Raw genomic sequence first — 72089 nt, 5'->3', positions numbered from 1 at the left:
CTCCACTGTGCTAACACACAGCTCCACCCATCATCCCCACCCTCCTCCCCCTCCACTGTGCTAACACACAGCTCCACCCATCATCCCCACCCCGCTCCCCCCTCCACTGTGCTAACACACAGATCCACCCATCACCCCCACCCTCCTCCACTGTGCTAACACACAGCTCCACCCATCATCTCCACCCCGCTCCCCCCTCCACTGTGCTAACACACAGCTCCACCCATCATCTCCACCCTACCCTCCTCCACTGTGCTAACACACAGCTCCACCCATCATCTCCACCCTCCTCCCCCTCCACTGTGCTAACACACAGCTCCACCCATCATCCCCACCCCGCTCCCCCTCCACTGTGCTAACACACAGCTCCACCCATCATCTCCACCCTACCCCTCCTCCACTGTGCTAACACACAGCTCCACCCATCATCTCCACCCTACCCCTCCTCCACTGTGCTAACACACAGCTCCACCCATCATCTCCACCCTCCTCCCCCTCCACTGTGCTAACACACAGCTCCACCCATCATCCCCACCCCGCTCCCCCCTCCACTGTGCTAACACACAGCTCCACCCATCATCTCCACCCTACCCCTCCTCCACTGTGCTAACACACAGCTCCACCCATCATCTCCACCCTCTCCTGTGCACTTGTAACACACAGCTCCACCCATCATCCCCACCCTCCTCCCCCTCCACTGTGCTAACACACAGCTCCACCCATCATCTCCACCCTCCTCCCCCTCCACTGTGCTAACACACAGCTCCACCCATCATCTCCACCCCGCTCCTCCTCCACTGTGCTAACACACAGCTCCACCCATCATCTCCACCCTCCTCCCCCCTCCACTGTGCAAACACACAGCTCCACCCATCATCCCCACCCCGCTCCCCCCTCCACTGTGCTAACACACAGCTCCACCCATCATCTCCACCCTACCCCTCCTCCACTGTGCTAACACACAGCTCCACCCATCATCTCCACCCTCCTCCCCCTCCACTGTGCTAACACACAGCTCCACCCATCATCCCCACCCTCCTCCCCCCTCCACTGTGCTAACACACAGCTCCACCCATCATCTCCACCCTCCTTCCCCTCCACTGTGCTAACACACAGCTCCACCCATCATCCCCACCCCGCTCCCCCCTCCACTGTGCTAACACACAGCTCCACCCATCATCTCCACCCTACCCCTCCTCCACTGTGCTAACACACAGCTCCACCCATCATCTCCACCCTCCTCCCCCTCCACTGTGCTAACACACAGCTCCACCCATCATCCCCACCCTCCTCCCCCCTCCACTGTGCTAACACACAGCTCCACCCATCATCTCCACCCTCCTCCCCCCTCCACTGTGCTAACACACAGCTCCACCCATCATCTCCACCCTCCTCCACTGTGCTAACACACAGCTCCACCCATCATCTCCACCCTCCTCCCCCTCCACTGTGCTAACACACAGCTCCACCATCATCTCCACCCTACCCCTCCTCCACTGTGCTAACACACAGCTCCACCCATCATCTCCACCCTCCTCCCCCTCCACTGTGCTAACACACAGCTCCACCCATCATCCCCACCCTCCTCCCCCTCCACTGTGCTAACACACAGCTCCACCCATCATCTCCACCCTACCCCTCCTCCACTGTGCTAACACACAGCTCCACCCATCATCCCCACCCTCCTCCCCCTCCACTGTGCTAACACACAGCTCCACCCATCATCCCCACCCTCCTCCCCCTCCACTGTGCTAACACACAGCTCCACCCATCATCCCCACCCTCCTCCCCCCTCCACTGTGCTAACACACAGCTCCACCCATCATCTCCACCCTCCTCCCCCCTCCACTGTGCTAACACACAGCTCCACCCATCATCTCCACCCTCCTCCCCCCTCCACTGTGCTAACACACAGCTCCACCCATCATCCCCACCCTCCTCCCCCTCCACTGTGCTAACACACAGCTCCACCCATCATCTCCACCCTCCTCCCCCCTCCACTGTGCTAACACACAGCTCCACCCATCATCCCCACCCTCCTCCCCCTCCACTGTGCTAACACACAGCTCCACCCATCATCCCCACCCTCCTCCCCCCTCCACTGTGCTAACACACAGCTCCACCCATCATCTCCACCCTACCCCTCCTCCACTGTGCTAACACACAGCTCCACCCATCATCCCAACCCTCCTCCCCCTCCACTGTGCTAACACACAGCTCCACCCATCATCTCCACCCTCCTCCCCCCTCCACTGTGCTAACACACAGCTCCACCCATCATCTCCACCCTACCCCTCCTCCACTGTGCTAACACACAGCTCCACCCATCATCTCCACCCTCCTCCCCCTCCACTGTGCTAACACACAGCTCCACCCATCATCCCCACCCTCCTCCCCCTCCACTGTGCTAACACACAGCTCCACCCATCATCCCCACCCTCCTCCCCCCTCCACTGTGCTAACACACAGCTCCACCCATCATCTCCACCCTCCTCCCCCCTCCACTGTGCTAACACACAGCTCCACCCATCATCTCCACCCTACCCCTCCTCCACTGTGCTAACACACAGCTCCACCCATCATCTCCACCCTCCTCCCCCTCCACTGTGCTAACACACAGCTCCACCCATCATCCCCACCCTCCTCCCCCCTCCACTGTGCTAACACACAGCTCCACCCATCATCCCCACCCTCCTCCCCCTCCACTGTGCTAACACACAGCTCCACCCATCATCTCCACCCTCCTCCCCCTCCACTGTGCTAACACACAGCTCCACCCATCATCCCCACCCCGCTCCCCCCTCCACTGTGCTAACACACAGCTCCACCCATCATCTCCACCCTCCTCCCCCTCCACTGTGCTAACACACAGCTCCACCCATCATCCCCACCCCGCTCCTCCCTCCACTGTGCTAACACACAGCTCCACCCATCATCCCCACCCTACCCCTCCTCCACTGTGCTAACACACAGCTCCACCCATCATCCCCACCCCGCTCCCCCCTCCACTGTGCTAACACACAGCTCCACCCATCATCTCCACCCTCCTCCCCCTCCACTGTGCTAACACACAGCTCCACCCATCATCTCCACCCTCCTCCACTGTGCTAACACACAGCTCCGCCCATCATCACCACCCCGCTCCTCCCTCCACTGTGCTAACACACAGCTCCACCCATCATCCCCACCCTCCTCCCCCTCCACTGTGCTAACACACAGCTCCACCCATCATCCCAACCCTCCTCCCCCCTCCACTGTGCTAACACACAGCTCCACCCATCATCTCCACCCTCCTCCCCCTCCACTGTGCTAACACACAGCTCCACCCATCATCTCCACCCCGCTCCTCCCTCCACTGTGCTAACACACAGCTCCACCCATCATCTCCACCCCGCTCCTCCCTCCACTGTGCTAACACACAGCTCCACCCATCATCTCCACCCCGCTCCTCCCTGCACTGTGCTAACACACAGCTCCACCCATCATCCCCACCCTACCCCTCCTCCACTGTGCTAACACACAGCTCCACCCATCACCCCCACCCTCCTCCCCCTCCACTGTGCTAACACACAGCTCCACCCATCATCCCCACCCCGCTCCCCCCTCCACTGTGCTAACACACAGCTCCACCCATCACCCCCACCCTCCTCCACTGTGCTAACACACAGCTCCACCCATCATCTCCACCCCGCTCCCCCCTCCACTGTGCTAACACACAGCTCCACCCATCATCTCCACCCTACCCCTCCTCCACTGTGCTAACACACAGCTCCACCCATCATCTCCACCCTCCTCCCCCTCCACTGTGCTAACACACAGCTCCACCCATCATCCCCACCCTCCTCCCCCCTCCACTGTGCTAACACACAGCTCCACCCATCATCTCCACCCTCCTCCCCCCTCCACTGTGCTAACACACAGCTCCACCCATCATCTCCACCCTCCTCCACTGTGCTAACACACAGCTCCACCCATCATCTCCACCCTCCTCCCCCTCCACTGTGCTAACACACAGCTCCACCATCATCTCCACCCTACCCCTCCTCCACTGTGCTAACACACAGCTCCACCCATCATCTCCACCCTCCTCCCCCTCCACTGTGCTAACACACAGCTCCACCCATCATCCCCACCCTCCTCCCCCCTCCACTGTGCTAACACACAGCTCCACCCATCATCTCCACCCTACCCCTCCTCCACTGTGCTAACACACAGCTCCACCCATCATCCCCACCCTCCTCCCCCTCCACTGTGCTAACACACAGCTCCACCCATCATCCCCACCCTCCTCCCCCTCCACTGTGCTAACACACAGCTCCACCCATCATCCCCACCCTCCTCCCCCCTCCACTGTGCTAACACACAGCTCCACCCATCATCTCCACCCTCCTCCCCCCTCCACTGTGCTAACACACAGCTCCACCCATCATCTCCACCCTCCTCCCCCCTCCACTGTGCTAACACACAGCTCCACCCATCATCCCCACCCTCCTCCCCCTCCACTGTGCTAACACACAGCTCCACCCATCATCTCCACCCTCCTCCCCCCTCCACTGTGCTAACACACAGCTCCACCCATCATCCCCACCCTCCTCCCCCTCCACTGTGCTAACACACAGCTCCACCCATCATCCCCACCCTCCTCCCCCCTCCACTGTGCTAACACACAGCTCCACCCATCATCTCCACCCTCCTCCCCCCTCCACTGTGCTAACACACAGCTCCACCCATCATCTCCACCCTACCCCTCCACTGTGCTAACACACAGCTCCACCCATCATCCCCACCCTCCTCCCCCTCCACTGTGCTAACACACAGCTCCACCCATCATCCCCACCCTCCTCCCCCCTCCACTGTGCTAACACACAGCTCCACCCATCATCTCCACCCTCCTCCCCCTCCACTGTGCTAACACACAGCTCCACCCATCATCCCCACCCTCCTCCCCCCTCCACTGTGCTAACACACAGCTCCACCCATCATCCCCACCCCGCTCCTCCCTCCACTGTGCTAACACACAGCTCCACCCATCATCCCCACCCTACCCCTCCTCCACTGTGCTAACACACAGCTCCACCCATCATCCCCACCCCGCTCCCCCCTCCACTGTGCTAACACACAGCTCCACCCATCATCTCCACCCTCCTCCCCCTCCACTGTGCTAACACACAGCTCCACCCATCATCTCCACCCTCCTCCCCCTCCACTGTGCTAACACACAGCTCCACCCATCATCTCCACCCTCCTCCCCCCTCCACTGTGCTAACACACAGCTCCACCCATCATCCCCACCCTCCTCCCCCTCCACTGTGCTAACACACTGCTCCACCCATCATCCCCACCCTCCTCCCCCTCCACTGTGCTAACACACAGCTCCACCCATCATCCCCCCCTCCTCCCCCCTCCACTGTGCTAACACACAGCTCCACCCATCATCTCCACCCTCCTCCCCCTCCACTGTGCTAACACACAGCTCCACCCATCATCCCCACCCTCCTCCCCCTCCACTGTGCTAACACACAGCTCCACCCATCATCTCCACCCTCCTCCCCCTCCACTGTGCTAACACACAGCTCCACCCATCATCCCCACCCTCCTCCCCCCTCCACTGTGCTAACACACAGCTCCACCCATCATCCCCACCCTCCTCCCCCTCCACTGTGCTAACACACTGCTCCACCCATCATCCCCACCCTCCTCCCCCTCCACTGTGCTAACACACAGCTCCACCCATCATCCCCCCCTCCTCCCCCCTCCACTGTGCTAACACACAGCTCCACCCATCATCTCCACCCCGCTCCCCCCCTCCACTGTGCTAACACACAGCTCCACCCATCATCCCCACCCTCCTCCCCCTCCACTGTGCTAACACACAGCTCCACCCATCATCTCCACCCTCCTCCCCCCTCCACTGTGCTAACACACAGCTCCACCCATCATCCCAACCCTCCTCCCCCCTCCACTGTGCTAACACACAGCTCCACCCATCATCTCCACCCTCCTCCCCCTCCACTGTGCTAACACACAGCTCCACCCATCATCTCCACCCTCCTCCCCCTCCACTGTGCTAACACACAGCTCCACCCATCATCCCCACCCTACCCCTCCTCCACTGTGCTAACACACAGCTCCACCCATCATCCCCACCCTCCTCCCCCTCCACTGTGCTAACACACAGCTCCACCCATCATCCCCACCCTCCTCCCCCTCCACTGTGCTAACACACAGCTCCACCCATCATCCCCACCCTCCTCCCCCCTCCACTGTGCTAACACACAGCTCCACCCATCATCTCCACCCTCCTCCACTGTGCTAACACACAGCTCCGCCCATCATCACCACCCCGCTCCTCCCTCCACTGTGCTAACACACAGCTCCACCCATCATCCCCACCCTCCTCCCCCTCCACTGTGCTAACACACAGCTCCACCCATCATCCCAACCCTCCTCCCCCCTCCACTGTGCTAACACACAGCTCCACCCATCATCTCCACCCTCCTCCCCCTCCACTGTGCTAACACACAGCTCCACCCATCATCTCCACCCCGCTCCTCCCTCCACTGTGCTAACACACAGCTCCACCCATCATCTCCACCCCGCTCCTCCCTCCACTGTGCTAACACACAGCTCCACCCATCATCTCCACCCCGTTCCTCCCTGCACTGTGCTAACACACAGCTCCACCCATCATCCCCACCCTACCCCTCCTCCACTGTGCTAACACACAGCTCCACCCATCATCCCCACCCTCCTCCCCCTCCACTGTGCTAACACACAGCTCCACCCATCATCTCCACCCCGCTCCCCCTCCACTGTGCTAACACACAGCTCCACCCATCATCCCCACCCTACCCCTCCTCCACTGTGCTAACACACAGCTCCACCCATCATCTCCACCCCGCTCCTCCCTGCACTGTGCTAACACACAGCTCCACCCATCATCCCCACCCTACCCCTCCTCCACTGTGCTAACACACAGCTCCACCCATCATCCCCACCCTCCTCCCCCTCCACTGTGCTAACACACAGCTCCACCCATCATCCCCACCCTCCTCCCCCCTCCACTGTGCTAACACACAGCTCCACCCATCATCTCCACCCTCCTCCACTGTGCTAACACACAGCTCCACCCATCATCTCCACCCCGCTCCCCCTCCACTGTGCTAACACACAGCTCCACCCATCATCCCCACCCTCCTCCCCCTCCACTGTGCTAACACACAGCTCCACCCATCATCCCCACCCCGCTCCTCCCTGCACTGTGCTAACACACAGCTCCACCCATCATCCCCACCCTCCTCCCCCTCCACTGTGCTAACACACAGCTCCACCCATCATCCCAACCCTCCTCCCCCTCCACTGTGCTAACACACAGCTCCACCCATCATCTCCACCCCGCTCCCCCTCCACTGTGCTAACACACAGCTCCACCCATCATCCCCACCCTCCTCCCCCTCCACTGTGCTAACACACAGCTCCACCCATCATCCCCACCCCGCTCCTCCCTGCACTGTGCTAACACACAGCTCCACCCATCATCCCCACCCTCCTCCCCCTCCACTGTGCTAACACACAGCTCCACCCATCATCCCAACCCTCCTCCCCCTCCACTGTGCTAACACACAGCTCCACCCATCATCTCCACCCTCCTCCCCCCTCCACTGTGCTAACACACAGCTCCACCCATCATCCCCACCCTCCTCCCCCCTCCACTGTGCTAACACACAGCTCCACCCATCATCTCCACCCCGCTCCTCCCTGCACTGTGCTAACACACAGCTCCACCCATCATCCCCACCCTCCTCCCCCTCCACTGTGCTAACACACAGCTCCACCCATCATCTCCACCCCGCTCCTCCCCTCCACTGTGCTAACACACAGCTCCACCCATCATCTCCACCCTCCTCCCCCCTCCACTGTGCTAACACACAGCTCCACCCATCATCCCCACCCTCCTCCCCCTCCACTGTGCTAACACACAGCTCCACCCATCATCTCCACCCCGCTCCTCCCTGCACTGTGCTAACACACAGCTCCACCCATCATCCCCACCCTCCTCCCCCTCCACTGTGCTAACACACAGCTCCACCCATCATCCCCACCCTCCTCCCCCTCCACTGTGCTAACACACAGCTCCACCCATCATCCCCACCCTCCTCCCCCTCCACTGTGCTAACACACAGCTCCGCCCATCATCCCTACCCCGCCCCTCCTCCACTGTGCTAACACACAGCTCCACCCATCATCCCCACCCTACCCCTCCTCCACTGTGCTAACACACAGCTCCACCCATCATCTCCACCCCGCTCCCCCTCCACTGTGCTAACACACAGCTCCACCCATCATCCCCACCCTACCCCTCCTCCACTGTGCTAACACACAGCTCCACCCATCATCCCCACCCTACCCCTCCTCCACTGTGCTAACACACAGCTCCGCCCATCATCCCTACCCCGCCCCTCCTCCACTGTGCTAACACACAGCTCCACCCATCATCCCCACCCTCCTCCCCCTCCACTGTGCTAACACACAGCTCCACCCATCATCCCCACCCTCCTCCCCCCTCCACTGTGCTAACACACAGCTCCACCCATCATCCCCACCCTCCTCCCCCTCCACTGTGCTAACACACAGCTCCACCCATCATCTCCACCCTACCCCTCCTCCACTGTGCTAACACACAGCTCCACCCATCATCCCCACCCTCCTCCCCCTCCACTGTGCTAACACACAGCTCCACCCATCATCCCCACCCCGCTCCTCCCTGCACTGTGCTAACACACAGCTCCGCCCATCATCCCTACCCCGCCCCTCCTCCACTGTGCTAACACACAGCTCCACCCATCATCCCCACCCTACCCCTCCTCCACTGTGCTAACACACAGCTCCACCCATCATCTCCACCCCGCTCCCCCTCCACTGTGCTAACACACAGCTCCACCCATCATCCCCACCCTACCCCTCCTCCACTGTGCTAACACACAGCTCCACCCATCATCCCTACCCCGCCCCTCCTCCACTGTGCTAACACACAGCTCCACCCATCATCTCCACCCCGCTCCTCCCTGCACTGTGCTAACACACAGCTCCACCCATCATCCCCACCCTACCCCTCCTCCACTGTGCTAACACACAGCTCCACCCATCATCCCCACCCTCCTCCCCCTCCACTGTGCTAACACACAGCTCCACCCATCATCTCCACCCTCCTCCACTGTGCTAACACACAGCTCCACCCATCATCTCCACCCCGCTCCCCCTCCACTGTGCTAACACACAGCTCCACCCATCATCCCCACCCTCCTCCCCCTCCACTGTGCTAACACACAGCTCCACCCATCATCCCCACCCCGCTCCTCCCTGCACTGTGCTAACACACAGCTCCACCCATCATCCCCACCCTCCTCCCCCTCCACTGTGCTAACACACAGCTCCACCCATCATCCCAACCCTCCTCCCCCTCCACTGTGCTAACACACAGCTCCACCCATCATCTCCACCCTCCTCCCCCTCCACTGTGCTAACACACAGCTCCACCCATCATCTCCACCCCGCTCCTCCTCCACTGTGCTAACACACAGCTCCACCCATCATCTCCACCCCGCTCCCCCTCCACTGTGCTAACACACAGCTCCACCCATCATCCCAACCCTCCTCCCCCTCCACTGTGCTAACACACAGCTCCACCCATCATCCCAACCCTCCTCCCCCTCCACTGTGCTAACACACAGCTCCACCCATCATCTCCACCCCGCTCCCCCTCCACTGTGCTAACACACTGCTCCACCCATCATCCCCACCCTCCTCCCCCCTCCACTGTGCTAACACACAGCTCCACCCATCATCCCCACCCCGCTCCTCCCTGCACTGTGCTAACACACAGCTCCACCCATCATCCCCACCCTCCTCCCCCCTCCACTGTGCTAACACACAGCTCCACCCATCATCCCCACCCTCCTCCCCCTCCACTGTGCTAACACACAGCTCCACCCATCATCCCAACCCTCCTCCCCCCTCCACTGTGCTAACACACAGCTCCACCCATCATCCCCACCCCGCTCCCCCTCCACTGTGCTAACACACAGCTCCACCCATCATCCCCACCCTCCTCCCCCTCCACTGTGCTAACACACAGCTCCACCCATCATCTCCACCCTCTTCCCCCTCCACTGTGCTAACACACAGCTCCACCCATCATCTCCACCCTCCTCCCCCTCCACTGTGCTAACACACAGCTCCACCCATCATCCCAACCCTCCTCCCCCCTCCACTGTGCTAACACACAGCTCCACCCATCATCTCCACCCTCCTCCCCCTCCACTGTGCTAACACACAGCTCCACCCATCATCTCCACCCTCCTCCCCCTCCACTGTGCTAACACACAGCTCCACCCATCATCCCCACCCTCCTCCCCCTCCACTGTGCTAACACACAGCTCCACCCATCATCCCCACCCCGCTCCCCCCTCCACTGTGCTAACACACAGCTCCACCCATCATCCCCACCCTCCTCCCCCCCCACTGTGCTAACACACAGCTCCACCCATCATCCCCACCCCGCTCCTCCCTGCACTGTGCTAACACACAGCTCCACCCATCATCTCCACCCTCCTCCCCCCTCCACTGTGCTAACACACAGCTCCACCCATCATCCCCACCCTCCTCCCCCTCCACTGTGCTAACACACAGCTCCACCCATCATCTCCACCCTCCTCCCCCTCCACTGTGCTAACACACAGCTCCACCCATCATCCCCACCCTCCTCCCCCTCCACTGTGCTAACACACAGCTCCGCCCATCATCCCTACCCCGCCCCTCCTCCACTGTGCTAACACACAGCTCCACCCATCATCCCCACCCTCCTCCCCCTCCACTGTGCTAACACACAGCTCCACCCATCATCTCCACCCTCCTCCCCCCTCCACTGTGCTAACACACAGCTCCACCCATCATCTCTACCCCGCCCCCCATATTCTGGTCTAGCACACAGCTCCACCCATCATCTCTACCCCGCCCCCCATATTCTGGTCTAGCACACATCGCCACCTTGCTTTCCCATTCTTCCTCACAAATTATCTTACAATGTATAATTTTCTGCCTCTTCCCAGGTGGATACCAGCAACTAGGAGCCGGACAGAACGCCTGGACATATGGTACCAGAAGATTATAGAAATATAAATCAATATTGCCACAGTATATAAACCTCCATACCACCCAGTATATATATATATATATCTCCATTCCACCTCCAGATGTCACATGGAAACACATGTTGTATTATTATCAGGGGGACCATCATTTGGGGGGGACCATGAATGTATATTTTGTATCATTCAGAGGAGTCCAAAATTAAATAAAATATTACAAATAGTCCTCTTGGACCTCTGTGACCAACATCGTAGCCACGCGTGTTCTTCCACATCCAGTCACTGAGCTCCTCCTAATATCTTCATATCTCTATATACACCAACCTCCATATATACTGAACATCCCAGATACAATGTATCCATGTCCCTCAGAGGAGGGGAACTGACTGTATACTCTTTCTTTGTATTCCAGGCCCCGAGGAATCTGCGTACGTACAGAACGGATATTATGGAAACGGCTATAGAGGTGAGAATGGTGGAAGAAGTCCTCCTGATTGGCTCATGAGATACCATGTCACCCGTAGTCTTTTCATGACTTTATAATATTTGCCGACATTGAGAACACAGCGGGCCCCATCCTAATATGACTAGACACCTCCCACTTCCTAGTTGGCCACACACATTTTCATGCCCCTTTTAGTGGGTAAACCCCCCACCCTCTGGTCCTCAGCACCTATTCAGGTCCTGATGGCAATCCGGGATCCTCTCCGGTATGCCTGGTGCTTGTAGGATAATTGAATGATTCCCAACACCAGACAGAGAGATCAGGAATTGAACTGTCTCCTATTTAACAAGTCACTAAAGTGGGCAGGGCTCAGGAAAATGGGGTTCAGTTGGGGTCCAATGGACCCAAAAATATTGGTTGCATTATTGGCAGGGCCCAGAGGTCAGGAGTTTACAGAGCAGGGGGCGGATTGGTGGGGATTGGTCTCTGGGGGCGGTACACATTGGGTTGATGTAATATGTGTGTTTCTGCCCACAGGCTGCGCAGGGAAATGCTGAACCAACCAGTGACTGTGGCCCCAGCTCGGAACATCGCTAGGGAATGCCGGGGCCCTGTATATAAAGATGTGGGAAAGTCACCAATAAAATACATGAAAAGTTCAGATGTCTCTTTGTTCTCTATAGTGTGTGTGTGTGTGTGTGTGTGTGTGTGTGTGTGTGTGTGTGTGTGTGTGTGTGTGTGTCTCTTATGGAACCCATTGAAACTGTCTGTGTGCTGACCACTGTGCCATCCAAACTCTGGAAGCCCCGCCCATGAGGGAACTCCTTTTGTAGCTGTTATTGAAGTCACCTGAGTATCTGTGACACCTCCAGACCTGCCTACGAGGGAACTCCCCATGTAAATATTATTGTAGTCACCTGAATTTCTCTGATATATCCAGACCTGCCTATGAGGGAACTCCCCATGTAGATATTACTGTAGTCACCTGAATATCCGTGATGCCTCCAGACCTGCCTACGAGGGAACTCCCCATGTAAATATTATTGTAGTGACCTGCGTATCTGTGACACCTCCAGACCTGCATATTAGGGAACTCCCCATATAGATGTTATAGTAGTCACCTGAGTTTCTCTGATATATCCAGACCCGCCCATGAGGGAACTCCTCATGTAAATGTTATTGAGTCACGTGAGTGTCCATGACAACTCCAGACCTTATTATGAGGGAACTCCCCTTGTAGATGTTATTGTAGTCACCTGAGTATATGTAACACCTCCCGGCCTGCCTATGAGGGAACTGTGACAGACTCCCCCGGGACAGAAGCTTTTGGAGGTGACTGAATGCTAGCCTCTTGAATACCGACTATGGGCCCTGGCATTTGAAGGAGCTACAAGCATTTATGAAGATATTCCGTTATGTAATGCAAAAGGTCATTATTAAGGAGGCCATGATGGTCTCGGCCAGCTCGGGACACAGGGGACAGATGTATGTGAAAGGAATGCTGATTAATGAGATCTTTCAGGGTAGACTTGCCGGCTCCTCGCTCCCAACTTACAATACACATAAGTAGAAACACATCCCCCCAATAGTTTGCTAGGAGACAAAGGTGTGTTCATGAGACAATAAACTATTGGGTGAAAGACCCGGGCTTTCCAGATCTCATTAATCGGCATTCCTTTCACATACATCTGCCCACGGATTCCCAAGCTGGCAGAGACCATCATGGCCTCCTTAACAATGTCCTTTTGTAATAAAAAACAGAATATCTTCCCTAAATGCTTGTAGCACCCTCAAATGCCCATAGTTGGTAGGCAGGCTAGCATTCAGTCCCCTCCAAAAGCCCCTGTCCTGTGTAAGTCTGCCACAGGAACTCCCCTTGTAGAGGTTATTGAGTCAAGTGAGTTTCCATGACACCTCCAGACCCGCCCATGAGGGAACTCCTCATGTAGAGGTTATTGTAGGCACCTGAGTTTCCATGACACCTCCAGACCCGCCCATGAGGGAACTCCTCGTGTAGATGTTATTGTAGTCATCTGAGTTTCCATGACACCTCCAGACCTGCTGATGAGGGAACTCCCCTTGTAGATGTTATCGTAGTCCCCTGAGTATCCGTGACACCTCCAGTCCAGTCCTGCTTCTGATGGAACTCCTCATTTACAGTAGATTTTATTATAGCCACCTGAGTATCTGCGACACCTCAAGATCCACCGACCAGTGAATTTCCCTTGCAGATGTTGCTGCAGTCACTTAAGTTTCTTTAATACTCCCAGATCTGCCTATAAGGGAACACCTCTTATAGATGCTGCTGTAGTCACCTGAGTGTCCATGACACCTCCAGACCCGCCCATGAGGGAACTCCCCTTGTAGATGTTATTCTAGTCACCTGAGTGTCCATGACACCTCCAGACCCGCCCATGAGGGAACTCCCCTTGTAGATGTTATTCTAGTCACCTGAGTGTCCATGACACCTCCAGACCCGCCCATGAGGGAACTCCCCTTGTAGATGTTATTCTAGTCACCTGAGTGTCCATGACACCTCCAGACCCGCCCATGAGGAAACTCCCCTTGTAGATGTTATTGTAGTCATCTGAGTATCTGTGACACCTTCAGACCTGCCCACAAGGACCGATCCATAACTCTGCACAGGGTAATGTTTTGTTTATGTGATATCAGCATCCCAAGTGTCTCATGATTAGGGATGAGCCGAACACCCCCCCGGTTCGGTTTGCACCAGAACCTTTGAACGGATCGAAAATTTGTACGAACTTTAGAACCCTATTAAAGTCTATGGGACTCGAACGTTCAAAATCAAAAGGGCTAATTTTAAAGGCTAATATGCAAGATATGCAGCAGACAACACCAGCGATAAGGGCTATCTTCAGGTGTATACTGTGCTGGAGGCACACAACACCTACTTTAACTCCTGCAGATGCCTGTATTAGAGAACACCAGCAAAAAAGGGTAGATACAGGTGTATATTGTGCTGTGCTGGAGGCACACATCACCCACTTTAACTCCTGCAGATGCATGTATTAGAGAACACCAGCAAAAAAGGGTAGATATAGGTGTATACTGTGCTGGAGGCACACAACACCCACTAACTCCTGCAGATGCCTGTATTATAGAACACCAGCAATAAAGGGTAGATACAGGTGTATACTGTGCTGGAGGCACACAACACCCACTTTAACTCCTGCAGATGCATGTATTAGAGAACACCAGCAATAAAGGGTAGATACAGGTGTATACTGTGCTGGAGGCACACAACACCCACTAACTCCTGCAGATGGCTGAGAAAAGAACACTGTCCCTGCCTATCTTGCTCTCTCCCTGCACGCCGGAACACACTACACAAGGCCACCGCGCTGGCAGCCTTATATAGTGTGGGGCGTGTACTAAACCCCCTGAGCTATAATTGGCCACAGGCATCCTGCCTGTGGCCAATTATGGCTCTCCTCGCTGCCGGCGCTGTGATTGGCCAAGCATGCAGGGTTACAGTGCATGCTTGGCCAATCATGAGCCAGCAATGTACTGCGATGGAGTAGTGCATTGTGGGCCGTTCGTGCCACACGAATTCGGTGCGAACGATCCACAAAGTTCTTAATTCGCTGAACAGGCGAACGGCCGATGTTTGAGATGAACACCGAGCTCATCCCTACTCATGATTACTATTCAGCCTTTAAGCCTCCCCAAGGATTGAAGGGGATTGTGGAAATCCCTTTGCAGAGATGATAATTTGTAGTATGGTGATGTTATTTCCCTCAGACACGCTGACCTGACATGATAGGGTGCAATAGTGACCACAAAATCCTTAGAGGTGTACAGGGGCCGAATCTGGGGACATTTATCATGTATTGATGACAATCATCACATTGTATCCTCCACCACTGCCATGAAATGAGTTGTGATCCCGAGGGGAAGACATTCTCCAGCACACACCTGTCTTCCTGACTAAGATTCCATGTCCTCATGAACAGCAGCCTTTCCCTGCCTGAAATGGTTGACTACCGAGAACAATGTACAGGGATCCGGAGAGGAAACACAACAAGAGACATTTATAAGCGGTACTCGGGCCGAACACTCAGCACATCCAGCGCCTTGGGGAGATTATTGATCATTGATTTTTGATTTTTTGTTCACCTTTAAATAATTTCAAAACGCTGTAGCCAAGGAAGGACTGAAATTTCCCTATTTATAAATGCCCCCAATGTAAATCTGAGTACAATGAAGGACACTGACATGGAGGTCCGAGTACAATGAAGGACACTGACATGGAGGTCCGAGTACAATGAAGGACACTGACATGGAGGTCCGAGTACAATGAAGGACACTGACATGGAGGTCCGAGTACAATGAAGGACACTGACATGGAGGTCCGAGTGCAATGAAGGACACTGACATGGAGGTCCGAGTGCAATGAAGGACACTGACATGGAGGTCCGAGTACAATGAAGGACACTGACATGGAGGTCTGAGTACAATGAAGGACACTGACATGGAGGTCCGAGTACAATGAAGGACACTGACATGGAGGTCCGAGTGCAATGAAGGACACTGACATGGAGGTCCGAGTACAATGAAGGACACTGACATGGAGGTCCGAGTACAATGAAGGACACTGACATGGAGGTCCGAGTGCAATCAAGGACACTGACATGGAGGTCCGAGTATAATGAAGGACACTGACATGGAGGTCCGAGTACAATGAAGGACACTGACATGGAGGTCCGAGTACAATGAAGGACACTGACATGGAGGTCCGAGTACAATGAAGGACACTGACATGGAGGTCCGAGTACAATGAAGGACACTGACATGGAGGTCCGAGTACAATGAAGGACATTGACATGGAGGTCCGAGTACAATGAAGGACACTGACATGGAGGTCCGAGTACAATGAAGGACACTGACATGGAGGTCCGAGTACAATGAAGGACACTGACATGGAGGTCCGAGTACAATGAAGGACACTGACATGGAGGTCCGAGTACAATGAAGGACACTGACATGGAGGTCCGAGTACAATGAAGGACACTGACATGGAGGTCTGAGTACAATGAAGGACACTGACATGGAGGTCCGAGTATAATGAAGGACACTGACATGGAGGTCTGAGTACAATGAAGGACACTGACATGGAGGTCCGAGTGCAATCAAGGACACTGACATGGAGGTCCGAGTGCAATGAAGGACACTGACATGGAGGTCCGAGTACAAGGAAGGACACTGACATGGAGGTCCGAGTGCAATCAAGGACACTGACATGGAGGTCCGAGTGCAATGAAGGACACTGACATGGAGGTCCGAGTACAATGAAGGACACTGACATGGAGGTCTGAGTACAATGAAGGACACTGACATGGAGGTCCGAGTACAAGGAAGGACACTGACATGGAGGTCCGAGTACAATGAAGGACACTGACATGGAGGTCCGAGTACAATGAAGGACACTGACATGGAGGTCCGAGTGCAATCAAGGACACTGACATGGAGGTCCGAGTACAATGAAGGACACTGACATGGAGGTCCGAGTACAATGAAGGACACTGACATGGAGGTCTGAGTACAATGAAGGACACTGACATGGAGGTCCGAGTACAAGGAAGGACACTGACATGGAGGTCCGAGTGCAATGAAGGACACTGACATGGAGGTCCGAGTGCAATGAAGGACACTGACATGGAGGTCCGAGTACAATGAAGGACACTGACATGGAGGTCCGAGTACAATGAAGGACACTGACATGGAGGTCCGAGTGCAATGAAGGACACTGACATGGAGGTCCGAGTACAATGAAGGACACTGACATGGAGGTCCGAGTACAATGAAGGACACTGACATGGAGGTCCGAGTGCAATGAAGGACACTGACATGGAGGTCCGAGTGCAATGAAGGACACTGACATGGAGGTCCGAGTACAATGAAGGACACTGACATGGAGGTCCGAGTACAATGAAGGACACTGACATGGAGGTCCGAGTGCAATGAAGGACACTGACATGGAGGTCCGAGTACAATGAAGGACACTGACATGGAGGTCCGAGTACAATGAAGGACACTGACATGGAGGTCCGAGTACAATGAAGGACACTGACATGGAGGTCCGAGTACAATGAAGGACACTGACATGGAGGTCCGAGTACAATGAAGGACACTGACATGGAGGTCCGAGTACAATGAAGGACACTGACATGGAGGTCCGAGTACAATAAAGGACACTGACATGGAGGTCCGAGTACAATGAAGGACATTGACATGGAGGTCCGAGTACAATGAAGGACACTGACATGGAGGTCCGAGTACAATGAAGGACACTGACATGGAGGTCTGAGTACAATGAAGGACACTGACATGGAGGCCCGAGTACAATGAAGGACACTGACATGGAGGTCCGAGTACAAGGAAGGACACTGACATGGAGGTCCGAGTGCAATGAAGGACACTGACATGGAGGTCCGAGTGCAATGAAGGACACTGACATGGAGGTCCGAGTACAATGAAGGACACTGACATGGAGGTCCGAGTGCAATGAAGGACACTGACATGGAGGTCCGAGTACAATGAAGGACACTGACATGGAGGTCCGAGTACAATGAAGGACACTGACATGGAGGTCCGAGTGCAATGAAGGACACTGACATGGAGGTCCGAGTACAATGAAGGACACTGACATGGAGGTCCGAGTACAATGAAGGACACTGACATGGAGGTCCGAGTGCAATCAAGGACACTGACATGGAGGTCCGAGTACAATGAAGGACACTGACATGGAGGTCCGAGTACAATGAAGGACACTGACATGGAGGTCCGAGTACAATGAAGGACACTGACATGGAGGTCCGAGTACAATGAAGGACACTGACATGGAGGTCCGAGTACAATGAAGGACACTGACATGGAGGTCCGAGTACAATGAAGGACATTGACATGGAGGTCCGAGTACAATGAAGGACACTGACATGGAGGTCCGAGTGCAATGAAGGACACTGACATGGAGGTCCGAGTACAAGGAAGGACACTGACATGGAGGTCCGAGTGCAATCAAGGACACTGACATGGAGGTCCGAGTGCAATGAAGGACACTGACATGGAGGTCCGAGTACAATGAAGGACACTGACATGGAGGTCCGAGTACAAGGAAGGACACTGACATGGAGGTCCGAGTGCAATGAAGGACTCTGACATGGAGGTCCGAGTACAATGAAGGACACTGACATGGAGGTCCGAGTGCAATGAAGGACACTGACATGGAGGTCCGAGTGCAATGAAGGACACTGACATGGAGGTCCGAGTACAAGGAAGGACACTGACATGGAGGTCCGAGTGCAATCAAGGACACTGACATGGAGGTCCGAGTGCAATGAAGGACACTGACATGGAGGTCCGAGTACAATGAAGGACACTGACATGGAGGTCCGAGTACAATGAAGGACACTGACATGGAGGTCCGAGTGCAATCAAGGACACTGACATGGAGGTCCGAGTACAATGAAGGACACTGACATGGAGGTCCGAGTGCAATGAAGGACACTGACATGGAGGTCCGAGTACAATCAAGGACACTGACATGGAGGTCCGAGTACAATGAAGGACACTGACATGGAGGTCTGAGTACAATGAAGGACACTGACATGGAGGTCTGAGTACAATGAAGGACACTGACATGGAGGTCCGAGTACAATGAAGGACACTGACATGGAGGTCCGAGTACAATGAAGGACACTGACATGGAGGTCCGAGTGCAATCAAGGACACTGACATGGAGGTCCGAGTGCAATGAAGGACACTGACATGGAGGTCCGAGTACAATGAAGGACACTGACATGGAGGTCCGAGTACAATGAAGGACACTGACATGGAGGTCCGAGTGCAATCAAGGACACTGACATGGAGGTCCGAGTACAATGAAGGACACTGACATGGAGGTCCGAGTACAAGGAAGGACACTGACATGGAGGTCCGAGTGCAATGAAGGACACTGACATGGAGGTCCGAGTACAATGAAGGACACTGACATGGAGGCCCGAGTACAATGAAGGACACTGACATGGAGGTCCGAGTACAATGAAGGACACTGACATGGAGGTCCGAGTACAATGAAGGACACTGACATGGAGGTCCGAGTACAAGGAAGGACACTGACATGGAGGTCTGTGCTCTTCGTCCATGTTGAAGTTTCCTGTGCAGTAACACATGCAGCATGCTCTGCGTGTCAGAGATAAACTTAGCCAAGAATTTGGCCCAGGCCCAGGTGTGGAGGACATTAGACCCGTACACCCCCTCCCTCCCAACATCTTACTAAGCAATCAGTGACCTTCCCAAACCACCCCAGACACTGACTGCGTCCCCAACACAGCTGAGAATGGTGATCCCCGGGGCCACAATATTCCGGAGGGCCATGGCCACCGCAGCCCATGGACATGGATCCGGAGGAGGTGAGGAACCAGCTTCACTGCAACCTCTAATACTACTACTACCACCACCCTCCACCACTACTCTACTACTACTGTCCACACTACTAAACCCTTCACTACTCCACTCACTACACCTTCTACTACTACTATTACTTCTTTACCACTACCCCTACTACTACTACCTTCACTACTACCCCTATTACTACTCCTGTTACTACTACTTTTACTACCTCTATTACTACTCTTACTTAACTACTACTCTTACTTATATATATATAACACGCTGTGCAGTGCTGATATATAAGGAAAAAAATACTAATATAAAGATATGAATCCAGTAAACACTTCACATAACATAAATGTCTAAAGCATAACAACATATAATCACTATAAATAAAGTGCTCCGTCATATTTCACTCAGTCCTCAATAAGGTTAATAAACTAAACAACAACATTCTATATATATATATATATGAAAATAAATTGCTCTGCGGCTTTCAGTTAGTGAGTGTTTAAACGAAACAAAAGTCCATATTACCATCACACATGCGATAATTGTGTCTTCATGCGTTGTGCACACACAACCCCCCACCGGATGTGCCCTCACCTTAGGGGCTTAAATAATAAGCCTGTGATTGATAGCGATGGCCTGCAGGGGTCCTTTTTTTTATAGTATAAACTATACATATATTTTACAATAAACTTACATTTCTAATCATATGAAATTAATCACAAGAGTCTCCCTTTACATCAGAGTCCACAGAGTTCCCCTTTTACATCTGAATCCACTTACAGAGTTATCTTACATTGTAAGGGGGGGACTCTGCAGACTCTGATGTAAGGGAGAACTCTGGGCTCTGGAAACCCTGATTTAAAGGGAAAACACTGAGAACTCTAATGAATGGAGAGGACTCCGATGTAAGGGGGGGGACACTGTGGCCTCTGGTGTAAAGGGGATCTCTGATGTAAGGGGTGCTCTGAGAACCCTGAATTACCTTAGTGTATTCATTCAGAGGCAGGAGAGAGAAGGGGGGGGAGACTTTATTTACAGACAGGGATGGATGGTGAGCTCACTCACTCCTTGGCAGTCAGCACCACGCATCCAGATGTATCTGAGGCTGCTGGACTTCAAATTTCAAGCCTCCACTTTCCTTTTCTGAGGCACGGTGTCAGGGACTGGAATGTGGGGCAGACAGAGAGGGGTAGGGGCGGGAGGAAGAGGAGCAGATGAAGCCCTCTCTCCTCTCCCGTCTGTGTGTGTGTGTTTGGGGGGGGGGGGGGTTGTTTTGCTGGCTCTGTGCAGTTGCAACCAGCAACCCTGCTAGGAAGCCATAGCCTAGTCTGAATAATAATATATAATAATGTGTCCGGGTTTCAGGCAGTTTGAAACCCGGACACATGATTCCAATCCCGAACTGTCCGGGTGAATCCTGGACAGGTGGCAACCCTACTTCCCACAGTCAAGAAGACGAGAAAACCCGATGGACATAGGGGAATACATCAGGAACTTAGAACCCTATAGATAGAATCAACCAAGAATATCCATATTTAATATACCCCCCCACACACAGCAGCATGGGACAATGTGGGTACCTCATCAAGAACACCCCAATGATGTTTTCCTTGTCCATGTGCCTTCACTTGCATCTGTACTAATGCTATCTTGACTGTTTTGTTGCTGCTGTGTCTGTGGACCTTTTTCCTGAAATAAATAATAATAAAAATTTTTTTTTTTTAATTGCAAACAGAACTCCACATATATACAACTCACATTTCAAGCAAATAAAAATGCCTTTTGAAGTGCTGAGGGGTGATGGAGTCACCAGCGGTCCGGTTCTGCAGTCCCGGTTTTCACGGCGTTCCCCCGTCCTATACCAGCTCTGCAACACTTCCTGGTACCTCTCTTGTCAGCCGATCAAACTCCTCCTACCGGTTTCGTCACAGTCTCGTGACTTCTTCTGGGAGCGGGGGCCACCATCAGCCGGGGGGGTACAGCAGATACACATGTACCGGGCCCGAGCGTCTGGAGGGGCCCGGGGCCCGGCAAGCAGGAAGTGTGCAGGAGAGAGGCGAAGCACATAGTCAGTAGACATGGGCGCCGTCAATAAATTTGTTTAGTTCTGTTCCCGTTTCGATTTGTATTAAAATTAATTCGTACTTCATATTTCGTGTCCGAAATTCCGTTTCGTTTCGTACGAAATACGAATTGTCGTTAGGTTGGTTAACGTACGAACGTTCTTTACGATAAATTTAAAGGCAAAAATATACCTCAATATGACAGTCGATGCTGATGGAAGTTCGGTTTTTTTAAAATTCCGTTGAAGAATTTCCTATCCGAAATGCGAATTTTCATTAGATGAGAAAGAGAGAAGCGGATTGTCTGCCATGCACCGCTGGTCCAGTTTGCACCTGCTCCTCCTGGGGCTGCTTATTATGAGGGGCTCCCACCATCCCTGTGCTATGCTGACTTCCTCCTGGGGCTGCTTATTATGAGGGGCTCCCACCATCCCTGTGCTATGCTGACTTCCTCCTGGGGCTGCTTATTATGAGGGGCTCCCACCATCCCTGTGCTATGCTGATTTCTTCCGGGTGCTGTACCTCTGCTGTGCATATTATGAGGGGCTCCCACCATCCCTGTGCTATGCTAACTTACTCCTGGGGCTGCTTATTATGAGGGGCTCCCACCATCCCTGTGCTATGCTGATTTCTTCTGGGTGCTGTACCTCTGCTGTGCATATTATGAGGGGCTCCCACCATCCCTGTGCTATGCTGACTTACTCCTGGGGCTGCTTATTATGAGGGGCTCCCACCATCCCTGTGCTATGCTAACTTACTCCTGGGGCTGCTTATTATGAGGGGCTTCCACCATCCCTGTGCTGTGCTGACTTCCTCCTGGGGCTGCTTATTATGAGGGGCTCCCACCATCCCTGTGCTGTGCTGACTTCCTCCTGGGGCTGCTTATTATGAGGGGCTCCCACCATCCCTGTGCTATGCTGATTTCTTCTGGTTGCTGTACCTCTGCTGTGCATATTATGAGGGGCTCCCACCATCCCTGTGCTATGCTGACTTCCTCCTGGGGCTGCTTATTATGAGGGGCTCCCACCATCCCTGTGCTGTGCTGACTTCCTCCTGGGGCTGCTTATTATGAGGGGCTCCCACCATCCCTGTGCTATGCTGACTTCCTCCTGGGGCTGCTTATTATGAGGGGCTCCCACCATCCCTGTGCTATGCTGATTTCTTCTGGGTGCTGTACCTCTGCTGTGCATATTATGAGGGGCTCCCACCATCCCTGTGCTATGCTGACTTCCTCCTGGGGCTGCTTATTATGAGGGGCTCCCACCATCCCTGTGCTATGCTGATTTCTTCTGGGTGCTGTACCACTGCTGTGCATATTATGAGGGGCTCCCACCATCCCTGTGCTATGCTGACTTACTCCTGGGGCTGCTTATTATGAGGGGCTCCCACCATCCCTGTGCTGTGCTGACTTCCTCCTGGGGCTGCTTATTATGAGGGGCTCCCACCATCCCTGTGCTATGCTGACTTCCTCCTGGGGCTGCTTATTATGAGGGGCTCCCACAATCCCTGTGCTATGCTGACTTCCTCCTGGGGCTGCTTATTATGAGGGGCTCCCACCATCCCTGTGCTGTGCTGACTTCCTCCTGGGGCTGCTTATTATGAGGGGCTCCCACCATCCCAGTGCTATTCTGACTTCCTCCTGGGGCTGCTTATTATGAGGGGCTCCCACCATCCCTGTGCTGTGCTGATTTCTTCCGGGTGCTGTACCTCTGCTGTGCATATTATGAGGGGCTCCCACCATCCCTGTGCTGACATAAGCATAATGACGACAACTGATCCGAAATCTGAAATTCGTAAACAAAAGTTCGTATTGCGTACAGAATTCGGACGCACGGCAATTCGTATTTCGGATCCTCCCCGAACGTACGAATTTTGGGAAATTCCGTACGAACTTGAGATTCGTACAAAACGAATGGCACATGTCTAATAGTCAGCACAGTAGGCTGGCAGGGCTGGCACTTGGGAGATGTTACGAGGGACTTAACAATCTTTCGGTTGCTCATTGGCTGAGGAGGCAGCAGGAGGCGGGCAGAGCCTCGTGCTTCCTGTGTTGGTGGGACAGAATTCCTCTGCAAAGGAGCTGCTGTTCCAGAGATGGAGGTGAGTGAAGCGTTTCCCTGAAGCCGCTAGAAGACATGTACAGTGCAGGGCCGTCTTTAACACAGGGCAAAAAGGGACAGCTGCCCCGGGCCAAGTCAATGTCGTGGGGCCCAAAACAGCTGCCCCTTGAGCCCGAACACCCCCTGAAATAGTTGACAAGAGGATTCGGGAGGGGCCCAAGAAAATGTTTGCCCAGGGTCCAATCAATATCAAAGACGGCCCTGGTACAGTGCTCCGCCCCCGGGTAATATCAATCGCTCTATTGGCAGCCCTATTGCTGCCCATTTAGCAGGATGAAAGTAACTTCACACGTGTCACATAGGTGTCCGCTGATGTCGCCATGTTCAAAGGACGGCAATATGGGGGGCATCTCAGAGACTGTTATTAGTCCAGGTTCACTAAACTAGCCAATGCTCTGAAAAGCAATCTACGTGGGTTGTTTTTCAGGCCCCTTTCACATGGGTGGTCCGATCTGGTCCTCCTATGTATGGGCAGGCTGAATGTACCCAAGTTAATCGATCGATCTACTTGAGTACAACCAGCCTGTCAGATTTTACATACAATGATTGGTAGCAGCTCTTGCAGTCACAGGCAATAATCACTGTGTTCTTCTGGCAGGGGCGGTCCCCCCCCCCACGGGAGAATACATGGCTCCGCAGCAGGGAGCACACTGTCGGTGTTGATGGCGGAATAAAGCTATTTTTTTCTGCAACCCGCGGGACACAGATGGGGAAAAAATAAATAAATGGGGTTTTCACTCTTTCATAATTTGGCCAAAATGGGGAAAAAAAAAAAAAAAGTTCTTTCTTTATATATACACACATAACTAGATCATCTAATAGGGTTATGTCTAGGGTTGCCACCTGTCCAGGATTCACCCGGACAGTTCGGGTTTGGAATCATGTGTCCGGGTTTCTGACTGTCTGAAACCCGGACACATTATTTAGATTGGACTATGGCTTCCCAGCAGGATTGCTGGCTGCAGTTGTCTCAGCTGAAAGTGTCTGTTACACTCTTTCACACTGCCTAAAGGCAACACTAACAACCCCCCCCCCCCCCAAAAAAAAAAAAACACACAGATGGGAGAGGAGAGAGGGTTCGATCTGCAGCTCTTACCCCACCCCTACCCCTCTTTGTCTTCTCTCACTCAATTCCCTGGCTCTGTGCCTCAGAAAAGGAAAGTTGGGGCCGGAAATTTGAAGTCAAGCAGCCTCAGATACATCTGGATGAGAGGTGCTGCCAAAGGGTGAGTGAGCTCACCATCCATCCCTGTCTGTGATTGAAGTCTCACCCCCCTTCTCTCTCCTGCCTCTGAGTGAGTACACTAAGGTAAATCAGGGTTCTCAGAGCACCCCTTACATCAGAGTTCCCCTTTACACCAGAGGCCACAGTGTTTCCCCTTACATTAGAGTCTTCCTCGTACATCAGAGTTCTCAGTGTTCCCCCTTAAATCTGGTTTTCCAGAGCATCCCTTATGTTAGAGGCCCCAGAGTTCTCCCTTACATCAGAGTCTGCAGAGTCCCCCCTTACAGTGAGTTCAGATGTAAAAGGGGAACTCTGTGGACTCTGATGTAAAGGGGGACTCTTTGCTGTGTTCGGGTTTGACTTGAACAAAAGGTGGCAACCCTAGTTATGTCATTGCAGGAGATTTCCCCTCACTTCCTGTCTTGGTGTCACCAGAACAGGAAGGGGGGGGGGATCTTACTGTGGGGAAATAGCTTGCAATTGTTGCCTTAGTATAATTATAAATATATATATATATATATTTTTTAATTTAATAATACTATGGACATAATAAGGCAACAATTGCAAGCTATTTCCCCACAGTAAGATCCCCCCTTCTTGTTCTGGTGACACCAAGACAGGAAGTGAGGGGAAATCTCCTGCAATGACATAACCCTATATGAGAGCTTACCTAGGTTGGAGCCCATGGTGCAGAGATGTACGCTCACCCTTGCAAATACACACACAGCCCACGGTAACAAAGATATAAGCTACCCGGGCTGTGAATCTGTGCACAGGGGGCTTGACAGGAATAGCCAAGGGATATTCGAAGTAAAGCTGCAGTCAGGGATTCCAGAAGTCAGAATAAACGATAAGCAGAGCCAGGATCAGAAGCTGGAGTCAGTCTCGGAATACCGGAGCGCAGGAATACCGGAGAGCAGGAACACCGGAGAGCAGGAACACCGTAGCGCAGGCATACCGGAGCGCAGGCATACCGGAGCGCAGGCATACCGGAGCGCAGGAACACCGGAGCGCAGGAACACCAGAGCGCAGGAACACCGGAGCGCAGGAACACCAGAGCGCAGGAACACCAGAGCGCAGGAACACCAGAGCGCAGGAACACCAGAGCGCAGGAACACCAGAGCCTCAGGCAAAGCAGAGCCTCAGGCAAAGCAGGAGACAATGAACTGACAAAGCTCTCAGGGTGAGGCGGTGTTTTATACCCAACTGATTAGGTAACCTGCCTCAGCTGATCCAGCAGTGACAGGTACTAATAGCAACAAGATCCAGAGTATGGTCCTGGTATTTTATGCAGAACTGTGCAAAGCTGGAAAGCAAGCTGAAAGGAACTGAGGTGTGGACCAGAGGTAAGGTAACAGGAGCCCTAACCAAACATTCATTAGTTCAATACCACCCAGAGCCACTTGGGGCGCCACCACGCCTGGCCATCCAAAAGACATGGTAGGGACCACATTAGATGTTCTAGTTATGTATAAAAAATATATATAAAACAAGCACTTTTTTTTCCCCACGTTGGCTAAAATTATGGAAGAGGTAAAAAAACCATATTCTTTGTTTTACCATCTTTTTACGAGAACCAGAGTCTAAGGATGGAGGAGATGGGGCTGGAGGAGGAGGACATGGGATAGAGGAGATGGGGCTGGAGGAGGAGGACATGGGACAGAGGAGATGAGGCTGGAGGAGGAGGACATGGGATAGAGGAGATGGGACTGGAGGAGGACATGAGATAGAGGAGATGGGACTGGAGGAGGAGGAGGACATGGGACAGAGGAGATGGGGCTGGAGGAGGAGGACATGGGATAGAGGAGATGGGGCTGGAGGAGGAGGACATGGGATAGAGGAGATGGGGCTGGAGGAGGAGGACATGGGATAGAGGATATGGGGCTGGAGGAGGACATGGGGCAGATGAGATGAGGCTGGAGGAGGAGGACATGGAACAGAGGAGATGGGGCTGGAGGAGGAGGACATGGAACAGAGGAGATGGGGCTGGAGGAGGAGGACATGGGACAGATGAGATGGGGCTGGAGGAGGAGGACATGGGACAGATGAGATGAGACTGGAGGAGGAGGACATGGGATAGAGGAGATGGGGCTGGAGGAGGACATGGGATAGAGGAGATGGGACTGGAGGAGGAGGAGGACATGGGACAGAGCAGATGGGACTGGAGGAGGAGAACATGGGACTGGAGGAGGAGGAGGACATGGGATAGAGGAGATGGGACTGGAGGAGGAGGACATGGGACTGGAGGAGGAGGACATGGGATAGAGGAGATGGGACTGGAAGAGAACATGGGATAGAGGAGATGGGACTGGAGGAGGAGGACATGGAACAGATGAGATGGGGCTGGAGGAGGAGGACATGGGACAGAGGAGATGGGGCTGGAGGAGGAGGACATGGGATAGAGGAGATGGGGCTGGAGGAGGACATGGGACAGAGGAGATGGGGCTGGAGGAGGAGGACATGGGACAGAGGAGATGGGGCTGGAGGAGGAGGACATGGGATAGAGGAGATGGGGCTGGAGGAGGAGGACATGGGATAGAGGAGATGGGGCTGGAGGAGGACATGGGATAGAGGAGATGAGGCTGGAGGAGGAGGACATGGGCAGATGAGATGAGGCTGGAGGAGGAGGACATGGAACAGAGGAGATGGGGCTGGAGGAGGAGGACATGGAACAGAGGAGATGGGGCTGGAGGAGGAGGACATGGGACAGATGAGATGGGGCTGGAGGAGGAGGACATGGGACAGATGAGATGAGACTGGAGGAGGAGGACATGGGATAGAGGAGATGGGGCTGGAGGAGGACATGGGATAGAGGAGATGGGACTGGAGGAGGAGGAGGACATGGGACAGAGCAGATGGGACTGGAGGAGGAGAACATGGGACTGGAGGAGGAGGAGGACATGGGATAGAGGAGATGGGACTGGAGGAGGAGGACATGGGACTGGAGGAGGAGGACATGGGATAGAGGAGATGGGACTGGAAGAGAACATGGGATAGAGGAGATGGGACTGGAGGAGGAGGACATGGAACAGATGAGATGGGGCTGGAGGAGGAGGACATGGGACAGAGGAGATGAGGCTGGAGGAGGAGGACATGGGATAGAGGAGATGGGGCTGGAGGAGGACATGGGACAGAGGAGATGGGGCTGGAGGAGGAGGACATGGGACAGAGGAGATGGGGCTGGAGGAGGAGGACATGGGATAGAGGAGATGGGGCTGGAGGAGGAGGACATGGGATAGAGAAGATGGGGCTGGAGGAGGAGGACATGGGATAGAGGATATGGGGCTGGAGGAGGACATGGGGCAGATGAGATGAGGCTGGAGGAGGAGGACATGGAACAGAGGAGATGGGGCTGGAGGAGGAGGACATGGAACAGAGGAGATGGGGCTGGAGGAGGAGGACATGGGACAGATGAGATGGGGCTGGAGGAGGAGGACATGGGACAGATGAGATGAGACTGGAGGAGGAGGACATGGGATAGAGGAGATGGGGCTGGAGGAGGACATGGGATAGAGGAGATGGGACTGGAGGAGGAGGAGGACATGGGACAGAGCAGATGGGACTGGAGGAGGAGAACATGGGACTGGAGGAGGAGGAGGACATGGGATAGAGGAGATGGGACTGGAGGAGGAGGACATGGGACTGGAGGAGGAGGACATGGGATAGAGGAGATGGGACTGGAAGAGAACATGGGATAGAGGAGATGGGACTGGAGGAGGAGGACATGGGATAGAGGAGATGGGACTGGAGGAGGAGGACATGGGATAGAGGAGATGGGACTGGAGGAGGAGGAGGACATGGGACAGAGGAGATGGGACTGGAGGAGGAGGACATGGCATAGAGGAGATGGGACTGGAGGAGGAGGAGGACATGGGACAGAGGAGATGGGACTGGAGGAGGAGGAGGACATGGCATAGAGGAGATGGGACTGGAGGAGGAGGACATGGGACAGAGGAGATGGGACTGGAGGAGGATGTGGGATGGAGGAGATGGAACTGGAGGAGGAGGAGGATGTGGGATGGAGGAGATGGAACTGGAGGAGGAGGAGGATGTGGGATGGAGGAGATGGAACTGGAGGAGGAGGAGGATGTGGGATGGAGGAGATGGGACTGGAGGAGGAGGTAGGATGGAGGAGATGGGATTGGAGGAGGAGGAGGAGAAGGACATGGGATGGGGGAGATGGGATTGGAGGAGGAGGAGGAGGAGAAGGACATGGGATGGAGGAGATGGGATTGGAGGAGGAGGAGGAGGATGTGGGATGGAGGAGATGGGACTGGAAGAAGAGGAGGATGTGGGATGGAGGAGATGGAACTGGAGGAGGAGGAGGATGTGGGATGGAGGAGATGGAACTGGAGGAGGATGTGGGATGGAGGAGATGGAAGTGGAGGAGGAGGAGGATGTGGGATGGAGGAGATGGGACTGGAGGAGGAGGAGGATGTGGGATGGAGGAGATGGAACTGGAGGAGGAGGAGGATGTGGGATGGAGGAGATGGAACTGGAGAAGGAGGAGGATGTGGGATGGAGGAGATGGAACTGGAGGAGGAGGAGGATGTGGGATGGAGGAGATGGGACTGGAGGAGGAGGAGGATGTGGGATGGAGGAGATGGAACTGGAGGAGGAGGAGGATGTGGGATGGAGGAGATGGGACTGGAGGAGGAGGATGTGGGATGGAGGAGATGGAACTGGAGGAGGAGGATGTGGGATGGAGGAGATGGGACTGGAGGAGGAGGATGTGGGATGGAGGAGATGGAAGTGGAGGAGGAGGAGGATGTGGGATGGAGGAGATGGGACTGGAGGAGGAGGAGGATGTGGGATGGAGGAGATGGAACTGGAGGAGGAGGAGGATGTGGGATGGAGGAGATGGAACTGGAGGAGGAGGAGGATGTGGGATGGAGGAGATGGAACTGGAGGAGGAGGAGGAGGAGGATGTGGGATGGAGGAGATGGGACTGGAGGAGGAGGAGGATGTGGGATGGAGGAGATGGGACTGGAGGAGGGAGGAGGATGTGGGATGGAGGAGATGGAACTGGAGGAGGAGGAGGATGTGGGATGGAGGAGATGGGACTGGAGGAGGAGGAGGATGTGGGATGGAGGAGATGGAACTGGAGGAGGAGGAGGAGGATGTGGGATGGAGGAGATGGAACTGGAGGAGGAGGAGGAGGAGGATGTGGGATGGAGGAGATGGGACTGGAGGAGGAGGAGGAGGATGTGGGATGGAGGAGATGGGACTGGAGGAGGAGGATGTGGGATGGAGGAGATGGAACTGGAGGAGGAGGAGGAGGATGTGGGATGGAGGAGATGGGACTGGAGGAGGAGGAGGATGTGGGATGGAGGAGATGGAAGTGGAGGAGGAGGAGGATGTGGGATGGAGGAGATGGAACTGGAGGAGGAGGAGGATGTTGGATGGAGGAGATGGAACTGGAGGAGGAGGATGTGGGATGGAGGAGATGGAACTGGAGGAGGAGGAGGAGGATGTGGGATGGAGGAGATGGGACTGGAGGAGGAGGATGTGGGATGGAGGAGATGGAACTGGAGGAGGAGGAGGAGGATGTGGGATGGAGGAGATGGGACTGGAGGAGGAGGAGGATGTGGGATGGAGGAGATGGAAGTGGAGGAGGAGGAGGATGTGGGATGGAGGAGATGGAACTGGAGGAGGAGGAGGATGTTGGATGGAGGAGATGGAACTGGAGGAGGAGGATGTGGGATGGAGGAGATGGAACTGGAGGAGGAGGAGGATGTGGGATGGAGGAGATGGAAGTGGAGGAGGAGGAGGATGTGGGATGGAGGAGATGGGACTGGAGGAGGAGGAGGATGTGGGATGAAGGAGATGGAAGTGGAGGAGGAGGAGGATGTGGGATGGAGGAGATGGAAGTGGAGGAGGAGGAGGATGTGGGATGGAGGAGATGGAACTGGAGGAGGAGGAGGATGTGGGATGGAGGAGATGGGACTGGAGGAGGAGGATGTGGGATGAAGGAGATGGGACTGGAAGAAGAGGAGGATGTGGGATGGAGGAGATGGAACTGGAGGAGGAGGAGGAGGATGTGGGATGGAGGAGATGGGACTGGAGGAGGAGGAGGATGTGGGATGGAGGAGATGGGACTGGAGGAGGAGGATGTGGGATGAAGGAGATGGAACTGGAGGAGGAGGAGGATGTGGGATGAAGGAGATGGAACTGGAGGAGGAGAAGGATGTGGGATGGAGGAGATGGAACTGGAGGAGGAGGAGGATGTGGGATGAAGGAGATGGGACTGGAGGAGGAGGATGTGGGAGGATGTGGGATGGAGGAGATGGGACTGGAGGAGGAGGATGTGGGATGGAGGAGATGGGACTGGAGGAGGAGGAGGAGGAGGATGTGGGATGGAGGAGATGGGACTGGAGGAGGAGGATGTGGGAGGATGTGGGATGGAGGAGATGGGACTGGAGGAGGAGGATGTGGGATGGAGGAGATGGGACTGGAGGAGGAGGATGTGGGATGGAGGAGATGGGACTGGAGGAGGAGGATGTGGTATGGAGGAGATGGGACTGGAGGAGGAGGATGTGGGATGGAGGAGATGGGACTGGAGGAGGAGGATGTGGGAGGATGTGGGATGGAGGAGATGGGACTGGAGGAGGAGGATGTGGGATGGAGGAGATGGGACTGGAGGAGGAGGAGGAGGAGGATGTGGGATGGAGGAGATGGGACTGGAGGAGGAGGATGTGGGAGGATGTGGGATGGAGGAGATGGGACTGGAGGAGGAGGATGTGGGATGGAGGAGATGGGACTGGAGGAGGAGGATGTGGGATGGAGGAGATGGGACTGGAGGAGGAGGATGTGGTATGGAGGAGATGGGACTGGAGGAGGAGGATGTGGGATGGAGGAGATGGGACTGGAGGAGGAGGATGTGGGAGGATGTGGGATGGAGGAGATGGGACTGGAGGAGGATGTGGGATGGAGGAGATGGGACTGGAGGAGGAGGAGGATGTGGGATGGAGGAGATGGGACTGGAGGAGGAGGATGTGGGATGAAGGAGATGGGACTGGAAGAAGAGGAGGATGTGGGATGGAGGAGATGGAACTGGAGGAGGAGGAGGAGGATGTGGGATGGAGGAGATGGGACTGGAGGAGGAGGAGGATGTGGGATGGAGGAGATGGGACTGGAGGAGGAGGATGTGGGATGAAGGAGATGGAACTGGAGGAGGAGGAGGATGTGGGATGAAGGAGATGGAACTGGAGGAGGAGAAGGATGTGGGATGGAGGAGATGGAACTGGAGGAGGAGGAGGATGTGGGGATGAAGGAGATGGGACTGGAGGAGGAGGATGTGGGAGGATGTGGGATGGAGGAGATGGGACTGGAGGAGGAGGATGTGGGATGGAGGAGATGGGACTGGAGGAGGAGGAGGAGGAGGATGTGGGATGGAGGAGATGGGACTGGAGGAGGAGGATGTGGGAGGATGTGGGATGGAGGAGATGGGACTGGAGGAGGAGGATGTGGGATGGAGGAGATGGGACTGGAGGAGGAGGATGTGGGATGGAGGAGATGGGACTGGAGGAGGAGGATGTGGTATGGAGGAGATGGGACTGGAGGAGGAGGATGTGGGATGGAGGAGATGGGACTGGAGGAGGAGGATGTGGGAGGATGTGGGATGGAGGAGATGGGACTGGAGGAGGAGGATGTGGGATGGAGGAGATGGGACTGGAGGAGGAGGAGGAGGAGGATGTGGGATGGAGGAGATGGGACTGGAGGAGGAGGATGTGGGAGGATGTGGGATGGAGGAGATGGGACTGGAGGAGGAGGATGTGGGATGGAGGAGATGGGACTGGAGGAGGAGGATGTGGGATGGAGGAGATGGGACTGGAGGAGGAGGATGTGGTATGGAGGAGATGGGACTGGAGGAGGAGGATGTGGGGATGGAGGAGATGGGACTGGAGGAGGAGGATGTGGGAGGATGTGGGATGGAGGAGATGGGACTGGAGGAGGATGTGGGATGGAGGAGATGGGACTGGAGGAGGAGGAGGAGGATGTGGATGGAGGAGATGGGACTGGAGGAGGAGGATGTGGGATGAAGGAGATGGGACTGGAAGAAGAGGAGGATGTGGGATGGAGGAGATGGGATTGGAGGAGGAGGAGGAGGAGGATGTGGGATTGGAGGAGGAGGAGACTGAAAGAGGAGGACATGGGATGGGAATTGGGGGGACTTCCAATGGGGAAGCTCTGGGGAATGTTGATGGTCAGGTCGGGGGATGGGGGGGCTCCAGGCCTAAAACTGTGTAAACTTTCTGATGGCGGTCCTGTCTGGGAGTCACGAGTGACGAAACCGGTAGGAGGAGTTTGATTGGCTGACGAGAGAGGTAGCAGGAAGTGTTGCAGAGCTGGCATAGGACAGGGGGGAACGCTGTGAATACCGGCGCTGCAGAACCGGACCACAGGTGACTCCATCACCCCTCAGCTCTACAAAAGGCATTTTATATGTATCTGAATGTGAGGTGTATATACTGTATACTGTATGTGGGTTGTATATACTGTATACTGTATGTGAGTTGTATATACTGTATACTGTATGTGAGGTGTATATACTGTATACTGTATGTGGGTTGTATATACTGTATATTGTATGTGGGTTGTATATACTGTATACTGTATGTGGGTTGTATATACTGTATACTGTATGTGGGTTGTATATACTGTATACTGTATGTGGGTTGTATATACTGTATACTGTATGTGAGTTGTATATACTGTATACTGTATGTGAGGTGTATATACTGTATACTGTATGTGAGGTGTATATACTGTATACTGTATGTGAGGTGTATATACTGTATACTGTATGTGAGTTGTATATACTGTATACTGTATGTGAGGTGTATATACTGTATACTGTATGTGGGTTGTATATACTGTATACTGTATGTGGGTTGTATATACTGTATACTGTATGTGAGTTGTATATACTGTATACTGTATGTGACTTGTATATACTGTATACTGTATGTGGGTTGTATATACTGTATACTGTATGTGGGTTGTATATACTGTATACTGTATGTGAGGTGTATATACTGTATACTGTATGTGGGTTGTATATACTGTATACTGTATGTGGGTTGTATATACTGTATACTGTATGTGAGTTGTATATACTGTATACTGTATGTGGGTTGTATATACTGTATACTGTATGTGGGTTGTATATACTGTATACTGTATGTGGGTTGTATATACTGTATACTGTATGTGGGTTGTATATACTGTATACTGTATGTGGGTTGTATATACTGTATACTGTATGTGGGTTGTATATACTGTATACTGTATGTGGAGTTCTGTTTGCAATTAATAAATGTTTAAACCTCATCACACTCTATTGCTGTCTCTGTCATTTCCCGCATGTGATGTATGTGGGGAGAGTCTCTGAACATACAAGGAGGAAGTAGTGACCTCTGAGTTGGGGTATTATAGGAAGGGGGAGGCGGCCTGTGTGTTCCATACGAGTGTCCCATCAACCTGCAGAGGATAAAGGAAGAGAAGGGGGACCTCTGCAGGCCATCGCTATCAATCGCAGGCCCTAAGGTGAGGGCACATCCGGTGGGGGGTTGTGTTTGCACAACGCATGAAGACACAATTATCGCATGTGTGATGGTGATCTGGACTTTTGTTGTTTAGTATAAACACCGAGGTTGTTATGTGTTCTACATTTATGTTGTGTGAAGTGTTTACTGGATTCATATCTTTATATCAGTATTATTTCCATATATATCACCACTGCACAGCGTGTTCTACAGGGTGCAGGAAGTGCGGGGGGGGGGGGGGGGGGAGGTGATTATATTTATATCTTCTGTGTTATTTTAGGTTAATTTAGACTTTGTGTGGCCATCGTTGTACTACTCTTACTACCCCATTACCACTCCCATAACTACTACTCTTACTACCCCATTACCACTCCCATAACTACTACTCTTACTACCCCATTACCACTCCCATAACTACTACTCTTACTACCCCATTACCACTCCCATAACTACTACTCTTACTACCCCATTACCACTCCCATAACTACTACTCTTACTACCCCATTACCACTCCCATAACTACTACTCTTACTACCCCATTACCACTCCCTTAACTACTACTCTTACTACCCCATTACCACTCCCATAACTACTACTCTTACTACCACAATTACCACTCCCTTAACTACTACTCTTACTACCCCATCACCACTCCCTTAACTACTACTCTTACTACCCCATTACCACCTCCATAACTACTACTCTTACTACCCCATTACCACTCCCATAACTACTACTCTTACTACCCCATCACCACTCCCTTAACTACTACTCTTACTACCCCATTACCACTCCCATAACTACTACTCTTACTACCCCATTACCACTCCCATAACTACTACTCTTACTACCCCATCACCACTCCCTTAACTACTACTCTTACTACCCCATTACCACTCCCATAACTACTACTCTTACTACCCCATTACCACTCCCATAACTACTACTCTTACTACCCCATTACCACTCCCATAACTACTACTCTTACTACCCCATCACCACTCCCTTAACCTACTACTCTTACTACCCCATTACCACTCCCATAACTACTACTCTTACTACCCCATTACCACTCCCATAACTACTACTCTTACTACCCCATCACCACTCCCTTAACTACTACTCTTACTACCCCATTACCACTCCCTTAACTACTACTCTTACTACCCATTACCACTCCTTAACTACTACTCTTACTACCCCATTACCACTCCCTTAACTACTACTCTTACTACCCCATTACCACTCCCTTAACTACTACTCTTACTACCCCATTACCACTCCCTTAACTACTACTCTTACTACCCCCATTACCACTCCCGTAACTACTACTCTTACTACCCCCATTACCACTCCCTTAACTACTACTCTTACTACCCCCATTACCACTCCCTTAACTACTACTCTTACTACCCCCATTACCACTCCCTTAACTACTACTCTTACTACCCCCATTACCACTCCCTTAACTACTACTCTTACTACCCCCATTACCACTCCCTTAACTACTACTCTTACTACCCCATTACCACTCCCATAACTACTACTCTTACTACCCCATTACCACTCCCATAACTACTACTCTTACTACCCCATTACCACTCCCATAACTACTACTCTTACTACCCCATTACCACTCCCATAACTACTACTCTTACTACCCCATCACCACTCCCTTAACTACTACTCTTACTACCCCATTACCACTCCCATAACTACTACTCTTACTACCCCATTACCACTCCCATAACTACTACTCTTACTACCCCATTACCACTCCCATAACTACTACTCTTACTACCCCCATTACCACTCCCTTAACTACTACTCTTACTACCCATTACCACTCCCATAACTACTACTCTTACTACCCATTACCACTCCCATAACTACTACTCTTACTACCCCATTACCACTCCCATAACTACTACTCTTACTACCCCATCACCACTCCCTTAACTACTACTCTTACTACCCCATTACCACTCCCAAACTACTACTCTTACTACCCCATTACCACTCCCATAACTACTACTCTTACTACCCCATTACCACTCCCATAACTACTACTCTTACTACCCCATCACCACTCCCTTAACTACTACTCTTACTACCCCATTACCACTCCCATAACTACTACTCTTACTACCCCATTACCACTCCCATAACTACTACTCTTACTACCCCATCACCACTCCCTTAACTACTACTCTTACTACCCCATTACCACTCCCTTAACTACTACTCTTACTACCCCATTACCACTCCCTTAACTACTACTCTTACTACCCCATTACCACCCTTAACTACTACTCTTACTACCCCATTACCACTCCCTTAACTACTACTCTTACTACCCCATTACCACTCCCTTAACTACTACTCTTACTACCCCCATTACCACTTCCCTTAACTACTACTCTTACTACCCCATTACCACTCCCTTAACTACTACTCTTACTACCCCCATTACCACTCCCTTAACTACTACTCTTACTACCCCCATTACCACTCCCTTAACTACTACTCTTACTACCCCATTACCACTCCCTTACTACTACTCTTACTACCCCCATTACCACTCCCTTAACTACTACTCTTACTACCACATTACCACTCCCTTAACTACTACTCTTACTACCCCATTACCACTCCCTTAACTACTACTCTTACTACCCCCATTACCACTCCCTTAACTACTACTCTTACTACCACATTACCACTCCCTTAACTACTACTCTTACTACCCTCATTACCACTCCCTTCACTACTAATTTTACTACCCCATTACTACTCCCTTAACTACTACTCTTACTACCCTCATTACTACTCCCTTCACTACTAATTTTACTACCCCCATTACTACTCCCTTCACTACTACTCTTACTACCCCCATTACCACTCCCTTAACTACTACTCTTACTACCCCATTACCACTCCGTTAACTACTACTCTTACTACCCCATTACCACTCCCTTAACTACTACTCTTACTACCCCATTACCACTCCCTTAACTACTACTCTTACTACCCCCATTACCACTCCCTTAACTACTACTCTTACTACCCCCATTACTACTCCCTTCACTACTACTCTTACTACCCCATTACCACTCCCTTAACTACTACTCTTACTACCTCATTACCACTCCGTTAACTACTACTCTTACTACCCCATTACCACTCCCTTAACTACTACTCTTACTACCCCATCACCACTCCCTTAACTATTACTCTTACTACCCTCATTACTACTCCCTTCACTACTAATTTTACTACTACCCCCATTACTACTCCCTTCACTACTACTCTTACTACCCCCATTACCACTCCCTTAACTACTCTTACTACCCCATTACCACTCCGTTAACTACTACTCTTACTACCCCATTACCACTCCCTTAACTACTACTCTTACTACCCCCATTACCACTCCCTTAACTACTACTCTTACTACCCTTATTACTACTCCCTTCACTACTCCTCTTACTACCCCCATTACTACTCCCTTCACTACTACGTTTACTACTCAATTTACTAAAACCCCGCCATTGCTTCTACCCCCATTACTAATCCCTTTAAAGCTACTATTATAGTACTCTTATTACCCCTATTAATGGTCAATTTACTAAAATTCCTCCATTACTACTCCCTTCACTACTACCCTTATTCTACTCTTACTACCCCTATTACTACTCAAGTCTTTAAAACCCCTCCATTACTACTACAACCCCCATTACTGCCCCCTCACTACTACCCTTATACTACTTTTACTACCCCATTACAGCTCAATTCACTAAAAACCCTCCATTACTACTACTCCCCATTACTACTCCCTTCACTACTACCCTGATACTTCCCTTACTACCCCCAATGCCGCATACACAAGGCCAGACTTTCCGGCAGAATAGGTCTGACGGAATCAGTCTGTCGGCCATTCCGATCGTGTGTGGGATAATCCGATCGTTTTTCATTTTAAAAATCTGACGGACCTACAAATATAAAGTTTCACATCTGTCCGACGGACCAAATACAAAGCGAGGGCAGCTATTGGCTACTGAACTTCCTGAAGCTCCTCCTCCGACGTCATCACATTCAGAAGAACTGACTTTTCCAATGGACTTTCTCCGCTCGTGTGTGGCCAAGTCCGTTCTTTCTGAAGTCTGTCGGGAAGTCCGGATGTGTGAACTCCTACTACCCCTATTACTGCTCAGTTCACTAAAACCCCTCCATTACTACTACAACCGCCATTCCTCCCTTTACAGATTCTTCTATTGCTACTACCTTTATACTACTTCTCCTTCCCATATTAATACTCAATTCACAAAAAACCCTTCAACTACTACTACTACCTCCATTACTACTCCCTTCACTACACCTTTATTTATTGCTACCCCTCCACTATTACTACCTTTATTACTACTCCCTTTGCTAAAAACCCTTCCACTATTTCTCACTAACTACACCTTCCACTACTACTATCCCTCCACTACTACTACCCCATAACTATTTCCTTCACTACCAAACCTTCTACTACTACCATTATACTACTCCTACTTCCCCTATTACAAATCTGTTCACTACAACCCTTCTACTACCACTGCTACCTCCACTACAACTTGTTCTAGTACCCTTATACTACTACTACCGCCATTTTTACTCCTTTTAATACAACCTCTTCTACTACTTCCTTTCCACTCCTCTTACCCATATAATGCTCAATTGCCATTTCTTTCCCACCAATACTACTACCTCCATTAGAACTCCCTACACTACACCTTAATTTACTACTACCCCTCCACTAATACTACTAACTTTATTAGGGTTATTCCCTATCACTACTACCCCCATTACAACTTCCTCTGCTACTACCCTTCTAGTAATACTAAGTCCATTACTACTCTTTTAACTACAACTCCTCTGGTAATACTGACTGACTACAACTCCTTCTACTACTATACTTCCACTACTCCTACCCTCTTTACTACACTCTTCACTAAAACCTTCTCTACTACTACCCTTCTACTACTACGAATACACCTTTACTTTTCCCTTTACTACAACACCCCCACTTACTGCCTTCATTACAACTTTCTTCTCTATAACTAGCTCCATTATTTCTCCCATCATCACAACCCCTCCTTTACTGCTACCACCATTACTACTCCCTTCATGACACCTTCCGTTACTACTACCCTTCCACAGCTAATACTGCTGTTAATACTCCCTACGCTACACCTTCCTTTACAACCAACCCACCAGCACTACTACCATTACTTCCCATAATAACTCTCTACTATTACTCACTTCAATACAACTTCCTCTGCTACTATCCTCCCCCTTACTATCCCGTGCTATAACTCCTTCTACTACTACCACCCCTAATGTAACACTTTCTATGACTACTACTTCTTCACTGCACTTTTCTGTATTACATTTCCCTCTACCACTCTCCGCCATCTACTACATTTTCTCCTTCTTTTACCCCTTCACTACAAAAGCTCCTCCTCCGACTAGCCACAACTACAACTGCCTTCACTACCACATGTTCCATTTCTACCCCCACTACTACAAAATCCTTTACTATTACTACTAATACGCCTCCCCACTACTACTCCACTACTATGACATCTCTGCTCTACTACTACTTCTCTCCTACCCTCACTACTATACCATCTCTCCTCTACTACTACTTCCCTCCTACCCCCCACTACTACTCCACTACTATACCATCTCTCCTCTACTACTTCCCTCCTATCCCACTACTATTCCACTACTATACCATCTATCTTCTACTACTACTTCCCTCCTACCCCCACTACTACTCTACTACTGTACCATCTCTCTTCTACTACTGCTTCCCTCCTACCCCACTACTACTCTACTACTATAACATCTCTCTTCTACTACTACTTTCCTCCTACCCCCACTACTACTCCACTACTATACCATCTCTCCTCTACTACTACTTTCCTCCTATCCCCCACTACTACTCCACTACTATACCATCTCTCCTCTGCTACTACTTCCCTCCTACCCCCACTACTACTCCACTACTATACCATCTCTCCTCTACTACTACTTTCTCCCTATCCCCCACTACTACTCCACTACTATACCATCTCTCCTCTGCTACTACTTCCCTCCTACCCCCACTACTACTCCACTACTATACCATCTCTCCTCTACTACTACTTCCCTCCTACCCCCACTACAGACAGGCTGATCCCCCCAGATGCCCTCCTGGCCCCCACTAGGCCTGGTCACCAGGAGCTCTGACCCTTGTGTGGGGGCTCTGACCCGTATGGGAGGTATAAGAGCCCCAGGTAATGCCCCCCTTCTCTCCCTATCAGCTCGTACCTGGAAGATCCTGACCTTTGTGGTGGCCCTTCCGGGTGTCGGGGTTTGTATGCTCAATGCCTGGCTGATGATGCAGAATCACCCCCACGAGCAACCCGAGTTCAAGCCCTACAGTCACCTGAGGATCCGCACCAAGGTGAGTCCCGACCAGGGGCCACACACATCCCAACTGTGTACTCACCACCCAGGAACTCGGGGGGGGGGGGGGGGTGGGTGGTATTTCATGGTGTGACCTCTACATCCAATCACCGATCATCCAATCTCTACATCCAATCACCGGTCATCCAATCACCGATCATCCAATCTCTACATTCAATCACCGATCATCCAATCACCGATCATCCAATCACCGATCATCCAATCTCTACATTCAATCACCGATCATCCAATCACCGATCATCCAATCACCGATCATCCAATCTCTACATTCAATCACCGATCATCCAATCTCTACATCCAATCACCGATCATCCAATCACCGATCATCCAATCTCTACATTCAATCACCGATCATCCAATCTCTACATCCAATCACCGATCATCCAATCACCGATCATCCAATCTCTACATTCAATCACCGATCATCCAATCTCTACATCCAATCACCGATCATCCAATCTCTACATCCAATCACCGATCATCCAATCACCGATCATCCAATCTCTACATCCAATCACCGATCATCCAATCTCTACATTCAATCACCGATCATCCAATCTCTACATCCAATCACCGATCATCCAATCTCTACATCCAATCACCGATCATCCAATCACCGATCATCCAATCTCTACATCCAATCACCGATCAACCAATCTCTACATCCATTCACAAATCATCCAATCACTGACCATCCAATCTCTACATCCAATCACCGATCATCCAATCTCTACATCCAATCACCGATCATCCAATCTCTACATCCAATCACCGATCATCCAATCACCGATCATCCAATCTCTACATCCAATCTCTACATCCAATCTCTACATCCAATCACCAATCATCCAATCTCTACATCCAATCACCGATCATCCAATCTCTACATCCAATCACCGATCATCCAATCTCTACATCCAATCACCAATCATCCAATCTCTACATCCAATCACCGATCATCCAATCACCGATCATCCAATCTCTACATCCAATCTCTACATCCAATCTCTACATCCAATCACCGATCATCCAATCTCTACATCCAATCACTGATTATCCAATCTCTACATCCAATCTCTACATCCAATCCTGATCATCCAATCTCTACATCCAATCACCGATCATCCAATCTCTACATCCAATCACCGATCATCCAATCTCTACATCCAATCACCGATCATCCAATCTCTACATCCAATCACCGATCATCCAATCACCGATCATCCAATCACCAATCATCCAATCTCTACATCCAATCACTGATCATCCAAACTCTACATCCAATCACTGATTATCCAATCTCTACATCCAATCCTGATCATCCAATCTCTACATTCAATCACCGATCATCCAATCACCAATCATCCAATCTCTACATCCAATCACTGATTATCAAATCTCTACATCCAATCACCGATCATCCAATCACCGATCATCCAATCTCTACATCCAATCACCAATCATCCAATCACCGATCATCCAATCACCGATCGTCCAATCTCTACATCCAATCACCAATCATCCAATCACCGATCATCCAATCACCGATCGTCCAATCTCTACATCCAATCACCGATCATCCAATCACCGATCATCCAATCACCAATCATCCAATCTCTACATCCAATCACTGATCATCCAAACTCTACATCCAATCACTGATTATCCAATCTCTACATCCAATCCTGATCATCCAATCTCTACATTCAATCACCGATCATCCAATCACCGATCATCCAATCACCAATCATCCAATCTCTACATCCAATCACTGATTATCAAATCTCTACATCCAATCACCGATCATCCAATCACCGATCATCCAATCTCTACATCCAATCACCAATCATCCAATCACCGATCATCCAATCACCGATCGTCCAATCTCTACATCCAATCACCAATCATCCAATCACCGATCATCCAATCACCGATCATCCAATCTCTACATCCAATCACCAATCATCCAATCACCGATCATCCAATCACCGATCGTCCAATCTCTACATCCAATCACCAATCATCCAATCTCTACATCCAATCACCAATCATCCAATCTCTACATCCAATCACCGATCATCCAATCTCTACATCCAATCACTGATTATCAAATCTCTACATCCAATCACAAATCATCCAATCTCTACATCCAATCAGAAATCATCCAATCTCTACATCCAGTCCTGATCATCCAATCTCTACATCCAATCACCGATCAACCAATCTCTACATCCAATCACCGATCATCCAATCTCTACATCCAATCACCGATCATCCAATCACCGATCATCCAATCTCTACATTCAATCACCGATCATCCAATCTCTACATCCAATCACCGATCATCCAATCTCTACATCCAATCACCGATCATCCAATCACCGATCATCCAATCTCTACATTCAATCACCGATCATCCAATCTCTACATCCAATCACCGATCATCCAATCACCGATCATCCAATCTCTACATTCAATCACCGATCATCCAATCTCTACATCCAATCACCGATCATCCAATCACCGATCATCCAATCACCGATCATCCAATCTCTACATTCAATCACCGATCATCCAATCTCTACATCCAATCACCGATCATCCAATCTCTACATCCAATCACCGATCATCCAATCACCGATCATCCAATCTCTACATCCAATCACCGATCATCCAATCTCTACATTCAATCACCGATCATCCAATCTCTACATCCAATCACCGATCATCCAATCTCTACATCCAATCACCGATCATCCAATCACCGATCATCCAATCTCTACATCCAATCACCGATCAACCAATCTCTACATCCATTCACAAATCATCCAATCACTGACCATCCAATCTCTACATCCAATCACCGATCATCCAATCTCTACATCCAATCACCGATCATCCAATCTCTACATCCAATCACCGATCATCCAATCTCTACATCCAATCACCGATCATCCAATCTCTACATCCAATCTCTACATCCAATCTCTACATCCAATCACCAATCATCCAATCTCTACATCCAATCACCGATCATCCAATCACCGATCATCCAATCTCTACATCCAATCACAAATCATCCAATCTCTACATCCAATCACTGATTATCCTATCTCTACATCCAATCTCTACATCCAATCACCGATCATCCAATCTCTACATCCAATCACCGATCATCCAATCTCTACATCCAATCACCGATCATCCAATCTCTACATCCAATCACCGATCATCCAATCACCGATCATCCAATCACCAATCATCCAATCTCTACATCCAATCACTGATCATCCAAACTCTACATCCAATCACTGATTATCCAATCTCTACATCCAATCCTGATCATCCAATCTCTACATCCAATCACCGATCATCCAATCACCGATCATCCAATCACCAATCATCCAATCTCTACATCCAATCACTGATTATCAAATCTCTACATCCAATCACCGATCATCCAATCACCGATCATCCAATCTCTACATCCAATCACCAATCATCCAATCACCGATCATCCAATCACCGATCGTCCAATCTCTACATCCAATCACCAATCATCCAATCTCTACATCCAATCACCAATCATCCAATCTCTACATCCAATCACCAATCATCCAATCTCTACATCCAATCACTGATTATCAAATCTCTACATCCAATCACCGATCATCCAATCACCGATCATCCAATCTCTACATCCAATCACCAATCATCCAATCACCGATCATCCAATCACCGATCGTCCAATCTCTACATCCAATCACCAATCATCCAATCTCTACATCCAATCACCAATCATCCAATCTCTACATCCAATCACCGATCATCCAATCTCTACATCCAATCAGAAATCATCCAATCTCTACATCCAATCACCGATCAACCAATCTCTACATCCAATCACCGATCAACCAATCTCTACATCCATTCACAAATCATCCAATCACCGATCATCCAATCTCTACATCCAATCACTGACCATCCAATCTCTACATACAATCATCGATCATCCAATTTCTACATCCAATTTCTACATCCAATCTCTACATCCAATCACCGATCACCCAATCTCTACATCCAATCACCGATCAACCAATCTCTACATCCAATCACCGATCATCCAATCTCTACATCCAATCACCGATCATCCAATCACCGATCATCCAATCTCTACATCCAATCACCGATCATCCAATCACTGACCATCCAATCACTGATCATCCAATCTCTACATCCAATCACCGATCATCCAATTTCTACATCCAATTTCTACATCCAATCTCTACATCCAATCACCGATCACCCAATCTCTACATCCAATCACCGATCATCCAATCTCTACATCCAATCACCGATCATCCAATCTCTACATCCAATCACCGATCATCCAATCTCTGCATCCAATCACCGATCATCCAATCTCTACATCCAATCACCGATCATCCAATCTCTACATCCAATCACTGATCATCCAATCTCTACATCCAATCTCTACATCCAATCACCGATCATCCAATCTCTACATCCAATCACCGATCATCCAATCTCTACATCCAATCACCGATCATCCAATCTCTACATCCAATCACCGATCATCCAATCTCTACATCCAATCACCGATCATCCAATCTCTACATCCAATCACCGATCATCCAATCTCTGCATCCAATCACCGATCATCCAATCTCTACATCCAATCACCGATCATCCAATCTCTACATCCAATCACCGATCATCCAATCTCTACATCCAATCACCGATCATCCAATCTCTACATCCAATCACCGATCATCCAATCTCTACATCCAATCTCTACATCCAATCACCGATCATCCAATCTCTACATCCAATCACCGATCATCCAATCTCTACATCCAATCACCGATCATCCAATCTCTACATCCAATCACCGATCATCCAATCACCGATCATCCAATCTCTACATCCAATCGTCGATCATCCAATCTCTACATCCAATCACCGATCATCCAATCTCTACATCCAATCACCGATCATCCAATCTCTACATCCAATCACCGATCATCCAATCACCGATCATCCAATCTCTACATCCAATCGTCGATCATCCAATCTCTACATCCAATGACCAATCATACAATCGCTGTACATTCAGTCAGAACCCCCCACACAGGCAGACACCCCAGTCGGCTACATCCAATCACCGATCATCCAATCACCGATCATCCAATCTCTACATCCAATCTCTACATCCAATCTCTACATCCAATCTCTACATCCAATCACCGATCATCCAATCTCTACATCCAATCACCGATCATCCAATCACCGATCATCCAATCACCGATCATCCAATCTCTACATCCAATCACTGATTATCAAATCTCTACATCCAATCTCTACATCCAATCTCTACATCCAATCACCAATCATCCAATCTCTACATCCAATCACCGATCATCCAATCACTGATCATCCAATCACCGATCATCCAATCTCTACATCCAATCACCGATCATCCAATCACCGATCATCCAATCACCGATCATCCAATCTCTACATCCAATCACTGATTATCAAATCTCTACATCCAATCACAAATCATCCAATCACTGATCATCCAATCTCTACATCCAATCACCGATCATCCAATCTCTACATCCAATCACCGATCATCCAATCTCTACATCCAATCACCGATCATCCAATCTCTACATCCAATCACCGATCATCCAATCACAGATCATCCAATCACCAATCATCCAATCTCTACATCCAATCAGAAATCATCCAATCTCTACATCCAATCACAAATCATCCAATCACCGATCATCCAATCTCTACATACAATCATCGATCATCCAATTTCTACATCCAATTTCTACATCCAATCTCTACATCCAATCACCGATCAACCAATCTCTACATCCATTCACAAATCATCCAATCACTGACCATCCAATCACTGATCATCCAATCTCTACATCCAATCACCGATCATCCAATTTCTACATCCAATTTCTACATCCAATCTCTACATCCAATCACCGATCACCCAATCTCTACATCCAATCACCGATCATCCAATCTCTACATCCAATCACCGATCATCCAATCTCTACATCCAATCACCGATCATCCAATCTCTACATCCAATCACCGATCATCCAATCTCTGCATCCAATCACCGATCATCCAATCTCTACATCCAATCACCGATCATCCAATCTCTACATCCAATCACCGATCATCCAATCTCTACATCCAATCACCGATCATCCAATCTCTACATCCAATCACCGATCATCCAATCTCTACATCCAATCACCGATCATCCAATCTCTACATCCAATCACCGATCATCCAATCTCTACATCCAATCACCGATCATCCAATCTCTGCATCCAATCACCGATCATCCAATCTCTACATCCAATCACCGATCATCCAATCTCTACATCCAATCACCGATCATCCAATCTCTACATCCAATCACCGATCATCCAATCTCTACATCCAATCACTGATCATCCAATCTCTACATCCAATCTCTACATCCAATCACCGATCATCCAATCTCTACATCCAATCACTGATCATCCAATCTCTACATCCAATCTCTACATCCAATCACCGATCATCCAATCTCTACATCCAATCACCGATCATCCAATCTCTACATCCAATCACCGATCATCCAATCTCTACATCCAATCACCGATCATCCAATCTCTACATCCAATCACCGATCATCCAATCACCGATCATCCAATCTCTACATCCAATCGTCGATCATCCAATCTCTACATCCAATGACCAATCATACAATCGCTGTACATTCAGTCAGAACCCCCCACACAGGCAGACACCCCAGTCGGCTACATCCAATCACCGATCATCCAATCACCGATCATCCAATCTCTACATCCAATCTCTACATCCAATCTCTACATCCAATCACCAATCATCCAATCTCTACATCCAATCACCGATCATCCAATCACCGATCATCCAATCACCGATCATCCAATCTCTACATCCAATCTCTACATCCAATCTCTACATCCAATCACCGATCATCCAATCTCTGCATCCAATCACCAATCATCCAATCTCTACATCCAATCACCGATCATCCAATCTCTACATCCAATCACCGATCATCCAATCTCTACATCCAATCACCGATCATCCAATCTCTACATCCAATCTCTACATCCAATCACCGATCATCCAATCTCTACATCCAATCACCGATCATCCAATCTCTACATCCAATCACCGATCATCCAATCTCTACATCCAATCACCGATCATCCAATCTCTACATCCAATCACCGATCATCCAATCACCGATCATCCAATCTCTACATCCAATCGTCGATCATCCAATCTCTACATCCAATGACCAATCATACAATCGCTGTACATTCAGTCAGAACCCCCCACACAGGCAGACACCCCAGTCGGCTACATCCAATCACCGATCATCCAATCTCTACATCCAATCTCTACATCCAATCTCTACATCCAATCTCTACATCCAATCACCAATCATCCAATCTCTACATCCAATCACCGATCATCCAATCACCGATCATCCAATCACCGATCATCCAATCTCTACATCCAATCTCTACATCCAATCTCTACATCCAATCACCAATCATCCAATCTCTACATCCAATCACTGATCATCCAATCACCGATCATCCAATCACCGATCATCCAATCTCTACATCCAATCACCAATCATCCAATCTCTACATCCAATCACCGATCATCCAATCACCGATCATCCAATCACGATCATCCAATCTCTACATCCAATCACTGATTATCAAATCTCTACATCCAATCACAAATCATCCAATCACTGATTATCCAATCTCTACATCCAATCACTGATCATCCAATCTCTACATCCAATCACCGATCATCCAATCTCTACATCCAATCACCGATCATCCAATCTCTACATCCAATCACCGATCATCCAATCTCTACATCCAATCACTGATCATCCAATCTCTACATCCAATCACCGATCATCCAATCACCGATCATCCAATCACCAATCATCCAATCTCTACATCCAATCAGAAATCATCCAATCTCTACATCCAGTCCTGATCATCCAATCTCTACATCCAATCACCGATCAACCAATCTCTACATCCATTCACAAATCATCCAATCACCGATCATCCAATCTCTACATCCAATCACTGACCATCCAATCTCTACATACAATCATCGATCATCCAATTTCTACATCCAATTTCTACATCCAATCTCTACATCCAATCACCGATCACCCAATCTCTACATCCAATCACCGATCAACCAATCTCTACATCCATTCACAAATCATCCAATCACTGACCATCCAATCACTGATCATCCAATCTCTACATCCAATCACCGATCATCCAATTTCTACATCCAATTGCTACATCCAATCTCTACATCCAATCACCGATCATCCAATCTCTACATCCAATCACCGATCATCCAATCTCTACATCCAATCACCGATCATCCAATCTCTGCATCCAATCACCGATCATCCAATCTCTACATCCAATCACCGATCATCCAATCTCTACATCCAATCACCGATCATCCAATCTCTACATCCAATCACCGATCATCCAATCTCTACATCCAATCACCGATCATCCAATCTCTACATCCAATCACCGATCATCCAATCTCTGCATCCAATCACCGATCATCCAATCTCTACATCCAATCACCGATCATCCAATCTCTACATCCAATCACCGATCATCCAATCTCTACATCCAATCACCGATCATCCAATCTCTACATCCAATCACCGATCATCCAATCACCGATCATCCAATCTCTACATCCAATCGTCGATCATCCAATCTCTACATCCAATGACCAATCATACAATCGCTGTACATTCAGTCAGAACCCCCCACACAGGCAGACACCCCAGTCGGCTACATCCAATCACCGATCATCCAATCACCGATCATCCAATCTCTACATCCAATCTCTACATCCAATCTCTACATCCAATCACCAATCATCCAATCTCTACATCCAATCACCGATCATCCAATCACCGATCATCCAATCACCGATCATCCAATCTCTACATCCAATCTCTACATCCAATCTCTACATCCAATCACCGATCATCCAATCTCTGCATCCAATCACCAATCATCCAATCTCTACATCCAATCACCGATCATCCAATCTCTACATCCAATCACCGATCATCCAATCTCTACATCCAATCACCGATCATCCAATCTCTACATCCAATCACTGATCATCCAATCTCTACATCCAATCTCTACATCCAATCACCGATCATCCAATCTCTACATCCAATCACTGATCATCCAATCTCTACATCCAATCTCTACATCCAATCTCTACATCCAATCTCTACATCCAATCACCAATCATCCAATCTCTACATCCAATCACCGATCATCCAATCACCGATCATCCAATCACCGATCATCCAATCTCTACATCCAATCTCTACATCCAATCTCTACATCCAATCACCAATCATCCAATCTCTACATCCAATCACCGATCATCCAATCACCGATCATCCAATCACCGATCATCCAATCTCTACATCCAATCACCAATCATCCAATCTCTACATCCAATCACCGATCATCCAATCACCGATCATCCAATCTCTACATCCAATCACCAATCATCCAATCTCTACATCCAATCACTGATCATCCAATCTCTACATCCAATCACCGATCATCCAATCACCGATCATCCAATCACCGATCATCCAATCTCTACATCCAATCACCAATCATCCAATCTCTACATCCAATCACCGATCATCCAATCACCGATCATCCAATCTCTACATCCAATCACCAATCATCCAATCACCGATCATCCAATCTCTACATCCAATCACTGATTATCAAATCTCTACATCCAATCACAAATCATCCAATCACTGATTATCCTATCTCTACATCCAATCCTGATCATCCAATCTCTACATCCAATCACCGATCATTCAATCTCTACATCCAATCACCGATCATCCAATCACCGATCATCCAATCTCTACATCCAATCACTGACCATCCAATCTCTACATACAATCATCGATCATCCAATTTCTACATCCAATTTCTACATCCAATCTCTACATCCAATCACCGATCACCCAATCTCTACATCCAATCACCGATCAACCAATCTCTACATCCATTCACAAATCATCCAATCACTGACCATCCAATCACTGATCATCCAATCTCTACATCCAATCACCGATCATCCAATTTCTACATCCAATTGCTACATCCAATCTCTACATCCAATCACCGATCATCCAATCTCTACATCCAATCACCGATCATCCAATCTCTACATCCAATCACCGATCATCCAATCTCTGCATCCAATCACCGATCATCCAATCTCTACATCCAATCACCGATCATCCAATCTCTACATCCAATCACCGATCATCCAATCTCTACATCCAATCACCGATCATCCAATCTCTACATCCAATCACCGATCATCCAATCTCTGCATCCAATCACCGATCATCCAATCTCTACATCCAATCACCGATCATCCAATCTCTACATCCAATCACCGATCATCCAATCTCTACATCCAATCACCGATCATCCAATCTCTACATCCAATCACCGATCATCCAATCTCTACATCCAATCACCGATCATCCAATCTCTGCATCCAATCACCGATCATCCAATCTCTACATCCAATCACCGATCATCCAATCTCTACATCCAATCACCGATCATCCAATCTCTACATCCAATCACCGATCATCCAATCTCTACATCCAATCACTGATCATCCAATCTCTACATCCAATCTCTACATCCAATCACCGATCATCCAATCTCTACATCCAATCACCGATCATCCAATCTCTACATCCAATCACCGATCATCCAATCTCTACATCCAATCACCGATCATCCAATCTCTACATCCAATCACCGATCATCCAATCACCGATCATCCAATCTCTACATCCAATCGTCGATCATCCAATCTCTACATCCAATGACCAATCATACAATCGCTGTACATTCAGTCAGAACCCCCCACACAGGCAGACACCCCAGTCGGCTACATCCAATCACCGATCATCCAATCACCGATCATCCAATCTCTACATCCAATCTCTACATCCAATCACCAATCATCCAATCTCTACATCCAATCACCGATCATCCAATCACCGATCATCCAATCACCGATCATCCAATCTCTACATCCAATCTCTACATCCAATCTCTACATCCAATCACCGATCATCCAATCTCTGCATCCAATCACCAATCATCCAATCTCTACATCCAATCACCGATCATCCAATCTCTACATCCAATCACCGATCATCCAATCTCTACATCCAATCACCGATCATCCAATCTCTACATCCAATCACTGATCATCCAATCTCTACATCCAATCTCTACATCCAATCACCGATCATCCAATCTCTACATCCAATCACTGATCATCCAATCTCTACATCCAATCTCTACATCCAATCTCTACATCCAATCTCTACATCCAATCACCAATCATCCAATCTCTACATCCAATCACCGATCATCCAATCACCGATCATCCAATCACCGATCATCCAATCTCTACATCCAATCTCTACATCCAATCTCTACATCCAATCACCAATCATCCAATCTCTACATCCAATCACCGATCATCCAATCACCGATCATCCAATCACCGATCATCCAATCTCTACATCCAATCACCAATCATCCAATCTCTACATCCAATCACCGATCATCCAATCACCGATCATCCAATCTCTACATCCAATCACCAATCATCCAATCTCTACATCCAATCACTGATCATCCAATCTCTACATCCAATCACCGATCATCCAATCACCGATCATCCAATCACCGATCATCCAATCTCTACATCCAATCACCAATCATCCAATCTCTACATCCAATCACCGATCATCCAATCACCGATCATCCAATCTCTACATCCAATCACCAATCATCCAATCTCTACATCCAATCACTGATTATCAAATCTCTACATCCAATCACAAATCATCCAATCACTGATTATCCTATCTCTACATCCAATCCTGATCATCCAATCTCTACATCCAATCACCGATCATTCAATCTCTACATCCATTCACAAATCATCCAATCTCTACATCCAATCACTGATCATCCAATCTCTACATCCAATCCTGATCATCCAATCTCTACATCCAATCACCGATCATCCAATCTCTACATCCAATCACCGATCATCCAATCTCTACATCCAATCACCGATCATCCAATCTCTACATCCAATCACCGATCATCCAATCACCGATCATCCAATCACCAATCATCCAATCTCTACATCCAATCCTGATCATCCAATCTCTACATCCAATCACCGATCATCCAATCTCTACATCCAATCACCGATCATCCAATCTCTACATCCAATCCTGATCATCCAATCTCTACATCCAATCACTGATCATCCAATCTCTACATCCAATCCTGATCATCCAATCTCTACATCCAATCACCGATCATCCAATCTCTACATCCAATCACCGATCATCCAATCTCTACATCCAATCACCGATCATCCAATCTCTACATCCAATCACCGATCATCCAATCTCTACATCCAATCACCGATCATCCAATCTCTACATCCAATCTCTACATCCAATCCTGATCATCCAATCTCTACATCCAATCACCGATCAACCAATCTCTACATCCAATCACCGATCATCCAATCTCTACATCCAATCTCTACATCCAATCACCGATCATCCAATCTCTACATCCAATCTCTACATCCAATCACCGATCATCCAATCTCTACATCCAATCACTGATTATCCAATCACCGATCATCCAATCTCTACATCCAATCTCTACATCCAATCCTGATCATCCAATCTCTACATCCAATCACCGATCAACCAATCTCTACATCCAATCACCGATCATCCAATCACCGATCATCCAATCTCTACATCCAATCACCAATCATCCAATCTCTACATCCAATCACCGATCATCCAATCTCTACATCCAATCACCGATCAACCAATCTCTACATCCAATCACCGATCATCCAATCACCAATCATCCAATCACCGATCATCCAATCACCGATCGTCCAATCTCTACATCCAATCACCAATCATCCAATCTCTACATCCAATCACCGATCATCCAATCACCGATCATCCAATCTCTACATCCAATCACCGATCATCCAATCTCTACATCCAATCACAAATCATCCAATCTCTACATCCAGTCCTGATCATCCAATCTCTACATCCAATCACCGATCAACCAATCTCTACATCCAATCACCAATCATCCAATCACTGACCATCCAATCACTGATTATCTAATCTCTACATCCAATCATTGATCATCCAATCTCTACATCCAATCACCGATCATCCAATCTCTACATCCAATCACCGATCATCCAATCTCTACATCCAATCACCGATCATCCAATCACCGATCATCCAATCTCTACATCCAATCACCAATCATCCAATCACCGATCGTCCAATCTCTACATCCAATCACCGATCATCCAATCTCTACATCCAATCACCAATCATCCAATCTCTACATCCAATCTCTACATCCAATCACCGATCATCCAATCTCTACATCCAATCAGAAATCATCCAATCTCTACATCCAATCACCGATCAACCAATCTCTACATCCATTCACAAATCATCCAATCACCGATCATCCAATCTCTACATCCAATCACTGACCATCCAATCACTGATTATCCAATCTCTACATACAATCACCGATCATCCAATTTCTACATCCAATTTCTACATCCAATCTCTACATCCAATCACCGATCACCCAATCTCTACATCCAATCACCGATCAACCAATCTCTACATCCATTCACAAATCATCCAATCACTGACCATCCAATCACTGATCATCCAATCTCTACATCCAATCTCTACATCCAATCTCTACATCCAATCACCGATCACCCAATCTCTACATCCAATCACCGATCAACCAATCTCTACATCCATTCACAAATCATCCAATCACTGACCATCCAATCACTGATCATCCAATCTCTACATCCAATCTCTACATCCAATCTCTACATCCAATCACTGATCATCCAATCTCTACATCCAATCTCTACATCCAATCACCGATTATCCAATCTCTACATCCAATCACCGATCATCCAATTTCTACATCCAATTTCTACATCCAATCTCTACATCCAATCACCGATCACCCAATCTCTACATCCAATCACCGATCATCCAATCTCTACATCCAATCACCGATCATCCAATCTCTACATCCAATCACCGATCATCCAATCTCTGCATCCAATCACCGATCATCCAATCTCTACATCCAATCACCGATCATCCAATCTCTACATCCAATCACCGATCATCCAATCTCTACATCCAATCACCGATCATCCAATCTCTACATCCAATCACTGATCATCCAATCTCTACATCCAATCTCTACATCCAATCACCGATCATCCAATCTCTACATCCAATCACCGATCATCCAATCTCTACATCCAATCACCGATCATCCAATCTCTACATCCAATCACCGATCATCCAATCTCTACATCCAATCACCAATCATCCAATCTCTACATCCAATCACCGATCATCCAATCTCTACATCCAATCTCTACATCCAATCACCGATCATCCAATCTCTACATCCAATCACCGATCATCCAATCTCTACATCCAATCACCGATCATCCAATCTCTGCATCCAATCACCGATCATCCAATCTCTACATCCAATCACCGATCATCCAATCTCTACATCCAATCACCGATCATCCAATCTCTACATCCAATCACCGACCATCCAATCTCTACATCCAATCACCGATCATCCAATCTCTACACCCAATCACCGATCATCCAATCTCTACATCCAATCACCGATCATCCAATCACCGATCATCCAATCTCCGATCATCCAATCTCTACATCCAATGACCAATCATACAATCGCTGTACATTCAGTCAGAACCCCCCACACAGGCAGACACCCCAGTCGGGTATTATGACCCCCATGTGACGGAGAACCTTCATTGTCTCTTGCAGCCCTTCCCCTGGGGTGACGGCAATCACAGTCTCTTCCACAATCCACACACCAATCCACTTCCCACCGGATACGAGGAGTCGCACCACAAGCACTGATCCGGAACCTGCACTGGGGCCCCATGGAGGGGACCCCATACACGTATTGTATGAGCTGTAATAAAAGCAGAATTGAATTGTGTTGTGTCCTGTCACTTCCAGCATCCGAGGGTTCTGGGTAATGATCTGACTGGATAATGACCTTCTGGGTAATGACCTGACCGGAGGGTTCCGGGTAATGACCTGACCGGAGGGTTCCGGGTAATGACCTGACCGGAGGGTTCCGGGTAATGACCTGTCCGGAGGGTTCCGGGTAATGACCTGACCGGAGGGTTCCGGGTAATGACCTGACCGGAGGGTTCCGGGTAATGACCTGACCGGAGGGTTCCGGGTAATGACCTGACCGGAGGGTTCCGGGTAATGACCTGACCGGAGGGTTCCGGGTAATGACCTGACCGGAGGGTTCCGGGTAATGACCTGACCGGAGGGTTCCGGGTAATGACCTGACCGGAGGGTTCCGGGTAATGACCTGACCGGAGGGTTCCGGGTAATGACCTGACCGGAGGGTTCCGGGTAATGACCTGACCGGAGGGTTCTGGGTAATGACCTGACCGGAGGGTTCCGGGTAATGACCTGACCGGAGGGTTCCGGGTAATGACCTGACCGGAGGGTTCTGGGTAATGACCTGACCGGAGGGTTCTGGGTAATGACCTGACCGGAGGGTTCCGGGTAATGACCTGACCGGAGGGTTCTGGGTAATGACCTGACCGGAGGGTTCCGGGTAATGACCTGACCGGAGGGTTCTGGGTAATGACCTGACCGGAGGGTTCCGGGTAATGACCTGACCGGAGGGTTCTGGGTAATGACCTGACCGGAGGGTTCCGGGTAATGACCTGACCGGAGGGTTCTGGGTAATGACCTGACCGGAGGGTTCCGGGTAATGACCTGACCGGAGGGTTCCGGGTAATGACCTGACCGGAGGGTTCTGGGTAATGACCTGACCGGAGGGTTCCGGGTAATGACCTGACCGGAGGGTTCTGGGTAATGACCTGACCGGAGGGTTCCGGGTAATGACCTGACCGGAGGGTTCTGCAGGGTGAGGACCTTGGAAGCAATGATGGCCCAGGCGCTCCCTATGGTAAAGGTGATCCTGGGGGAGGCAGATGGGAGGAGCCGTGCAGGTGAGGCAGGATCAGGTGACCTGGAACCACCAACGCGTTTCACTCACATGGTGTGCGTTTCATCAGGGCCCTGCGAAGGTCCAGAACTGCAGATTATAAAGACTACAAAACCTCCCAGTGTCATCTTCATCACTTATCTCTGAAAATCCTTTCTAGTGCTTCATAAAAACGGTCAGAAATGTATCGATGTGACCGAGAAAACCCAGAAATAGATTGTATAGAGGAGGAGTAACGTTATGTACTACGAGGATAATTCCCACATGTATGACGGGCAACACGGGAGTCTCTTCATAGAGACCCCCCAACACCAAATCCATCCACCATCACCAATGGAGGCTTTTCATAGGAGGATCGAGGAACTCATCTCGATGAAATGATTGAATGGAGAGGATGGAAATAAACAGAAGTGATTAATGAAGAGCGATGCAATGATGACAGATTATTAATGCTCTGATGTGAATTGTAATAGAGGGGGGCGGGAAAGAAGTAAGTCCTACAACAAAAGAGGGGGGGAGGGGGTGGAGAAAGGGGGGGTTATTGATGACATGTCCCGATCCCCTCCCCCCTCCCGCCGGCCCCCCACCAGTCATCATCTGCCTGCTTTGCATAGATAAGCACAGAGACCCAGTGATAAAAAAATATATATCTTTTTTTTGTGTCAAAAATAAGAGATGTGAGGAAAACAGAAAAGTTTTATTTTAAACTTCCATTCGTATATTGGGGAGCCGGAAAAATCGAGTTCTCTCCTGTTCTCTTCCGTCTGCTGTATTTACTACAATTCACATCAGACCACCTCCTAATATCCGTCTACAAGAAGGAGACCTCTAATGAAGCCATGGCCAGGTGGGATCATGTGCCTCCATCCCGGGACTTCTTCTGAAGCCATCACCGGGTGGGGTCATGTGCCTCCATCCCGGGACTTCTTCTGAAGCCATCACCGGGTGGGGTCATGTGCCTCCATCCCGGGACTTCTTCTGAAGCCATCACCGGGTGGGGTCATGTGCCTCCATCCCGGGACCTCTAATGAAGCCATGGCCGGGTGGGGTCATGTGCCTCCATCCCGGGACCTCTAATGAAGCCAGGGCCGGGTGGGGTCATGTGCCTCCATCCCATCTATTGAAGCCATGACCCCACCCGGCCCTGGCTTCATTAGAGGTCCCGGGATAGAGGCACATGACCCCACCCGGCCATGGCTTCATTAGAGGTCCTGGGATGGAGGCACATGACCCCACCCGGCCATGGCTTCATTAGAGGTCCCGGGATGGATGCACATGACCCCACCCGGCCATGGCTTCATTAGAGGTCCTGGGATGGATGCACATGACCCCACCCGGCCATGGCTTCATCAGAGTACCCAAGATCGAGGCACCTGACCCCACCCGGCCATGGCTTCATTATAGGTCTTGGGATGGATGCACATGACCCCACCCGGCCATGGCTTCATTAGAGGTCCTGGGATGGATGCACATGACCCCACCCGGCCATGGCTTCATCAGAGTACCCAAGATCGAGGCACCTGACCCCACCCGGCCATGGCTTCATTAGAGGTCCCGGGATGGAGGCACATGATCCCACCCGGCCATGGCTTCATTAGAGGTCCTGGGATGGATGCACATGACCCCATCTGGCCATGGCTTCATCAGAGTACCCAAGATCGAGGCACCTGACCCCACCCGGCCATGGCTTCATTATAGGTCTTGGGATGGAGGCACATGACCCCACCCGGCCATGGCTTCATTAAAGGTCCTAGGATGGAGGCACATGACACCACCCGGCCATGGCTTCATTAGAGTACCCAAGATGGAGGCACCTGACCCCACCCGGCCATGGCTTCATTAGAGGTCCTGGGATGGAGGCACATGACCCCACCCGGCCATGGCTTCATTAGAGGTCCCGGGGATGGAGGCACATGATCCCACCCGGCCATGGCTTCATTAGAGGTCCCGGGGATGGAGGCACATGATCCCACCCGGCCATGGCTTCATTAGAGGTCCCAGGGATGGAGGCACATGATCCCACCTGGCCATGGCTTCATTAGAGGTCCCGGGGATGGAGGCACATGATCCCACCCGGCCATGGCTTCATTAGAGGTCCCGGGATGGAGGCACATGACCCCACCCGGCCATGGCTTCATTAGAGGTCCCGGGATGGAGGCACCTGACCCCACCCGGCCATGGCTTCATTAGAGGTCCTGGGATGGAGGCACATGACCCCACCCGGCCATGGCTTCATTAGAGGTCCCGGGGATGGAGGCACATGACCCCACCCGGCCATGGCTTCATTAGAGGTCCCAGGGATGGAGGCACATGATCCCACCTGGCCATGGCTTCATTAGAGGTCCCGGGGATGGAGGCACACGATCCCACCTGGCCATGGCTTCATTAGAGGTCCCGGGGATGGAGGCACACGATCCCACCCGGCCATGGCTTCATTAGAGGTCCCGGGGATGGAGGCACATGATCCCACCTGGCCATGGCTTCATTAGAGGTCCCGGGGATGGAGGCACATGACCCCACCCGGCCATGGCTTCATTAGAGGTCCCAGGGATGGAGGCACATGATCCCACCTGGCCATGGCTTCATTAGAGGTCCCGGGGATGGAGGCACATGATCCCACCTGGCCATGGCTTCATTAGAGGTCTCGGGATGGAGGCACATGATCCCACCTGGCCATGGCTTCATTAGAGGTCCCAGGGATGGAGGCACATGATCCCACCTGGCCATGGCTTCATTAGAGGTCTCGGGATGGAGGCACACGATCCCACCCGGCCATGGCTTCATTAGAGGTCCTGATAAGCTTCCTGATAAGAGCACAGTGACCAGCCTCAGTACATTGTGTATTGTAGTAAATAGAGAAGAAGGAGGAGAACAGACAAAGTCCAATGAGAAAAGAGGAGTTGGGGAGGGGGGGGGGAACATGTCAATATCCCCAAAATTACTCAGAACCCCCAAACATTATAAAAAAATTTCTAACACCCTAGAGAATAAAATAGCGGTCGTTGCAATTCCTTCTGTCATGACGTATTTGCACAGCCGTCTTACAACCGCACTTTTTTGGGAAAAAATACACTTTCCTATCCAGAAGCAAGAGAGCAGCGCAGGGTTGGGACTGCAGTCCAACCAGAAGTGACGGTTCTGCCGGCCGGAGAACCTGACGTGGTCAGAGGTAGAGGGGAGGCTTCACCACAAAGAGACCGACCACCTTATTACCGGAGACCTCAGTGAGCAAATACCGGAGCCGTATTCTCACCAACCGGGGACGGTGGAGGATCGGGAACTTCAGGCAGTGATCAAGCCAGGGACCCAACCAGCTGAGGTGATCCTTGCAGAGCAGCCTTGTGTGCCAAGACAGGGAACCAACCAGCGGAGGTGACGGTTGTAGAGAAGCCTTGTGTGCCAAGCCAGGGACCCAACCAGCGGAGGTGACGGTTGTAGAGAAGCCTTATGTGCCAAGCCAGGGACCCAACCAGCTGAGGTGATCCTTGCAGAGCAGCCTTGTGTGCCAAGCCAGGGACCCCACCAGCGGAGGTGACGGTTGTAGAGCAGCCTTGTGTGCCAAGACAGGGAACCAACCAGTGGAGGTGACGGTTGTAGAGAAGCCTTGTGTGCCAAGCCAGGGACCCAACCAGTGGAGGTGCCACTTGCAGAGCAGCCTTGTGTGCCAAGCCAGGGACCCAACCAGCGGAGGAGACACTTGTAGAGCAGCCTTGTGTGCCAAGCCAGGGACCCAACCAGTGGAGGTGCCACTTGTAGAGCAGCCTTGTGTGCCAAGACAGGGAACCAACCAGAGGAGGTGACGGTTGTAGAGAAGCCTTGTGTGCCAAGCCAGGGACCCAACCAGTGGAGGTGCCACTTGCAGAGCAGCCTTGTGTGCCAAGCCAGGGACCCAACCAGCGGAGGAGACGCTTGTAGAGAAGCCTTGTGTGCCAAGCCAGGGACCCAACCAGCGGAGGAGACGCTTGTAGAGAAGCCTTGTGTGCCAAGCCAGGGACCCAACCAGCGGAGGAGACGCTTGTAGAGCGGCCTTGTGTGCCAAGCCAGGGACCCAACCAGTGGAGGTGCCACTTGCAGAGCAGCCTTGTGTGCCAAGCCAGGGACCCAACCAGCGGAGGAGACGCTTGTAGAGCAGCCTTGTGTGCCAAGCCAGGGACCCAACCAGAGGAGGTGATGCTTGTAGAGCAGCCTTGTGTGCCAAGCCAGGGAACCAACCAGCGGAGGAGACGCTTGTAGAGCAGCCTTGTGTGCCAAGCCAGGGACCCAACCAGCGGAGGTGACGGTTGTAGAGAAGCCTTGTGTGCCAAGCCAGGGACCCAACCAGCTGAGGTGATCCTTGCAGAGCAGCCTTGTGTGCCAAGCCAGGGACCCCACCAGCGGAGGTGACGGTTGTAGAGAAGCCTTGTGTGCCAAGCCAGGGACCCCACCAGCGGAGGTGACGGTTGTAGAGAAGCCTTGTGTGCCAAGCCAGGGACCCAACCAGCGGAGGTGACGCTTGTAGAGCAGCCTTGTGTGCCAAGCCAGGGACCCAACCAGCGGAGGAGACACTTGTAGAGCAGCCTTGTGTGCCAAGCCAGGGACCCAACCAGCGGAGGAGACACTTGTAGAGCAGCCTTGTGTGCCAAGACAGGGAACCAACCAGAGGAGGTGACAGTTGTAGAGAAGCCTTGTGTGCCAAGCCAGGGACCCAACCAGTGGAGGTGCCACTTGCAGAGCAGCCTTGTGTGCCAAGCCAGGGACCCAACCAGCGGAGGAGACGCTTGTAGAGAAGCCTTGTGTGCCAAGCCAGGGACCCAACCAGCGGAGGAGACGCTTGTAGAGCGGCCTTGTGTGCCAAGCCAGGGACCCAACCAGTGGAGGTGCCACTTGCAGAGCAGCCTTGTGTGCCAAGCCAGGGACCCAACCAGCGGAGGAGACGCTTGTAGAGCAGCCTTGTGTGCCAAGCCAGGGACCCAACCACAGGAGGTGATGCTTGTAGAGCAGCCTTGTGTGCCAAGCCAGGGAACCAACCAGCGGAGGAGACGCTTGTAGAGCAGCCTTGTGTGCCAAGCCAGGGACCCAACAAGCGAAGGTGACGCTTGTAGAGCGGCCTTGTGTGCCAAGCCAGGGACCCAACCAGCGGAGGTGACGCTTGTAGAGCAGCCTTGTGTGCCAAGACAGGGAACCAACCAGCGGAGGTGACGGTTGTAGAGAAGCCTTGTGTGCCAAGCCAGGGACCCAACCAGTGGAGGTGCCACTTGCAGAGCAGCCTTGTGTGCCAAGCCAGGGACCCAACCAGCGGAGGAGACGCTTGTAGAGCAGCCTTGTGTGCCAAGCCAGGGACCCCACCAGAGGAGGTGACGCTTGTAGAGCAGCCTTGTGTGCCAAGCCAGGGAACCAACCAGCAGAGGAGACGCTTGTAGAGCAGCCTTGTGTGCCAAGCCAGGGACCCAACCAGAGGAGGTGACGCTTGTAGAGCAGCCTTGTGTGCCAAGCCAGGGAACCAACCAGCGGAGGAGACGCTTGTAGAGCAGCCTTGTGTGCCAAGCCAGGGACCCAACAAGCGAAGGTGACGCTTGTAGAGCGGCCTTGTGTGCCAAGCCAGGGACCCAACCAGCGGAGGAGACGCTTGTAGAGCAGCCTTGTGTGCCAAGCCAGGGAACCAACCAGCGGAGGTGATCCTTGCAGAGCAGCCTTGTGTGCCAAGCCAGGGACCCAACCAGAGGAGGAGACGCTTGTAGAGCAGCCTTGTGTGCCAAGCCAGGGAACCAACCAGCGGAGGAGACGCTTGTAGAGCAGCCTTGTGTGCCAAGCCAGGGACCCAACAAGCGAAGGTGACGCTTGCAGAGCAGCCTTGTGTGCCAAGCCAGGGACCCAACCAGCGGAGGAGACGCTTGTAGAGCAGCCTTGTGTGCCAAGCCAGGGAACCAACCAGCGGAGGTGACGCTTGTAGAGAAGCCTTGTGTGCCAAGCCAGGGACCCCACCAGCGGAGGTGACGCTTGTAGAGAAGCCTTGTGTGCCAAGCCTGGGACCCAACCAGCGGAGGTGACGCTTGTAGAGAAGCCTTGTGTGCCAAGCCTGGGACCCAACCAGCGGAGGTGACGCTTGTAGAGAAGCCTTGTGTGCCAAGCCAGGGACCCAACCAGAGGAGGAGACGCTTGTAGAGCAGCCTTGTGTGCCAAGCCAGGGACCCAACCAGAGGAGGAGACGCTTGCAGAGCAGCCTTGTGTGCCAAGTCCGGGACCGAGCAGTCCAGCAGGGGTGAAACTTGAGAAGTATCGGGAGTGCCAAGCTAGGGACCCATAGGAGAAGCGGGGGTGACACTTGAGGAAGATACCACCACAAAGATTGGAGGAGCTCAAGGAGTTCAGAGTCAGTGAAGCAGAGGGTCTCGTGAGAGACCAGGAGCTCAGTGTATGGAAGAACTACAAGGAGAAGCTGTAGTGAAGCTGAAGGAACTGTTACACTTTGTGTTAGGAACTGTTAAAGACTGTTGGCATAGGAGACGGCGTTCCTGCATGTGCAGGCGTGGCGCCTTCCTGGGGGCCTTTCCATGCACGGCTGTCCTCCTGTTGAAGTCTCGAAGTCTGACAAATGAATCTACAACTACTGAAGGGTATCCTGGCCCTAACCCTCTCTCCCCCCCAAAAATAAAAAAAGGACTATTAAAATAAATAAAACCTCTTTTACATCCAAGAAGTGTCTGGCGCCCAATGACTTTCACCATGTTTGCACCCGCTATGCCTCGCAACCCACCCCCTACTGAAGGATGTCAGATATCTTTGGCCTTAGAGGTCCTCATTAGACTGGAAGACTTTGCTACATTCATCTTCCATTATCCGGCACTCATCTGTATAATCAACAAGCGGTGCGCACAATACGGACGGGTTGGTTCCCCTCATTCTTTACAAGGACTGTTTGATGTCCAGCTAGATTCACAATTCATTCCTGGACCACCAAGGTCCTCACCCTGCATGCGGCTGACTGCTGGTATGATGGTGGGCACCGCCTGTGAGCCCGGGTCTTCTGTGGTTTCATTGAGAAGGTTCTCTCCAATGGTTGTCCCTGTGGGGTGAACTTTCCCTTTGGTGGAAATTCTATTCAGAAATATTTTCTATCTTCTGATTATTACACAGCTGTGTAGTTCCCTTTAGTATTACTCTCTCTTGGTATATTTCTATATCCAAAGTCCTCCTCTCCTTTCAGCCTGTTACTGGGTAATGGCCTGGTTGGAGGGTTCCGGGTAATGGCCTGGTTGGAGGGTTCCGGGTAATGGCCTGGTTGGAGGGTTCCGGGTAATGGCCTGGTTGGAGGGTCCCGGGTAATGGCCTGGTTGGAGGGTTGCGGGTAATGGCCTGGTTGGAGGGTTGCGGGTAATGGCCTGGTTGGAGGGTTGCGGGTAATGGCCTGGTTGGAGGGTTGCGGGTAATGGCCTGGTTGGAGGGTTGCGGGTAATGGCCTGGTTGGAGGGTTGCGGGTAATGGCCTGGTTGGAGGGTTCCGGGTAATGGCCTGGTTGGAGGGTCCCGGGTAATGGCCTGGTTGGAGGGTCCCGGGTAATGGCCTGGTTGGAGGGTTGCGGGTAATGGCCTGGTTGGAGGGTTGCGGGTAATGGCCTGGTTGGAGGGTTGCGGGTAATGGCCTGGTTGCAGGGTTCCGGGTAATGGCCTGGTTGGAGGGTTCCGGGTAATGGCCTGGTTGGAGGGTTCCGGGTAATGGCCTGGTTGAAGGGTTCCGGGTAATGGCCTGGTTGGAGGGTAACTTCCGGGTAATGGCCTGGTTGGAGGGTTCCGGGTAATGGCCTGGTTGGAGGGTAACTTCCGGGTAATGGCCTGGTTGGAGGGTTCCGGGTAATGGCCTGGTTGGAGGGTTCCGGGTAATGGCCTGGTTGGAGGGTTGCGGGTAATGGCCTGGTTGCAGGGTTCCGGGTAATGGCCTGGTTGGAGGGTTCCGGGTAATGGCCTGGTTGGAGGGTTCCGGGTAATGGCCTGGTTGAAGGGTTCCGGGTAATGGCCTGGTTGGAGGGTTGCGGGTAATGGCCTGGTTGGAGGGTAACTTCCGGGTAATGGCCTGGTTGGAGGGTTCCGGGTAATGGCCTGGTTGGAGGGTCCCGGGTAATGGCCTGGTTGGAGGGTTGCGGGTAATAGCCTGGTTGGAGGGTCCCGGGTAATGGCCTGGTTGGAGGGTCCCGGGTAATGGCCTGGTTGGAGGGTTCCGGGTAATGGCCTGGTTGGAGGGTTCCGGGTAATGGCCTGACCGGAGAGCTCTGGGTAATGAGCTAACCAGGGGGTTCTGGGTAATTACCAGAGGGTTCTAAAGGGGTGACAGGAACAATGGGGGGGGTAATTGTCTGGGGTTGAGGAGGGGAGCAGTGTAGAGTATACAGGATATCTATATACTCCTCTCAGCAGACGGTTCCTGAAGGTTTCGGAGGCGGTGTTGTCATGTCACATTGAATAACCACAGAGCTCCTCCACCCAAACCTCAAACCACCAACCAGGTGTGACCTCCATCCTGCCAGCCGTACCGACTTCACCCCAAACTCCAACCCCCCCCATCCCGAGATCAGGAGTCCCTGCAGAGACATCTCTGAGGACAGACATAACCCCTCTGAGGACAGACATGACCCCTCTGAGGACAGACATAACCCCTCTGAGGACAGACATGACACCTCTGAGGACAGACATGACACCTCTGAGGACAGACATGACACCTCTGAGGACAGAAATTACACCTCTGAGGACAGACATGACCCCTCTGAGGACAGACATGACCCCTCTGAGGACAGACATGACACCTCTGAGGACAGACATGACACCTCTGAGGACATGACACCTCTGAGGACAGAAATTACACCTCTGAGGACAGACATGACCCCTCTGAGGACAGACATGACCCCTCTGAGGACAGACATGACACCTCTGAGGACAGACATGACACCTCTGAGGACATGACACCTCTGAGGACAGAAATTACACCTCTGAGGACAGACATGACCCCTCTGAGGACAGACATGACCCCTCTGAGGACAGACATGACCCCTCTGAGGACAGACATAACCCCTCTGAGGACAGACATGACCCCTCTGAGGACAGACATGACCCCTCTGAGGACAGACATGACACCTCTGAGGACATGACACCTCTGAGGACAGAAATTACACCTCTGAGGACAGACATGACCCCTCTGAGGACAGACATGACCCCTCTGAGGACAGACATGACACCTCTGAGGACAGACATGACCCCTCTGAGGACAGACATGACACCTCTGAGGACAGACATGACCCCTCTGAGGACAGACATGACCCCTCTGAGGACAGACATGACACCTCTGAGGACAGACATGACCCCTCTGAGGACAGACATGACCCCTCTGAGGACATGACCCCTCTGAGGACAGACATGACCCCTCTGAGGACAGACATGACACCTCTGAGGACATGACCCCTCTGAGGACAGACATGACCCCTCTGAGGACAGACATGACACCTCTGAGGACAGACATGACCCCTCTGAGGACATGACACCTCTGAGGACAGACATGACCCCTCTGAGGACAGACATGACCCCTCTGAGGACAGACATGACACCTCTGAGGACAGACATGACATCTCTGAGGACAGACATGACCCCTCTGAGGACAGACATGACCCCTCTGAGGACATGACATGACCCCTCTGAGGACAGACATGACACCTCTGAGGACAGACATGACCCCTCTGAGGACATGACACCTCTGAGGACAGACATGACACCTCTGAGGACAGACATGACCCCTCTGAGGACAGACATGACCCCTCTGAGGACAGACATGACACCTCTGAGGACAGACATGACATCTCTGAGGACAGACATGACCCCTCTGAGGACAGACATGACACCTCTGAGGACAGACATGACATCTCTGAGGACAGACATGACCCCTCTGAGGACAGACATGACACCTCTGAGGACATGACATGACCCCTCTGAGGACAGACATGACCCCTCTGAGGACAGACATGACCCCTCTGAGGACAGACATGACACCTCTGAGGACATGACATGACCCCTCTGAGGACAGACATGACACCTCTGAGGACAGACATGACACCTCTGAGGACAGACATGACCCCTCTGAGGACAGACATGACCCCTCTGAGGACAGACATGACACCTCTGAGGACAGACATGACACCTCTGAGGACAGACATGACCCCTCTGAGGACAGACATAACCCCTCTGAGGACAGACATGACCCCTCTGAGGACAGACATGACACCTCTGAGGACATGACACCTCTGAGGACAGAAATTACACCTCTGAGGACAGACATGACCCCTCTGAGGACAGACATGACCCCTCTGAGGACAGACATGACACCTCTGAGGACAGACATGACCCCTCTGAGGACAGACATGACACCTCTGAGGACAGACATGACCCCCTCTGAGGACAGACATGACACCTCTGAGGACAGACATGACCCCTCTGAGGACAGACATGACCCCTCTGAGGACATGACCCCTCTGAGGACAGACATGACCCCTCTGAGGACAGACATGACACCTCTGAGGACAGACATGACCCCTCTGAGGACATGACACCTCTGAGGACAGACATGACCCCTCTGAGGACAGACATGACCCCTCTGAGGACAGACATGACACCTCTGAGGACAGACATGACATCTCTGAGGACAGACATGACCCCTCTGAGGACAGACATGACCCCTCTGAGGACAGACATGACCCCTCTGAGGACATGACATGACCCCTCTGAGGACAGACATGACACCTCTGAGGACAGACATGACCCCTCTGAGGACATGACACCTCTGAGGACAGACATGACCCCTCTGAGGACAGACATGACCCCTCTGAGGACAGACATGACACCTCTGAGGACAGACATGACATCTCTGAGGACAGACATGACCCCTCTGAGGACAGACATGACACCTCTGAGGACAGACATGACCCCTCTGAGGACAGACATGACACCTCTGAGGACAGACATGACACCTCTGAGGACATGACATGACACCTCTGAGGACAGACATGACACCTCTGAGGACAGACATGACCCCTCTGAGGACAGACATGACCCCTCTGAGGACAGACATGACCCCTCTGAGGACATGACATGACCCCTCTGAGGACAGACATGACACCTCTGAGGACAGACATGACCCCTCTGAGGACATGACACCTCTGAGGACAGACATGACCCCTCTGAGGACAGACATGACCCCTCTGAGGACAGACATGACACCTCTGAGGACAGACATGACATCTCTGAGGACAGACATGACCCCTCTGAGGACAGACATGACACCTCTGAGGACAGACATGACCCCTCTGAGGACAGACATGACACCTCTGAGGACAGACATGACACCTCTGAGGACATGACATGACACCTCTGAGGACAGACATGACCCCTCTGAGGACAGACATGACCCCTCTGAGGACAGACATGACACCTCTGAGGACATGACATGACACCTCTGAGGACAGACATGACACCTCTGAGGACAGACATGACCCCTCTGAGGACAGACATGACCCCTCTGAGGACATGACATGACCCCTCTGAGGACAGACATGACACCTCTGAGGACAGACATGACCCCTCTGAGGACATGACACCTCTGAGGACAGACATGACCCCTCTGAGGACAGACATGACCCCTCTGAGGACAGACATGACACCTCTGAGGACAGACATGACATCTCTGAGGACAGACATGACCCCTCTGAGGACAGACATGACACCTCTGAGGACAGACATGACCCCTCTGAGGACAGACATGACACCTCTGAGGACAGACATGACACCTCTGAGGACATGACATGACACCTCTGAGGACAGACATGACCCCTCTGAGGACAGACATGACCCCTCTGAGGACAGACATGACCCCTCTGAGGACAGACATGACACCTCTGAGGACATGACATGACACCTCTGAGGACAGACATGACACCTCTGAGGACAGACATGACCCCTCTGAGGACAGACATGACCCCTCTGAGGACATGATATGAGGTCGGAGTGGACTGTGACGTATCCGGAGCTCTGGTTTGTCTTCACTATCATAGATAAGATGATTATTATTATTAGTTCTTTGTAGGAGGAATTCACCTCTTTTACAGACTTTTCCTGGGCTGAGATGATGGCATCAGTCTTCTGCAGGCAGGAGGAGTCATTTCCTCAGTCTCCCCTCCCCCGGTGATCAGACTGTACATTGTGTGATCTCAATGAGAGGACAAAGACTTTGCAGTCATAAGGGGCTGATCTGTGTCAGACATTTGTGAACACCACGTTGCTACCAGCCTTGACCCGGATCTTGTGCACAGGACTCTGTCTGTCAGGAGGACTCCAAATTAGGATGACAAACTGAAACCATTCAGAGACCAAAACCACAATGAAAGGGGCGGGGGAGGGGTGGAAGGGTGATGTGGGTGTCAGAGAAGTTCCTCATTCCTTCCTCATTCCGTATTCAACCTCCCGCCAGAGGAAACCACATCATCACACTGGACTGGTCTCACATGGGGTCCCATACAGGACAGGACTGGTCTCACATGGGGCCCCATATAGGAAAGGACTGATCTCACATTGGGCCCCATACAGGACAGGACAGGACTGGTCTCACATGGGGCCCCATACAGGACAGGACTGATCTCACATGGGGCCCCGTACAGCATAGGACTGGTCTCACATGGGGTCCCATACAGGACAGGACTGGTCTCACATGGGGCCCCATATAGGACAGGACTGGTCTCACATGGGGCCCTATACAGGACAGGACTGGTCTCATATGAGGCCCCATATAGGACAGGACTGGTCTCATATGAGGCCCCATATAGGACAGGACTGGTCTCATATGAGGCCCCACACAGGACAGGACTGGTCTCATATGAGGCCCCATACAGGACAGGACTGGTCTCATATGAGGCCCCATACAGGACAGGACTGGTCTCATATGAGGCCCCATATAGGACAGGACTGGTCTCACATGGGGCCCCATACAGGACAGGACTGGTCTCACATGGGGCCCTATACAGGACAGGACTGGTCTCATATGAGGCCCCATATAGGACAGGACTGGTCTCATATGAGGCCCCATATAGGACAGGACTGGTCTCATATGAGGCCCCATATAGGACAGGACTGGTCTCATATGAGGCCCCATATAGGACAGGACTGGTCTCACATGGGGCCCTATACAGGACAGGACTGGTCTCATATGAGGCCCCATATAGGACAGGACTGGTCTCATATGAGGCCCCATATAGGACAGGACTGGTCTCATATGAGGCCCCACACAGGACAGGACTGGTCTCATATGAGGCCCCATACAGGACAGGACTGGTCTCATATGAGGCCCCATACAGGACAGGACTGGTCTCACATGAGGCCCCATATAGGACAGGACTGGTCTCATATGAGGCCCCACACAGGACAGGACTGGTCTCATATGAGGCCCCATACAGGACAGGACTGGTCTCATATGAGGCCCCATACAGGACAGGACTGGTCTCACATGAGGCCCCATATAGGACAGGACTGGTCTCACATGAGGCCCCATATAGGACAGGACTGGTCTCATATGAGGCCCCATATAGGACAGGACTGGTCTCACATGAGGCCCCATATAGGACAGGACTGGTCTCACATGGGGCCCCATATAGGACAGGACCGGTCTCATATGGGGTCCCCCCGATCATATCACAGCTCTTTTTCTCAGGACTGGTGAGATTAGAAAAGGTTTCACAGATCAGCAGATGAAGACCCCAAAGCTGAGATGTCGGGACGATCGATATCAGACCAATCGCTCCTCACTTCATTTCTACCGGATATCAGAGAGCAATATGGGTCAGCAAAGCTCCGCTCACCCCCACATGTCATCCAATCACCCGGCAGTAGAGGTGGGGGTGGGGTGGAGGATATACACTATATATATATAATCTGGGGGTTGGCACTGCACACATCCCCAGCAGAGAAATCCAATCATTGATTTCTATATATATAATACATAATCAATAAAATATGAATATTATATATATGAAATGTTATGTCCAATTATTATTATTATCATTATTAAATATAATGAAATATAATGAAATATAATGAAATATAATGAAATATACGTCAATCAATATATACAATTTCCATGTTTATTTTCTTCCTGGGGGTGGAGTCAGTGCAGTGTACCCTCCCCCCTGTAGGTGG

General features: G+C 50.9%; 1 protein-coding gene and 1 long non-coding RNA gene across 2 annotated transcripts; both read left to right on the top strand.

The window, feature by feature from the left end:
* Positions 1-11016: 11016 nt before the first annotated feature.
* Positions 11017-12251, top strand: LOC143981396 (uncharacterized). Its single transcript, XR_013274308.1, has 3 exons — positions 11017-11153; positions 11560-11613; positions 12130-12251. It is a non-coding gene; the product is annotated as an uncharacterized LOC143981396 (long non-coding RNA).
* A 7617-nt stretch (positions 12252-19868) lies between these two features.
* Positions 19869-56858, top strand: LOC143981395 (cytochrome c oxidase subunit 6A, mitochondrial-like). Its single transcript, XM_077479220.1, has 3 exons — positions 19869-20027; positions 41329-41471; positions 56682-56858. Exons 1-3 carry the CDS (start codon positions 19955-19957, stop codon positions 56775-56777), a joined length of 312 nt encoding a protein of 103 aa, XP_077335346.1. The 5' UTR covers positions 19869-19954; the 3' UTR covers positions 56778-56858.
* Positions 56859-72089: the final 15231 nt, after the last annotated feature.

Source organism: Lithobates pipiens, unplaced genomic scaffold (assembly GCF_037356315.1).
Source record: "Lithobates pipiens isolate NorthernLeopardFrog02 unplaced genomic scaffold, aLitPip1_a1.2 Scaffold_146, whole genome shotgun sequence".
NCBI lineage: Eukaryota > Metazoa > Chordata > Amphibia > Anura > Ranidae > Lithobates > Lithobates pipiens.
The sequence above is the reverse complement of the archived record's forward strand: the minus strand, read 5'-3'. Positions and strand labels throughout refer to the sequence as shown.

Bases quoted from the DNA above. Each gene is read 5' to 3' on its own strand.
- LOC143981395 (XM_077479220.1), top strand. From the start codon at position 19,955: ATGGTGATCCCCGGGGCCACAATATTCCGGAGGGCCATGGCCACCGCA. The intron at 20,028-41,328 runs GTGAGGAACCAG...TCTCCCTATCAG, and splicing joins TGGACATGGATCCGGAGGAG to CTCGTACCTGGAAGATCCTG. The intron at 41,472-56,681 runs GTGAGTCCCGAC...TGTCTCTTGCAG, and splicing joins ACCTGAGGATCCGCACCAAG to CCCTTCCCCTGGGGTGACGG.